Source organism: Leptonotus elevatus, chromosome 14 (genome assembly GCF_054856555.1).
Source record: "Leptonotus elevatus isolate MCC_2025b chromosome 14, RoL_Lele_1.0, whole genome shotgun sequence".
Lineage (NCBI taxonomy): Eukaryota > Metazoa > Chordata > Actinopteri > Syngnathiformes > Syngnathidae > Leptonotus > Leptonotus elevatus.
The window spans coordinates 16,735,431-16,807,519 of NC_141252.1; the positions used below are offsets into that span (position 1 = coordinate 16,735,431).

At 38.2% G+C, this 72,089-nt stretch overlaps 4 protein-coding genes across 7 annotated transcripts; 2 read left to right on the forward strand and 2 right to left on the reverse strand.

The window, feature by feature from the left end:
* Positions 1–22,521: 22,521 nt before the first annotated feature.
* pcare1 (photoreceptor cilium actin regulator 1) lies at positions 22,522–28,620 on the reverse strand. Its single transcript, XM_086095710.1, has 2 exons — positions 24,947–28,620; positions 22,522–23,169 (listed from the first exon to the last, which is right to left on the reverse strand). Exons 1-2 carry the CDS (start codon positions 28,273–28,275, stop codon positions 23,046–23,048), a joined length of 3,453 nt encoding a protein of 1,150 aa, XP_085951836.1. The 5' UTR covers positions 28,276–28,620; the 3' UTR covers positions 22,522–23,045.
* Positions 28,621–31,937: 3,317 nt separating this feature from the next.
* On the forward strand, positions 31,938–37,482 carry spdya (speedy/RINGO cell cycle regulator family member A). Of its 2 annotated transcripts, none has more exons than XM_086095079.1 (7): positions 31,938–32,094; positions 33,881–34,131; positions 34,210–34,268; positions 34,344–34,429; positions 34,920–35,091; positions 35,258–35,588; positions 37,084–37,482. In XM_086095079.1, the coding sequence occupies exons 2-7, from the start codon at positions 33,921–33,923 to the stop codon at positions 37,140–37,142; spliced, it is 918 nt and encodes a 305-aa protein (XP_085951205.1). In that variant the 5' UTR covers positions 31,938–32,094; positions 33,881–33,920; the 3' UTR covers positions 37,143–37,482. The 2 variants fall into 2 exon arrangements, with proteins under 2 accessions (XP_085951205.1, XP_085951204.1); XM_086095078.1 differs by lacking the exon at positions 31,938–32,094 and adding an exon at positions 32,958–33,071.
* Positions 37,483–37,903: 421 nt separating this feature from the next.
* Positions 37,904–43,404, reverse strand: trmt61b (tRNA methyltransferase 61B). Of its 3 annotated transcripts, none has more exons than XM_086095015.1 (8): positions 43,274–43,404; positions 42,271–42,985; positions 40,504–40,606; positions 39,071–39,261; positions 38,904–38,995; positions 38,253–38,455; positions 38,111–38,185; positions 37,904–38,025 (listed from the first exon to the last, which is right to left on the reverse strand). In XM_086095015.1, exons 2-8 carry the CDS (start codon positions 42,973–42,975, stop codon positions 37,991–37,993), a joined length of 1,404 nt encoding a protein of 467 aa, XP_085951141.1. In that variant the 5' UTR covers positions 42,976–42,985; positions 43,274–43,404; the 3' UTR covers positions 37,904–37,990. The 3 variants fall into 3 exon arrangements, with proteins under 3 accessions (XP_085951141.1, XP_085951142.1, XP_085951140.1); XM_086095016.1 differs by lacking the exon at positions 43,274–43,404 and having other exon boundaries at positions 42,271–42,771; positions 42,982–43,250; XM_086095014.1 differs by lacking the exon at positions 43,274–43,404 and having other exon boundaries at positions 42,271–43,250.
* Positions 43,405–43,465: 61 nt separating this feature from the next.
* On the forward strand, positions 43,466–56,794 carry wdr43 (WD repeat domain 43). Its single transcript, XM_086095013.1, has 18 exons — positions 43,466–43,733; positions 44,668–44,802; positions 45,268–45,389; positions 46,378–46,498; positions 46,680–46,798; positions 46,884–46,986; positions 47,124–47,188; positions 48,511–48,670; positions 48,859–48,945; positions 49,577–49,690; positions 49,855–50,007; positions 50,235–50,321; positions 50,402–50,433; positions 52,623–52,686; positions 52,939–53,052; positions 53,282–53,351; positions 55,662–55,720; positions 55,858–56,794. The coding sequence occupies exons 1-18, from the start codon at positions 43,527–43,529 to the stop codon at positions 55,996–55,998; spliced, it is 1,953 nt and encodes a 650-aa protein (XP_085951139.1). The 5' UTR covers positions 43,466–43,526; the 3' UTR covers positions 55,999–56,794.
* The last annotated feature ends 15,295 nt before the right edge of the window (positions 56,795–72,089 follow it).

A 72,089-nucleotide genomic window follows, 5' to 3' on the forward strand; every position in this document is an offset into this window, starting at 1 on the left:
TGCTCATTCTACAGCCAGCTGAGTGACGCCCTGGGCATATACAGTGAAGAGGCAGAGCAGCTTAGCCTTCAAGCGATTTGGACAAAAACAAAGTTCATGTTTGTTGGTGATGGACTGAATGATTGATCCACTGAGACTGTCAAGGGCTTTGTGTATCTGGGTCCATAGTGACAGACAAAGGGGACTTGTAGAAGAACCGTGGCAGCATCAGATCCGCAGTCTCTCTGGAAGCCACTCTGAAGGCACCAGGCCATCTCAGGCAAGATGAAGCTCCAGATTTACAACTCTGCCATACTCTCCATCCTGATCTATGGCTCGGAGACAAGGCCTTTAAACAAGACACATACACCAGAACTGCTTTGATAGCAGGGCCCTCAGAACTCTTGAAAACAGCAGGTGGCCCCAGCGGGTCCCCTATGAGATGTTGAGGGCTCACATGAGCCAGCCCAGAGCATCATGCATCATGGTAAAGAAAAAGAGGGATGAGTAGAACAAGGAAAGTGAAGAAAAGATAGTGGAGTACGGCAGCAGCACTTATGATGTCAGGTGTGACGATTATCATGACCGCATAACGTTATGTAGCTAGGTAGCTACATAACGTTATACTGCCTGCCATCTATCACAGTTGTTGCTTCTTTGGAAACGGTTATATCCGGTAACGTGACATGTTTTCTGGTCCTGCCTCCCTGACAACTTGATTTGACAAGTGCCTTATAGTTTAATTTGAATCAAAACTCATTCACTCCCAGCCATTTTCACTGAAGCAACCCCCTTCACTTCCGGCTGTTTTACTGGATTTTGACTGATTCTGCAAGACTCACAGAATATTGTGTTCTATTGCTATAAAAAACAACAAACCTACCAAAAGAAAGATTAGAGTCTCTTTTTTTCATCAGGAAAAAAAGTATATTTCTATATGTTTCCGTTTTGCAGCAATTAGCATTAGAATATAGCTAAGTTTCATCATTATCCACAAATCGGTTTAAAACACTGGGGAAAATAGTTGTTGTTTTTTTGCAACATGGCCCTGACTGATCTCTTATACTCTGCTGCCACCTGCTGGCCGTTTTTATAATAACTACCATGGCTTCAAGCATTCTCTTTAGTTCAGAGGCTGCATCAAAGCCTTCTGTATGCTCTAGCATAAAAAAAAAACATTTAAAAAAAACATCAACGTATAAATACATCATTGGGAGTATGTTAATATTTAAAATAGAACGCATTTATACGTTTTTGGGAGAAAATAACTTAAAGACAAAATAACTGGATTTTGCTTGATATGGTATGAGTCTCATTTTGCTATATCATGTAAACATGATGGAGTATTTTGGTTCATTTGTTGAGTCCATTAACTTGTGGAGGGAGTCAATGTTCAGGCCAAGAATGTATTTAATAACAAATAGTAAATTCATACCAGAGGAAATATACTGCTGAAGATCATTCAACAAGAATCTTGCCAGATGATCTGCTCCTCTTCTGAAATTTGCCTGCCTTTATCAGTCTGACTCTGCCCAAAAATTGTGGGGAATTTCCATCTATTATCTCAAGAGCATAGCTTTCACTCAGGAGGTGCATGAGAAACATTCGCAACTTTTGATAGTACAAAGTGTGACGAAAGTTGCATGACAAAATGCTGCTCAAGAAATGATTAAAAAAGTGATAAAGATATACTATCTACCACAGGGTTAGGCAAGTTTAGTCCGAGAGAGCCGCAGTCCTGCATGTTTTTGTTCTCCTCAAACACAGCTGAGAGGCTCCTGCAGAACGTAATTATGAGCTGATGATTTGAAACACCTGGGTTGTAGACAGGAGACACTGAAAACATGCAAGGAATGCGGCTCTCTAGTACCGAACTTGCCTATCCCTCATCTAACAATACCTTCACAACTAATTCAAACATGATCCTAGCATAAGTATTGGGCTATTCACAGATGCTCTCATTTTTCTATATGTATTTATTTGCAATCAATATGAGATGTGATTGAAATGCCACACAGCTTTTGCGGAGCCAGTAAAAAAGGCGGAGTTTTGCAACACTTCTCAGACATTTTGCATGTTCAAGAGTGCCAATATATTTCTCCTCAAGCTTTTTTTTAGCACTTTTAATTGCTTAATATTTTTTATGAAAATAACAGGCAAAGTGGGGTCACACCAATAGTATTGACTTATAGGGAAATGGGAATTTGACCATATTTGGACATAGGCATTTACTGCCCAATATTGTGGTATATACTCTGCATTGTAGTCTAGACAATTGTAGACAATTCAAGACCTGCATCCTATGCTGCATTTTACCATAGGACAAATGCTGGAGACAGAGTTTTTTTGTGGATCCAAATGCAGAACAACAGGCAGGAAACTCAAGGGCGATTACCCCCCCCCCCCCCCCAACTCCTACAAAACAGAATGCAAGGATCCAAAAACTACAAAAACACTAGGAGCACAAAGAGGAAGAGGGCGGCGTCATCTTATATGACAAGACAAGCCACAGCAGAAACAGTAAAAAAAAGTTTATTGATAAAGTCTACTTTTGTCATTATCCCATGGAGGGAGGTCTCAGAGAAAGTGGAGCGTGCGTTTAGTCCGCAGAGGCGGTGCGGGGGTGGGGCTGCACGCAATGACGTCAAACCGTGCCAACAGCTCGTTTTCTCAGATTGGGAGGGGCTGGTGCTTGGAGAGCAGAATAACCTAGAATTTCTCATACAGGGGCGAATGGAGGAAAACACAACTTTGGTCATGTTTTTGGTGAGGAATTATTATTTTATCATGGCTAAAAAGCAAAAAAAAAAAAAGGGGATTTTTCATGTTGCAGTCCCTTTAAGCATGAATTTTTTGTGAGCTTGCAAATGTTTAAATTGTGTGTTTTAAGAAGTGTCTAGTAGGGCTGAAACTATATGCATTACAATTACCTGGTCTAGCAAAAGCATGGATTTTCACATAATGCCGGTGGGTCTGGAACGAATCCCCCCACGATGAGCGTGAGTTCTCAGTAATGAGACACACGTGGTCATGACAGGAGAGGACAGGAGAGAGAGCTGATTGGTGGTGATGCAAGAAAAAAAAAAGGCAAATGCAGGAGGACCATAACAATGAATAACTAAGTAAGCAGCACAGACCCTGGAGGGCGTGGACACATAAAGTTGGATATATACTGTGCCAATTAAGCCTCTTTCAAGTCACATTGTGAGTCTAACTCGTTTTTTAATGTGAGCCAATTGCAAATCTCGTTGGGTATTGGTAGCCATACAGGGAAACGCAAGAAATGACTTATAGGTCCAGTTGAATGAACATATGGTCAGTCCCACAGTGATCTTGTTCAGTAAAATGAGACTGATTTCTGTGCAAAACAGTTTACCAGCCAGATAAAGTTACATTATGCAGGGACTTGTGTGCCTTTACATGTATGCGACTCTCTCTTGCACAAGCAGTAAAACGAAGCGCGTTGCATTGTTGTTACCCATCCATCTTCTATACTGCTTATCCTCACTGGGGTTACTAGGGTGTGTTGGAGACAATCCCAGTTGACTGGTGGAGAGCCAGCCAATCGCAGGCGTATATGGACAAACAACCATTAACATTCATGTTCACACTTTAGGACAATTAGTACTCGAAGAAAACCCATGCAAAGGAGAAAATGTAAACAAATGAAGGGCAGAGTCGAATTTCTAACCTCAGAACTGTTAGGCGGATGCATAAACTAAACATACAGACGTGTGTTCTTTGCTTTTGCAGATTCATTTCTGTCTTAATACATGTTTTTTGTTAATTTTTTACTTTTTATTTTCTAGTGTAATCCTGACAGCTGCTATTATCCAGATAAAGCGATGTCTGAATAATACGATAACTTCAGTCTAATAGATGATTTTACAGTTGGACATTTCTTTAAGAGTGAAATCCTACTCAAAAAAAAAGTTTGGATAACAATTCACAGTTGTTTTATAAAACTATAAAACAGGAGTAATCTCCCCAAAACATGCTTACACATAAAGTACCTCAGTCAAACAAATGACGGGACTTCAGTAGTCTTAACCAAACTAATTACATTGCCAGTAACAACGAGCAAGCAAGTTCAGATATAATTTTACAAGTAACACTTTGCGTGTGACATGTCATATGTCTTTCAATGCAAGTTTGCTCTGTTATGACAAACATACACATTTTTATTTTATAAATGTATTTATTTTTTGTGTGTCTGCCAAAACACTCAGTCTACTCAAATAAATCCAGAGGTCATTCATTTCTGCTTAGGACGTGTTGCTGATCCATCTGCACTCCGTCCCTTATTTCTGTCATGAGAGCACTGCTCAACCTTTCGATAGCTACCATCAACTCTGACTTGAAGCCAAGGACAAAATACATATCCCTCCTCAAATCGGACGCTACTCGGAAGAAATCTATTTTCAACCAACACTCAGTTCTCCTCATTTGAGCTTATTTCTGCTGCAGTTTATCTCACCTCCTCCCCCTCTTCAAAAAGCAATGCAATTTCATCACTTCTGTCAATGTCACAACATCCTCCAAAAGAGTACTGGCTTCAAGTTGCTCTACTGTAACACTCTTTTGCTCACGGTTGTTCAGTCCGGGGATGTTTGCCACTGTTATCGTCCTTTTCTTTGATATAACGGGTGGTTCTTCGGCATGTTCTGGAAAAACATCAATGACTATGTACAAAAAGCAAATTTCACCACATTTTGACATAGTAGCATACACTTGCTGTAACATTTCATGATGTACCTTTCGTCTGCCCACCAACATGAAGGTGCTCAGAATGTAAACATTTCCACCAGTTAAGCGAGAGCATATTAGCCAGTGCAATTTCTTACTTGTTGAAGACTACTCTTTAAGCTTTTCTGCCTGCCTGCATGAATGGAAGCATGTGTTTAATTAATAAGGTAATCAGTAAAACCACCAAGTAGCAGTTTGGTTAGTTAGTAACCTTGTCATGCTGACTGCGGCAACAATCCAGTCTCAGGATTCCAATTATTTGGGTGTGACTAATGTATAATTTTCAAAATTGCAAAACTACTAAAGGATTTTTAACTTGCCACATACAATGCATAGGATCAGGATCACCTTCTTAAAATAATGGATTAAGTCATATTTAGCTTTTTTTCGCCTTGAACAACAACAACTAACCCTGATAAATAAATTCTTAATGAACAATATAACATCATTATTTTAAAGTACTATTTTTCATTTTTCGAGGGGGTGGTGGCTTAGGACAATGTTTTTCAGACTAAATTCCTTGACTTCACATTCAATTTAAATGTACAGTAGGAACAGTCTTTAGAGGTCCCATCAGTTAACTGTTAGAAACATGTAACTACTCAAATATTGCCACTTTTTTTTATATATATATATCTATACTGCTCATTCTGACTAGGATGGTGGGTGTTTGGCCTGAAAGGCGGGGTACACCCTGGACTGCTATCCAAGTAATTCTAGATGTACTATTTTGATGTTTATGATGGAAAACAAACAAAAGGCCACAACAGTCAGTCCAAGACAGGTGCTTATGATACTTGAATAATGGTTTCCATGTCAAAAAATAGTGTGGTTTTCTTTTGCATTGGGCTCTATGAAGCGATTTAACACCATTTTAATAATATTCCCGAGGGTCTCAGTTACATAAATGAACTAGAGAACCAGAATCTCACTGCAGTTTAAAAAAAATAATATTCACATGCTAATTTGTTGTTTAGCAATTACCTTACCTGATTGGAGCTAATGAAATCATGATTGGGTGTCAAATGATGATGGCCATAACGCCACTCTCCATATACAGTCACATTTGGATTATGGAGGTGCTGGGTTGCCACGTCCATCAGCAATATAATAGTTATGATTAACAAAAGCACAGATATGGAATTATTGTTCCAGTTTCAGTTGTTTTTTAATTAGCTAACAAAACACAATTGTCCATAGGCCTAATCATGATAAATCACATTCTTCTACGTTTACTATTACAAGTATTTTTAACATATTTACTTGAGTAAAATTATGTAATTAATATAGAATCATCAAATAGAATGTATATTTAGATTCACAGACTATTTTTAATAGCTTTAATCAAATTATTTTCTTGTGAAATACAACAAAATGATAAAAACTTCAGAGGTATATTTCTTATATTCACCGAAACAATTCTCAAAGTGTCTTGTGGTACAAGTTTAGTTATCCAACCACAAGCACCACACTCCAGCAGTGTTTAATGGAGATGCCCCGCGGAGGTAACAGCAGAATGTTTTGTTCTGAGATGATGCACCAAAGACATAGAGTGCAACCTTTTTGATTTTGGTGTGTGCAAATTGTTTTATCTGTTTTTAGATTGTCTCCAATAAACCGTCGAGCAACTTTTTACTTTGTAAAACTTGATGTGATGGTATGGGGGTGTGTTCATTCCCATGGCATGGTTTTAACTTATAGGGGATCAGTGGTAGAGTGGTGGTCTCTCAACACAGAGGTTGTGGGTTCGATCCCAAGCCATTGTGACCATGTCGAAGTATCCTTGAGCAAGATACTGAACCCCCAGCTGCTCCTGATGCTGCGTCATCAGTAGGTGAATGAGTAGTTGAATGCAAATATTAAAGATTGATGCACTGCAGCCCGAAAGCGCCAAGCGTTGTGGGTGATAAGCTTAGGGTGAAGGACAGAAAATAAATGAAGACTATTAGACCAAAGGGAGCAGCAAAAGCAAAGGAGTCGATAAAGGTCAGTGACATATGAAGAGGTTTGACCACATAGCACTCTGAAACTCCTAAATTGGATTTCTGTAAGCAAGAAAGGGATGAGGTGACATTTTATGACAATAGTAAACATTTTTGCAGCAGCATTCTGCTTTGCTAGCAGATGACGGGACACAGCAAATATAAGTTTAACCCCCAGCCACGGCAGCAAATGGCACCTCAATCATACCGTTTGAAATGCAATGATGCGTTTAAGTTCAGAAATTGCTGTTGCATCATCAGTGTCACAAGCATGTCTAACCCATTTTGGGGGGTGCTCAAGCACCGCTAAAGTGCCCACCAAATTGAGAGATGTACAGAATGTATCTTACTGTGTGCCCTCTTTTAACAAGCTAGAAAAGTGTTATAACTACACAGTACAATACTTGATTCAAATGTAATATTTTAATAACAAAATTACAGTACCATCCCCTTAAGAATAGATTTTTAAATGTTGTTACTGGTCTATAACTCACTGAGTGGTTTGGGTCCTGAATACATTAAGCAAATACTAACTAAATATAACACTAGTAAAGATTTGAGGTCTGCAGATTTGGGTCAATTAAGCCCAGGTTTCAAAACAAAGCGTCTTTTAGCTGTTGTGCTGCACGCAGATGGCCAACAGAAGTGAAGTCAGCCCCTACTGTAAATAATTTCTTTCCTTTGCTTTTAGATGCCTTAATCTTTTCTTTGTAAATGCATTTAAATGTTGTCAATATGTGTTCTTCTAATGATTTTATTCTACTTTTGTTCTCTCTGCTTTGTGAATGTATTCAGCTGATCTACCGGTAAGCCAAAAGGAAAAGAAGAGGTCAGGCCGCATACTTCAAAGCAAATTGCCATTTCTTTAAAAAATCAAAAATTCAAACTAAGATTAAGTTTAATTTCCATTTGGACATACTGTAGTTTCCCAAGAATGCCACGCACTTCATACCACACCGCCCCATAACAACCACCAATTAACCCTTCAAAAGCTGACTTTCTTTTGTAATCATTTATTATGCGCTCACCCGATTTGATGGTTTTTATTTATGGTGAAAATTTTAAGTAATATCTGCATAGAAATCCGATAAATTTGAGTTTCTTTTGTTAAGACACATTTTTTTGCATAAAGTTCTCTTACCTTGCTAACATTTTCAACAGTCACAATCATTTCTATACAGCAAATTTTACTCTAAGTCTATTTGGTCCCACTCTAAACATATTAAAATTGACACTGGGAAAAGATGAATTAAATAAATAAATAAATAAAATCACTGTACTGGCCCTTACGTTTGAGTGGGTTGGGGGCACACAGTACAATCAATGAGTTGACGTCGGCACCACCAGACCTCTGCACAAGACTGTTTACACTAGCTGATCTGAATTAGTTCCATCAATTTGTAGTGTGTTTAACCTGAGCTGAGCGCATGCACAACCACAACAAAAAGACGGCATCGGTGGAGCACTGATTTGTCGATTCACTATGGCAACCGAGAGAAAGGTGTTAAATGACCTTTCTCCCATGGAATTGGAAGAGTACAAATGCAAGTGTAAAGTGAATATGAAAATATATTCTGAAAAAACAACAACACTGCAGCCACGGCAAAGAAAAGAGATGCAGCATGGGAGCAAATTGCTTCAAGGGGTAATGCAGAATTTGAAATGCTCTACTATTTTCATGCACTGAATAACATTCAACTGCACTTTAAATTGAAGCATACATGTACTGTATGTGAAAAGGCATTTCATTTTCCTTTTGGTGCAATCTGATGTCTGATTAGGAAAAAGTTTAAACTGATAACATCATTCAAGACAGGCAAGGCATATTTTGCTTGGTCATGATTTGACCTCACTTCGATTTTAGTCATACGAATTGATATTGGATTATGAATCATCTAAAAACATTTAACAGCAGCACTCATATATAGGCTACTGTAATCCATCCAACAAAGATGAAAATGTTGCAGCAAAGCAACAAGGCACTTCTTTATATTTGAAGAAAAACAGTTTGGAAAATAAAAACCTAATTTTGGCCTCAGCTTCTTCACAGGATTTTCTATAATGTGGTGTGAAAGTGAGTGTGTCATCAATTAAGACACACAAGCATTTACACATATAGACCACCTCTATTGCACTTGAGTGAACACTATGGGAATCAATTCAGGCAACGTTTTACAGTTTGAAAGCAATGAGCAACATGATGGTTTATCAGCATTGAGAACAAGTTTAAGCATATCCATAGCAGGCATAGAAATGCAAATTTCCATCACACACATTTTGTTGAAATGTTTGTCTCTATAGTTGGAGATATCTGCCTTTTATTAATATTTGTATCGATATGTATGTTTTTTTTGTTTTGTTTTTTAAATATAACTTTTCTGGGGGGAGTTTCTGTCGCCAATATGTGTTGCTGTTATTAATAAGACAAAGTATTTTTTGATGTATTGAATATATAATTGCTAATTGGTCTAACAAATAATTGTGATAAAAGCTAAATTAATCATTGGTATTGACTAGGATTGACGAGTATTCAGGCTGATATCCGGCCTTATTTTAAGGTATTGGTACTTGCTACTGTGACTGACATCAACACCGACCGCCCTCAGTTTTTGAGGTATGTCCATATATTATGTATCATTTTAAAGGGTATTAAGTGTAGAATTAGAATATATGAATAATTTAAATTTTTTGACACAATGACCCTTTTGCCATACCCGGTCAAATATATATGTTTATATTAAGGCTGTCACTTTAGCGCGTTAATCTAGATTAATTAATTACACGCACAATAGTGCGTTCAAAAAAAAAACGCAATCGAACGCAAGTGACAAGTCAATACGCAAATTTGGCCCATCGAGGTACCTGTAATCGGCAGAAGCGCGCCACTAGAGGGTAGCACTACTAGCCACTATGATCATTGACAACAGCAGACAAGGACGCGCGTGCAGTACAGCCAGGAGAGCGAGGCAATCTTATTTGGACCTATATCTCTAATTTTGAAGGTTCTATTCTTATCAATGTACATCTTTCACCTTGCCGGGACCCGCGGGGTTGCGCCGCTGGGCTTCCATAGTTGCTGCCGCTACCGCAACTGTCATTCATCACACAGGCTACAAGCTAGATCACCATGGCGGAACGCAATGTCGATGGCACTGACATCGTTGGAAAGCTGTCGTCGAGACGAGTCCGGGGATGCTGGACTTATGTCCCCGGTAGGACGTACGGTTCGGGAGATACCGCCGCACAAAAACCTCCATGAGACCGATGATTTTCAAACACTTACCCCGATGGTTGCTATCCCGGGTAAAATCACGGGTTTGTAGGCCCTCTATCTTCGGATATGTCGTGGAGCGATGGTACTGACATCGTTGAAAATCAGTCGTCGAGACGAGTCCGGGGATGCCCTTAGGTACCCCGATAGGACGTACGGTTCGGGAGATACGGCTGCCCAAAGACCTCCACGATGATTTCAAGGTATAGTAAAGGTTTATAGTAAAAAAAATACTGATAATCTAAATCAATAAAGGTCCGCCACCCATTCGCCTCAGAAAAGCAAGAGAGGAATTTTATTAGCAACTTAAAACAGCGAGTAATAACTATATATTCAAAATGACGGCTCTGGGAGATCTAGTTGTCTTAAAATTCTGATAGTGCTACTGGTTAAACGCAAGTTTATGTATAAAAAGGACAAAGCCGGGACTATTAACAAGAACACAATGATTTGTACCTTTTGTAAAAAAAAGAAAAAAGCAGCTCCAGCCTGACTTATCATTTAAGACTCTCAATGTAAACAAGCTTGTTTGAGCAACTGTCTCAAGGACACATAGCGTTAGTTGTCTGTTGTCAGATCCTGTAACCTAGATTGGGATGGGTTTTTGATTTGAGGAGTTGATACTGTAGCCTCAGTTCCTCTTTTGGGTTTGAGTTGTTATGACCCAGATATTGAAGCTTTAGATTTTTGTTAACCTCTCCTTTTCCTGATTACCAGTTTGTTAGTTTAGCTCAAAAACCTCCACAGCTACTTGTTATCAGTTCATCTCATGCCATCCATACACCGACCGCAGCTTGTGGAAATTTAGATTAAAGTTTGTTCACTTTTTTTTTTAAACAAAATTGAAGCCTAAATGGTTTGTTGATGTGCTTAATCGTTTTATTTTTATTTTTTTATTTTTTTATTGAAGTTTTCCTTCTCTTCTTGGTGTATTCAATTGATTAGTCATGCATTAAAATTTTGTAATGTCCTGGAATTTAAATTCTTTATTTGGGGACCTTTATCAGATATGAGATTAAAATAGATTAATTAGATTAATTAATTAAAAATCCTGTAATTAATTAGATTTAAAAAGTGTATCGCCTAACAGCACTAGTTTTTAATATCCTATATATTATCTAGGCAGTATATTGTTCTCTGCATTGCAGTAACACTATCTGTTTGTCTTTTTTAAACAGAAGGTCATTAAAAAAATACTTCCACTCATCAGTGGCACAAGAACGCTTTAGTGGCTTGGCACATAAACACCAATTAAGACAGCAGTTGTCATACAATGACCTCAATGATGACTTTCCATCAGGAATCACTTTAGATATAGTGATTTGTTTTAGTGTAAGGTTATATTTTTTTAAATTTAATATGTATTGATTTTATTCTGGGTGAATTCATTTTTGTTTTTTTTGCCACCATTAACTGTTTCTGGTAATAAAAATTGTCAAATGGTGTATTTTGGTATGGTTATTTTTTGTACGTGATAAATTGCTGACCTGCAGCCTGCAACCTGATCCCCCCACCCCCCATGAGATGTTAATAATTGGACATCCTAACAAAGAAATAATAATGTGCTTGTTTTATTTTTTTATTTTTTTAACTGTCAGTTTGAGAATTAATAGATAATATAATTTTAGTATTAAAAATATATACAATAATTAATTCATATAAAGATACTGTTGCATTAACCATGATGAAAACCTAAAAAAAAAAAGTATATACCAGTGCTATTAATTTATGGCAACATTTGTATAAACCTTACATTGATTGCTGGTTAAATAAATGTGTTAAGTACTATAAATATGTGAAGGTAAATGTTGCCAGACATGTATCTGTGTTTGCTAAGTCGCACCAGGAGTCATGTTGGCAGTTCTCACCACTAGTGCTTGGCAGTTCCTGGCTGTAGCACCAAAATGAGAATTGAAGCATGTTATCTGTAATTAATATTGCCCATCTCAACTTGGGGACCGTCTGACATTCCAGTCTGGACTCTGGGCTGCACTCCATCCACATGACACAGATTCACACATTCGCCTCCAAACGTTTTGTAACAGAGAGGCCAATTACTTTTATTTTTCTGTTGACACATTTGCTTTTGACATCAAATAACGCATACGACACCATGAGATTAATATTTCAGCTTTCAATATATTTACATCTAAGATAACACCTTTTGCTGGAGCCCGCCCATTTTTCTTATAAGCAAAAGTATTGGAACAAGTGACTGACAAGTGTGTTTTGTTATGAATCCAATCAAATACACCGTTTGCACTCAAACTGAGAGCCTGTAGTGACCCACATCTTAGGGATAGACATTCACCAGGGATTTATACTTTTAAGGGAGGGATTGGAGTATATCGTTTCTTGATAAAGACAGAGAAGAACAGGGTTTGCTTGCTTGCAGTTTTTGTGTGGCAAGTACTGTAAAGCGATATGACTTGCCTCCATCTCCTCGTCTTATCATTTACCGCATCTCCACAATTAGTGACCCCGACATGAGGAAAACGACGGATTTCAATGCAAGCATTTACGCCGCAATGGTCTAATTGCCCGACTTTTAGTAACACAACCCATATCCGCTGTTTCAGCACATTGGGGTCCAGTTCCAAATCAGAGGAATATCACAAGATGCTACGAAGCACTTCCATGTGGTGGCAGCATTGGATGCCTCGATAGTCAAAACAATGGCGCTTAAGGAGGCCCCACCAGCTGTCGGCAAGTACGATGCGCTCAAGTCATACCTTTTGAGACTCTTTGAACTGTCCGAACTGGATAAGGCAGACCGCCTGCTTTCCCTCAACAGCCTTGGCGATGGCAAACCATCCAATTTGAAATGAAAAAATGCTTGCTGTGCTGGACTCGACCGGTCCCGCGTTGTTCACTCACATGTCACTGCGGCAGCTGCCAGTGCCGGTGTGCACAGCACTATCCATTTCCCCCCTCTCCTCCTCTAAAACTACCGTGCGCTTGCTGAGGAGGCGGACAGAATTTTCCTGACCAATCGCCAACAGTTGATCCACGCGCTGGTTCCTGACCAAGACACCTGGGCCCTGCCACCATCCCCGGAGGACACGACAGATACTGCAGTTGCGGTAACGGCCTGCAGTCGACATGACAATGATTTGTGTCCCTTCCACACCGGATTTGGTACCAAGGCCAGGCAGTGTCGCAAACTCTGCAGTTTCAAGGGACCACGGAAACGCCAGGGCCAGCGCTCATTGGCAGATAAAGGTGGAGGCCGGGGCAAACGGATGTTTATTACCAACTCTATATGCAGCCCATATTTATACATAGCAACTCTGGTTGGTGGCCCGGTCGGTGCTGGATTTCACTTTCCTTTCTTTTCTTTGATCCTTCCTCAGGTCTCCTGACAACCTCACGACTCTAGCTGGATTCTAAAGTAGTCGGTTTAGGTGAACGGTATGGGATTTTTAATAGGTTTTAGGTTAATTCATGAGTACACACACACCCGCACATGCACATACTCACGCACATACTCACACACATACAAAAAAAAAAAAAAAAAGAGAGAGAGCAATGATGATGACATGTCGAATCGGTAAGATTACAATACTGAGCGCTCTCAAAAAAACAAAAAAACAACAACAAAAAAGGACATTTAGTGTTGGTGTTGTGTGTGTGTGTACGCGCTTATAACTCGATAGAACGGATTTCAGCGATGACGTGTGCCGTATGTCGCTCGACGGCTCGTTGCTAAGGGGGAACGGCCATTTCTCATGCAACGATATGGAGCGTGTATGGAACGACGGCCTTGGCTTTGTAGCTAAATAGATTTGTGCTTAAAAAAGAGGCAGTTCTGACACGAAAGCGAATGGCCCCATACTTCCTACTTCCTTTCTTCCGTGACCGGGCGGGGGTCACATGACTACAAAGAATGCGCAAAAAGCGTTTCCATTACACATTTGCGAAATACTTCTATTTCGAAACATCTCAAAAATGACCTCATGAGAGCGTAATAACGTTTTTGCGATATTTGAATTTTAAAAAAAATCCTGTGTCCATTACCAGCTTGCTTTTGTGCAACTTGCCTTTTGCGCAAAATTGAGGGAAATGGAAACACACCTACTGAATGTGGCACAGTCATTCAACAAAACACCCATTCATAACATATAAAATGGTAAAAATTGTTAAGTATTGTTGTAAGAAACAATATATGTGTACTGTATACAGTATAGGTCAAATGAAGCTTCATGAAGCACTTGTCATATTTTTTACTCCTCTAGATGGTGCTCTTGGTTTAAAGATAGAGGCTAGTGCAATGGAACTTCAATCTCACTGCATCTTTAAACAAAGGATGTCATCTTGAGGAGTAAAAAAAAATTGTAATTGCTTCATAAAGCTTCATTTTCCCATCACTAGAATACTCTTTTTATGACTTGGAAGCGGCCGGCTCTATATCACTCACTTAAACCAGCAAATAGGTGTACAGCATTGCTTAAGGCCAAACACTGTCGGCCAATCGGGTAACAGTGGCATCACGGCCTTGCTCCGTCTGCATTTTATAACCACCTCAGAGGAGGTTCTAAAGAGTGGTTTGATTCCATTGTAACCAACTTCCCAGCCTCAAGAAAGCGTAAAGGAAAAGCGACCACACAGGTTACTTGAGGATGATAAATTGCCTATAGGCATAGGAATGAGATTGTGAATAGTAACTGGCTTGTCTTGCTGACTGGTGAGTGGTCTGTAGTGTACTCCAACTCTGGCCTAGACTTGGCTCGAATTGGCTCCAGCTCACATGGATGTTAACTCGTTATAATAAACATACCGGTATAATACATTTCACATACCTTTTTTTTTTTTGCAGATTTAAAAAAAATATTTATTAAGATAGGCATTTTGATTTTTTTTAAACATGAACATAACTAACGGAACAAATTTGACAAGGTTCTTAGCCAAGTGTTAGATTACAGTATATTACAAGTGAGTTTTTTGACTGCAGGATCAGTCAGTAGTTATCAGCTGGATGAAAGCACACTGTGCATGACCTTCATAGCACCAAACGAGTCAGCTGAAGTTAGCAATTAACTGGAGCGCGTATTGGATCATTTATAAAACATACAGCAGATGGATGCAAGGATTACTTCATACATACTGCTGTGTTCATACAGCTGTTCCAAATCAGATACCCGGGCTGACCTCTGAATTTAAAACTATAGAACAATGGGGTTGGAATGAGATTTTACGTGGAACCATTTGACTTAACAAGACGACAACACAATCATGGACTTTTTGGAAGAACTTTACCTTGTTTCTTTTTTTCTCCTTTTTCGTTTTCTTTTATTTTCTCAGTTTCCACTGCTGAACATTGCACAGGTCCATAAAAATATGTCATGAAAGTGTACGGAGAGCAGTAGTGGAAGTTCCCAGTACGAGGGTTATTCCTTTAATGGGGGCAAACAGGTGAGAGGGAATAGAGGTGACATTAATGGCTGACAGCTACATCAAGACAGAAATGGGGGAAACTATTTGGTGAATAGTCTCGCTCGAGAGGACTATAACCATTGTTCATTATTTTTACTGGGTCTGATAGCAACATTCATTTTAATTAACGTTCTTCATAAGACAAAATGTAAATAGAATCTGTTCCAGGGGTCAAACTATTGCCATTAAAAAACTGTCAAATACTCTGCTTGCAATAAGGCAATTCTGCAGCATTGTTAATTGCTATAAATTGGTATACAAATATTTATATCCCTTCACAGTGTGTAAGGTATAATGAGTGGCAACCCTTTAGTTTGATGAGTAATGCTTTTAGGAACACAATGTTTTTTGTTATTAGTTCTGTTGCGATCATTGCTATTTAATATTAGGGAGGTCCTAGAGCGATAAGCACACAAATAGACAAATAAAACAGCAAAATTCATTATCTTGCTACGTTCCTTATTAGCCCTAATTGTTTACGTTGCAGATTATTGTTGTGTTTGGGATCATGTCATATTCTGATTTATTTGTCCAGAGTATTACTTTTGCTCCTGTAGAAAGTTGTTCAAGTTTACCAGGAATTTTAAAGACAGAATGAAAATCTAGTGAAAATGCATTTGGGGCAGACTCCATTAAACCCTTGATAATGAAATCATTTGCAGGCGCCGCGCCCCCAGGGATTATCAATATTGCATACTGAATAAAAAGATAATGACCAGCAAATCTAATTTCATTGGAGCTTTCAGAGCTTGTTCCTGTCAAAACTCAGACATCATGAGGGAACAAGGATTATTGGTAGTAGCAGACAATATATGGAATTGAGCATGACAAGTTGCCAAATGCTTGTTAGTTTAAACAATTATGCATGCACTGTATTATTATTATTATTATTATTATTATTATTATTATAGTTCATGTTTCTTATTTAAAGCCAGATATTAAGTGTGTCAAGTGAATCTTAAATTGTTACAAAACTGCTTACACTGTATCCTCTCCACTAGAATCAGAGTCAATGTTATTGATTCAATGTTATGTTATATGTTCAGATGTTGAAGTAGGCGTGGGTACAGATGTGCACATCAGTTTTGATGACGATTGATCATAGATTACAAACTTTAGGTGACATAAGTGGAAAATGCTTGATGTCCATAAAATCCTAAATATTGGGGCGAATGTTTTGATATTTTCAGAGGTTGAAGTCAATTTTGATGACGATTGATCACATTTTGGACATTAAGTGACCTAAGAGGAAAATTCTTGATTAACGTGTGTATATAAAGAGTTTGATTAAAGGGCTGGTCCTCAACTCATGCAAATGCAAAGGTTGCTGGCAGCTAAAATAAACTAATGGTCATCTCTTTACTCAAATCAGCAAAAAAGCTATTCATATATCGGCACCTATTTGGATGGTTCCCCAAAATCAAATATTGAAGGTTCATTATTGGTACTACATCTTTGTATCATACAAAGTATTATGGGAAAACAATGTTGTTGTTAATGCATAAATCAGTCAACTAATAAACTTACAAAAATGCATTACGCTTTATGTGCTTGCTGGAGAGAACAAGAGAGGCCATCTAGGGTATTACATGCTTTCCTCTCTGCATTTTAGAGTTTACTCCCAGAGTAAGGTAAGTGACGATTGTCTGTCAAGCAATCAATAGATGTGGCTGTCACCACTTATTTGGCAGGCTACTGTACCTCTGCAGTTATGACAAGGAAATACAAACAATGCATATTTGACCTCATGGTTGAAATTGGTATCATTCTAGTAGTTTCATGAAATGAAATTGACCACTCCAGCATGATATTGCCAAGCCACCACCACCAGTGACCCTATGCACTGTTCTCCACCAGTTTTATCCCAAGATAAGGTCCTTTGTCAGTCACATCGACCCCTGAGACATTGTGACATTTTGTGAGCAGAACAATATCACAGCTGCTTATCTGACCTTTCACAAAGGCTCCACCTACAACGTCTTGGAAAAGTGTCAGTTTCTCCCGACAGTGTTCAAAAACAATAAAAGTCGCAATGTGTGCTTGTCACATGCAGTACTATTACCATTTTGATTTGACTTAATCCATCTGCACAGGTGGTTTGCATCTTTGTGGCTTCCTCCATCAAATATGATTCCAGATGTGACCATTAATATCAAGAAATGTAAATAGGAATGTGCAATCATATCCAGTTATGATCACTGCAACCTCAACTGTAGTAGTAAATTATATATAAAATATATATATGTATATATATATAAAACAGTAAGAGAGGCGCGCCATAGGAACAATATATTTGCTAACACTGCCATCCAGTGTACATACATTATATTACACATTAATGACATTTTTTTAAATGCAAGCTAACGTCACTATGTTGGTAAAATTTCGTCCATGGAGCTCTACTACAAACTCATCACTTTAGTGTCTGCCAATTGAAGAGTCACTAAAGCTATTATCTTGAACTGACACGTGTGTATGTGTGTCTAAATTAGACTAGTTTTAGTTTGCCTTTTTTAGTCTCACACAATTTACAGCCGTTGAATGTTAATGATTTCATTGAAATGCAGAGCATGTTACAACTGTGCTAGGACTTCAGTTTTCGTCTGATTAGTACAAAGAGTAGAAATATGTGCACATGTGCATAGCTTGGTCTCTTCAACATAAACTATTTACCTATATGGATACGAAATTTGAATGTGATGGCCTCTCTAAACTGAAAAATCCAAATCTATAGTATGTTGATTCCTTCACTCAAAATAATAATAACACTGCCTGTGTCATTTTTTCTGCTATTGTCGATCTTAAAATGTACACAACCACTTAAGCAACCTTCTAAATGTTTGTAGATACTCTACCTTGCTTTTATATTTTAACTGCTTTATATTATGATATTTTATTTTAGCCACAGTCTTGGCAATACTGCATCTCAACGTAGGTATGTGTTGTATGCATTCTAGGTGTTTGCAAATGCAAAGCTGCTTAACATGCATGGGGGATTGTGTGCTCTTTTGGGACTTAAATGGGGGAGGGGGACACACTTAATAAATGTATGCAACAGCAAGTGTAAATTACAGTTTTATAATTACAGATTTTTTCCAGAATAGTTTAAATGATATAAACAAATTATTACATTATGTGAATAAAACAAAGATGCATACATAAATAATGTATTTTTTTAATGCAGTTTGATCATCTTGATAATGTAATGACATATAAACTATGTGTATTAGGTTTTCTTTCTATTTCTAACATTGGTCAAATTAACTCCAGGAATAGTATTGTTGCTACTGTTAAAAAATGAACATGGGAGGGCTAATTAATTGAAGTGAATGAGTTATTTTTTTTGTTTATGAGCTTCACACTTGTTGCTATACTGTCTACGAAACATGGAAGGATGTTATACATAGCCTATAGTACGAATAGAAGGATGAGCTGCATTTATACCATTAATTGTATAAGAAGTTGAGATAACAAGAAAAGCATTTAGTTTTGTACTGACAGTAGGATGAAATACAGTATTTTAAATGCCTGCCCTTTCGAACAGGCATTTCAATTTCAATTCACAGGTGTGTTTCAATATTGTAATGTATCGTCAAATTCTTATAATGTGGTTATGTAATGCGCAAAAGCAAATGATAGCTCAGGAAAGCGTTAATAATGACCAGAAGCAAAAACAGTAAACATCTTAAGTCAAATGGCCTCAAGGCTCAGGCAAAGCTGATTGTGGCACTCTGCCATGTTCACGACTGCAGCGGGGAAAGGGTTTAAATTTGCTCAGTTTTGCTTCAATTTGTTTTCACCATGGCAACAGAGATCAGCCAAATGGAGGAGGCAAGAAAGACCTTTTAGATTACCTTAACAAGTAATAAAAACAAATTAATTAGTCGACTTTGTGGGTAAAGTTTGACAGGAAATGCTGCATTTCCTCCACTAACAGCAAGCGATGCTGTTTATTTTGTTTGTGTCACTACACAAATTTGCAGAACTACATGCTGACGTTGTTGATGTGAGCCACATCTTCCATCATTAATCAAATGAAAACAACAACACACTGTGCAATCACTCTAATAGTAGACCACCGCATAGTTTTGAAATAGTGATTGACATCTTTGAAATGTCATAACAGTTGTTGTTGTTTTAAATGCTCATTAGTACACTCTTGCGTGCTTGGCTCTGTAATAGTGAGGGACAAATGAAACTTCATGAAGCACTCATGATGTTTTTGGACTTTACTAGATGTCAATCTTGGTTTAAAGATTTAGTGAAAATTGTTGCAATTTTCAATGCGCTAGCCTTTATCTTTAAACCAAGACCATCTAGAGGAGTCATTTCGTAAAATGTATTTATTTATTTATGCATGCTTGGACTCCATGATGCTTCATTTTCCCATCAATACTCTGCGCCAATCATTCAAGTCAATGGCATTTGCAATGCAGCCCAGTGTAAGCTCACCTTGAATGTTGGGGGCACTGTTGTCAAACCACACAAAGTATTATCTGGGAGCTTCCATGTCCAAACCAGTGTTAGGATTGGTGCCTTGATAAAACTCACCCAGGGCAGCTGGTGGGTCTTTATTTATTTTGTATTTATTTTAATCTGTGTCAGTGGACCAAAGAGATCAATAGCTTTAAGTCATCCAGCAGAGTCTGGCTGTGCAAATGGGATAAAAGAAAAGCCAGAAATGAAATGTGGGCGGTAGTGGAGGTGTAGAAAGCTTATACTGTATGTGATATTTTGATTGATCCGTGAAGCCCAATTGCTTCTGTTGTATTCCAGAATTTGCAGAAGAAAATATGCTACAAACAAAACAATGCATGTTAAAATGGCCCACTTTGGTCATTCCAGACCAGTTCTCACTTTTTCCAGCTGTGACTGTTTAGATTTATTAGTCTTTGCATTTTGTCTCGGAGTCCATGCATTATGCATGACCATCTGAGCAACACAGAATAATGGTTGTGTCGGAAAAAATTGTAGCTCTATCTTTGACACATGCCTGCAATTGTAAACAAACTGATGTGCCCTGTGCAGTTCCTAACAACAAATCCAATTGTTAGTATGCCTGCTCTGAAACGCTGCAATAAATGGAAAATTTGCTGTTTGAACAAACATGCATTTGTAGTCTGGCTTTGACAATAAATCATTTAATGTACGCAGAACCCACTGACTCACATGTTAAATACACTTTACACATTCACATGTTTACATAAGAATACAGTAATTGTGTAGTGGTTGAAGTGGGCATTGTTAGAGATGTGCAAATAGATTTTGGTCTGAAAATTAATGATCACCCTAATATTAGATTTAATTTTATGGACGTAAAGCTTTATCTTCATTCATGTGCTCAGTAGGAAAGGTTTGTCATCTATTAAAAAACAACAACAAAATATTGGGGTGATTGTTTTGACACTTTTAGAGCTTTAAGGAGAAATGTGCATCTGAATATTGGTAACAATTGATTGCAGGGTATCGGACTTTAGGCATCGTTAATCTTTTTTATATTCAACATATTAATTGTTGGCCACGGCAGGACGGGGTCAAAGTCCATAGCCTTCGTACAGAGACCTGAGCTTCATGGAAGGAGGCCCATTGTCATTGCTGCCAAGGATCCTGGTTAAAGTAAGTGTTTGAGTTTGAGTTTAGTTTATTAAAAGGACAGTGTGCAGTAACATTAAAAAGATAGCTGCACCACATTTAGCACAATGCTAGTTTCCATCTGTAGTCCCCATAAAATAAAATAACAAAGCAAGTTAAAATTACATACAACAACATACGAAGTACCAAATACATAGTGCTGTATCATCAAATTACAAGTCTTATAAAAGTGCAGAATTATAAAATCTATAAAACAAGCATAAAATACACTGAGGTAATGGTAGCATCATTGTAGCATCAGCAGTTATACCCGTAGTGTATCGTATCGTCTGATGGACATTTACCCAAGTACTAGTAGTGTGAACAGGACTGGTGTTCAAGAAGCCAGCCTTTGACTGCCTGTGAGAAGCTATAAAAGTTTGTGTTGTTTTTTAGGTAGTCAGGGGAGCCCGTTCCACTCTTTAATAGCTTTATAAGAAAAGGCTGACTGAGAAAAGGCAGACTTTCTTTTTGGGATGCTACAGTCGCCCCTCAATGCAGATCGTAACACACCCTGTTCGTTGATTGTCGGCACAGAAGTACAAATGTTTTTAATGGGGGCGGGGCTGCGTCATTAAGAATTTTATGCAAAAAACAGATATCAGAATACCTAATTAGGTTGTCGAAGCATAACATGTAGTGTTTTATAAGTATGTTACAATGGTGGTGCCGCATTGGCTTTTTATCAAATATTTTTTAGGCTTGATTGTGTATCGATCTAATCATTGCATGGAGGTATGATTTTGCTGCTTCCAAAGATAAGGAGTTCCTGATGTGTTTAAAATTAGCAATGTTGAATTTTAATTTGCGGCATATCGCTTTAACATGGTTATTAAATTTGAGGTAATTAAACTTCTTCGACATTTTGGATCATGAAACTATCAGCATAGATGTTTGGGGGGGCATTTGGGATTGTTTTGTTTGAAAAGTACATAGTGACAGTCTTCTCTGTGTTCAGCGTGAGGTTCAAGCACTTGTTCAACCACTCAGTTGCTTTAATTTAAAGATAGCTTAGCTTCAACAGAGTTTGCATCGGAGCCGTGGGTGAAAAAAACAGTGTCATCCGCGTACGTCAGGACATTCAAGGCGTCACAGATGGAAGGAAGGTCATTGATATACAGACTGAAGTGATTTCATTACAAACTTTGACCAAAACCCTTCATCTTCAAAGTCTGAATCATTGAAATGATCACTGCAAATTATACTCTTCTCACTTGAACGATCCCATTTTGGTTGTGTTTGCTTAATTCTTCTTTCATAAAACTTTCACAAGAAAGCAACATGCAGCATGCAGCAACCAAGGACACAACAGCAATTGACTGGCATCGTTCTCGTGTTGATGTCATTAGGCTCAAGTATTTTTATTTTTTTAAATCTAAAAGTCAGCATTCCAAAATCTGCTAAAGACCATTTGGTCATCACACATATGTATAGGTTATATGAAATACAAGAGCAGGGAATATTGTTTGCACACATTTTTATTAATAAACACAGTACAAAAAGACTCAAAATTACAAGCAAAATATAAAACAAAAACTACTGTTGAAAGTAATTTGATGCATTATTTTCTGCAGTTAAATTAACAACAGCAAATTCATTGGAAACCTTGACTCTGTTTTGACAAATATTTCAGAAAATGTATTAATTCTCTGTTAAATATTTAGACTACTTTATTATTATTTTTTTAAACATCTGAATTAACATTGGATTTCTAAATTAATTGTTCCAGTTTTATGAGCTAAAATGAATAAGATGCCTTGTTTTGATAAAGGTGCTGATGAAGTGTTTTTTTTTAACTATACAATACAGAGAGAGCATGTTATATTAGCACATCATGTATAGTATTTACTCAAAAAATGAAACTGTTTATACAGTACAAACACTGTCAATGTGTTGCACAGCAGCAAGGTGAGTAGAATTAGTCACTCCTCTCACACCAGTGAAGCACCATCTTGCTAAATCCTTTCTAAAGCCTGTTAATCCATAATCCTTCATTGGTCAGTTTAGTTTCTGTGCAAGGCCTGCCCAACAACATAAAGATCTGGATGGGATGCAGAACGTGGAGTTGCTCTGAGGTCCGATTGGCTACCCCATGATTCCTCTTTTCTGGCTGGTTCATCATCTAGTCTATAACAACAAGAAGGGAAAATAAAATATATGTATTATTGCAACAGAAAATTTTGATTTTGGTGGGTGGGGGTGGTTCTGGTTAGTATTTTTCATGTTGGCAGTTTTAAGAAAATTAACAAATGTCAAAAATGTACATTTACAAATTGGAATTTCTTTCTCTGTGCACATGTAATACCAGAATACTGAATACAGACTTTCAACATTCTTACTAGTTTTTTCACTATAGTCTTATTGATCTTATTCCTTATCAATTCTCATAGGGGAGGAAATTAATTAATACAAAAAACATGATATCATTGGTTTCATTATCATTAACCATTCCTCCATTTTCAAATGCTGCTTATCCTGTACAGGGACACGGGGTGTTGAAGCTACCCCAGCTGACAGGTGAAATGTGGATGATGATTATTAATGTACAACTACAGCATCAGTGATATTAGTCATATTATCATTATATATACTGTATGTACACTGCTGATGTAGACATTGTAATGTAATACAATGTACAATGTTGTTTACATCCATGTTCCTTGAGCATGTACTGTAACTAGAGTTACATTAGCCTAGCCATTATTTTTTTAATCAACTATACGCAGCATCCGAGGTATGGCCATTTTAAGTCACTCTTGTTTCACAAAAACTAAGGAACTCATTCTGTCTTTGGGTGTATTTGTGATAGTGGTCGTCCGGTGCAGTCGTGCCCAATGATCGAACCCACGTAAGCTCTGTTCTTGGGGTGAGAGGCAAGTCCACTTAACAGCAAGCTAGGAACCTGGGTTGATATGTTACCGACCGCCACTGCTCATAAAGCTCTTGAGCTGTGAGGTTTTACACTGCTGGCATCCGTTACACATGCGCTTTTTTATTGAACTCAGCTCACAAGTAACCACTGTCAGTAACAGTCGCTTCTCTAGCACTTCATCCTCGTGCCTCACGCTCCAGGCAACTGTTACACTCAGGTGATAGGTGGATTACGCTTGGTTGATTGATCATGCCTGGACCGTGAAGTACAAAGACAATGTAATTCAAAGGCATCAAAATAATTATATATAAATGATAGAAGGTTGTATATTACGCAATAAATGTTTTTATATTGCGCTACAATAACTATACACAGCTCATCCTTGAAAGTATTCCCCTTCTCTGAGGTATATAGCTTGCTTTGCAAGTAGTTCTGTTATCATCTTTTCACATGAAATAAACCAAATATTTGAGAACGTTATTTATGATTTATTCATATAATATTTGAGTAAGTTTAGAAAAAAAAGTATTCTTCCTGTGTGTGATGACATCACTCGTGTGCAATGTAAGAGGAATTGAAAAGTGGAATCGACAGGCAAGTACAAAAATAAAAATGATCAAATTACTTCTAAAAAATAAATAATTTTCGATTCCCATCCCTAATCATATGTCCAATTTAGTCTTAATTGATAATGTTTCTGGAATGGAATAGAAGAGAGAACATCGTCACCCTCTTAATTAATTGCCTAAGTCTTTTTTTTTAATTATTATTATTTTTATAAAATTATTTTTATTATTATTATTTGTCTAAATCATCTCCCCATGATGCAAATGGTTCAGTTTGTTTGTGTTCCCTGAAAGATCTGAAAAAATGACTAACCCTAAGGCGTCGACATGCAAACTTCATACAGAGCTGAGATTTGAACCAAAAACATCATGCTAACCACTATACTGCCAGATTTGGGTTGTTGTAACCTAATAACAAAATAATAATAATAATAATAAATAAATAAAAACAGAAACAAAATCTCACCCCTGTGTGCATATTGCAGGCTCACTTCCACAGGTCTCAGCCACTGAGAGGATGGGGGATTTAGGTGGAAGGTTCAAACTTGGTCTTCTTTCTGAAAGACTTCTGCGAATAAAAGGTTGAGGTCCTTGGACTGACACAAAACACCTGCCACGTCTCCCACGGGTGTTTGAGAGAAAAGAGCCTCCAAAAGAGGTCCAGGCTTGAGAGAGTTGAGAAACTATACAGGACTGGGCCTCAAACAAGGACGGAGAAATTGGGCAGAAAACAGACCGTGCATTACTGATCAACCGAGCAGATTCTTCAGTGCTGTTCTCTCTTGACCATCGTTGCACTTTTGGTGAAGCAGGTGGAGATGGTGCTTTCAAAGGGTATGAGGAGCTTAAAATGTTATGTCTCAAAGCTGGTGTGCTGGGAAGGCTCCTTTGACCTTCTGGTGGAGTTGTAAGTGTCCTGTTTTCTGGGGGACTGGCTGATGAGGGCGGTGTTGGTGACTTTTTAAAGTTATGGGGAGTTGGAAGTCGTCTATGGGAAGACTTTGAAGTGGAAGGTGTAGATGGCAAAATTCTCCCTTTAGACAGCAGTGAAGTGGCAAGTGAATGACTACTGGCTTCAGATGAGGGAGGCACTTGAGAGACTGTAGTGTTTATTCCAGGCATTAAGAGGTTGTCATTCTCCTGTATGGTTGTTGAGACCTCTTGACTGGCAGATTGGCGTGTTGCATCGTAATTTGTTAAGGATTTCTTAGACTGTGACTCTGAGGAGTGTTTTAGGTATCTATTTCTTCTGACTTGCTGCAACAGAGAGTATTTTTTTTCTTTTATCGGGTCAATGTCTGTTTCAGCATCTGGTTGACTGACATTTGCCTGGGCTGTTGTGATTTGATGATCCACTTTAACAGGAACAACTCCCCTGGAACACTGAGGCACACCTCCTTTGCTAGGTAACACTGGTCCAGATTTAACTGACGCCCGCAGTCGCTGTGACAGACCAGCCCTTTTTACCATTGGTGATTTCACAGATTTGACTGCCCCTTCAGCTGCTCCACCCCCTGAAACGGAACTTTGAAATGAATTGTCCATTAACACTTCTAATGGGGGTGGAGGAAGACTATCCAGGTCTAAATAATCAGTCTTTTCACATGAAGTGCTTTGAAATCGACAACTAGTTTTCCCAGCGCAGAGGACAGCTGTGACATTTCCTAAACCTGGTAACACTGGAACACCACATTTCCGGACACCCCTAAGTGGCCCCAGAACATTAGGGCTGTCCATCTCTTCTATCCCTTGACTGAAGGTATCTATGAGTTTTTTGACTGAATTCCTGCCTCTATACAAGCCTGAAGATGGTCTTGGTGACAAAGGAGGGCTGGGAGGTGGTGTTGCTTTAACAAAGCCTGTCAATGTTTCCTTGTCTTTCTGCTTATCATCTTCCTCTGTATTAGTGGTTGCTCCAGAGGTTTTGGTAATGCACTTCATAATAGTTGCCTTTTCACGTAAATTGCCATCCTTCTCCAAAGATGGACATTTTGGGTTTGTTTTTGGAGAATCCGCTTGTGAAGTTCTCTGGTTTTGTTTAAATGATACAGTCTTTGTGCTCCCCTTTGTGATTTCCTTGCTTTTGTTCATTTTCTGCAATCTCTGGCCTATTTTTTTCTGAGACCTTTCCAGTTCAAGCAAAGTAGGATCCTGCCCTTTGCTCCGCAAGGATTCTGCAGAACGGGAACGCCGCTCCATAGCCAGTGGAGTTGTTTTAACCCCACTTCTTCGAGCAGTTGTTTGAGATCTCTTTAGAGATGGTCCCTTTTCATCAGTCCATTGGCCTCTGCTTGTTTTCGGACTACCTGCTACGTTTGGTTTGGCACCAGCACTCGGTGGGTGAACAAACTGTATTTTTCCACTTATAGCATTTTTCATTTTGAGAGTCATCTCTACATTTTTTGAATTTTCTATGCGCTTGGAGGGTAAACGCCGTGGCTTCTGTCGTTCACAATTTACAAGTGAAGAATTTGATTGCTTTCTTATCCCTACTTGTCCATTTGCAGCTTCTCTATCCGTCGTATAATTCTCATCACCGTCTTCCTCACCGTCATCTGAAGAGACTGATCCTAAAAATGAGTCCCCCTGTACATTGGCCATCATTGTGCACATAGAAGCTAATGAATTCAATGAAGTAAGGGAAACACTTGGACTCATTTGATGTGTAAGATGTTTCACTGGCACTCCAGTCGTGGAGGTATATTCCATAGGACTGAAGGGAGTAGTTCTATTTGTTCCACTGGATTCACAACTCACACGTCTATGGTGCTTTTCCGATCCAGCAAGGGATTCACTCTCAGCCCCAATACCACTGTCCTCACTAAAGAGTGCAGAGTCCTCCGGCCCAAGTTTGCGAAGAGATGCCAACTCAATGCGAGATGTGAGACGCATGATCCTGGTCTCAACTACACGTTTGACTTTCAACTTCTCCTCTAAAAGTTCTGCGACTGAAGAAAAGTATTCCACTGCCTCCTCCAGGGCAGAGTCCCCAATTCCTCCAACTGTCTGACTCACATTCTGCATTCTCTGTGTGGTGTATTGAAGCAGCTGCTGCAGCAAATCAGGTGGGTTTTCTATAGCTGAGCCAGATTTTAAAGGTATCGCAGATGAGAGGTTTTTCATTTGGCTTGGCCAAGCAAGATGTTCTCCATTTTCTTTTAGCATTTGTTCTCCTTCATCAACAATTTCTTCCAGTGCTCGAATTATTTCCTCAATACGCAAAGTCATAAAAGAAATCATGGGCTGCAGAAATGTTTGAGTTTGAGTTGCTTGTTCCAGAAGACCAAGTACAACATCATATTTGTTTATGCTGGGATTTAAAAAGGCATACGCAGATTGGTGAGCTTTTATCAGAGACTCCGGGAAATCAATCTTCGGCATTTCCTTTTCTTTCTTTTTCAGCACTTTCATACCTCTGGAAATTCTTCTTGTTTTCTTCCCCAACTTTTTTTCTGTTTCTCCCTGCTTGTCCCTATTTTTATCTTTTTTCTGCATCACGGTACTATTGTCCATTCTTTGACTCTTCAGTTTATCCGCATCAATTACCTCAGGGGCAGGCACAGTTGCATGTGTATCATCTTGTGGTTGCATATTTCCATCCCGTTGAAATACCAGTTTTTGTCCACTTGTCTTTTTGTCTTTTGCATCGCCATCAGTAACTCCAGTACACTTATTATCTCCATCTGTAAAATGAGTTTCTCTGGGATGCTCCTCAGGTGCTGAGGGCAACTTTCTTCCCCTCCTCAAAGAGCCCAGAGTAACCAAATTGTTACTTTTGGATGGTGAACATCCCATTGTGGATATTTATAATGATCTTCTTACATATATATCATACTGATGCCTTCACAATAGTACATTGAATGGTGAATGATGCAAAGAATATCCAAGGTCCTTAGCAACCCGCTGTATCTGTTTCCTTCAGATAGCAGAGACATGTAAATCCAATGAATGTGCTTTCCGTGAGGATGCAACCAAACCAAAATGTTGATAAATCCATTTTGACACAACACTTCCAGGTGTCATAAATGGAAAAAAATTAATCCACAGCGTGCTGGTCATGTTTGTAGAAATGTTTTGTTGGATGGTCTTGTGCCTGACAAAGGACATGCAGCTGAAAGGATTAGTGAGGCTTTCAGAGAACCTCTCGGCAAGTACATATGTCACGTTAAAGCATGTAAAACTCACCTACTTGTAAGCACATAAGCTCATTTGGGTAATGAGGGTTGGCCTCAGCTAGCTTTTTATAGTCGGCACAAATGTAACTTTTACAGTGGAGCGTTTGCACAGTGAAATCAACTAAATAAAGTAAATAATTAATAATTAACTAACAAATACTGGCCAATAATGTAAAGCACACACAAGGAATTTCTTTGTGTCACTCGGGAGACACAGTAGTACATGAAGTAGAAAACAAACATGCACACAAATAAAATTATAACATGTTTAACCGAAAACTGTAACTTAACAGGAACAAAACAAAGGTGGATAAAATGTTTTAATGCCGTAGTAATTTTAGATATAATTTGTAACATGCTAAAGTGGTCAAACTGGTCAGCAGTTTAAGAAGGTGTTCAAGAAGTAAGTCATGTGGTTCTTTCTGTGTGCAGGGTTCTACAGCAACAGTGAGAGGGAAAGAAGTGTAAGAGGTCATGACTGTAAATCTGTAAGGTTTTCCCTGATGATCTACGATTGGCTGGAGACCAGTTCAAGGGTATACCCCGTCTCTCTCCCCAAGTCAGCAGGGATAGGCTGCAGCACATCGCGACTCTAAGGAGGAGAAGCGGTATAGACAATTGGATGGATGGATTTTCCTTGAATAATTCTTGCCTATTATAGTCATGGTGCCTCCATGGATAACACATTATGATTTATTTATAACTTATTAGGTAACATTGGTGGTTTAGGTGGAGAAACGGTGGAAGACTGGTTAGCACATCTGCTTCACAGTTCACAGGTTGCGGGTTCAAATCCAGGCTCTAGCATTTTATCTGTTGCCTCTGTGCATGCTTGGGTTTTCTCCAGGTATTCTGGTTTCCTCCAACATTCCAAACACATACACAGAAAACTTATTTGAAGACTCTGAATTGTCTGTAGGGGTGAATTTTGAGTGTCAATGATTGTTTGTCTGTATGTGCCCTGCGATTGTCAGGCAACCATTTCACGGGTTGTTTTAACTGCAAATTAAGTAGTTCTCTGAACTAAAAATAAAAAGCCTATTAGTCATCTCAGCAGAAGAGGACAGTGGCTGACTTTTTCAGACCTCTGAGGAGGGAGATGAGATCGGTGGAAAAGATCCGTTTATATTTAAGGGATCGGCCGATCACTGATCACCCAAAAACTAAGGAAATCGTTGCCGATCGATCGGTGAACCCCTACTCTGAGATGATGTGCGACCCCTCCCCCTACTTTTCACTGTAAACAGCAGCAGCAGGTCAGATTCAGGGTGCCAGGTCATGATCTCATATTTATTTGGACTAGAAGTCATTAAAAAATATATATTATATAAAATATATATGTGGTATAATATTATATATATATATATATATATATATATATATATATATATATATATATATATATATATATATATATATATATATATATATATATATATAATGTATTGTAATAATTTTAAATAAATAAAATATATATGCTCTATAACATTTTGTAGTATCCTCGATTGAAATAAAGGTGGTCTCTCCAACTGATGGTTCACAACTTTTATTAAACCTTCCTTTGTGTGAACACACTGTAAGAGCTACAATACAAATAAGCAAAAATTGCCATTAATAACTCAAACGGTATGTTTTGTATATCCTTTTACCGTATTTAAACCATATACTAGAGTGACCATATTCCCATTTGAAATGGTAGTGGAACCAGTCGCAGTTACACACTGTACTTCACCTCCTATTAGTCACACAATGCCAACATTTTCATGAATTTATAAAACCCCCGGACGTCCCAACAGGATGTAAGAAAATGGTCTGTCCTCCCAAAAGAGCATACATTTGGTCACCATATCATACACTATAAATGAATTGCCTTAAATTATTACCTTTTATAGCCTTGACAATCTCTTGAATACAATTTATATTGTAAATAAACATTTTAACCTTGCCTGTTGCCTTTATAAATACCTTAAAACAAAAATAAACCATACAGAAATACAGATTCTTAGTCAATAAAACAGAATCTTGAGGAATAGCATTGCTAAATGTTTACCAAGGAGCGTTAGCACACTCCAGTGGATGAAAATGATAACGTTTTACTATGCAGTAAATTACACAATGAACATGAAATATAGCAACATTAGTTAAACAAGGAAACATTGCTCCAATACGAACCTCGTTCCCTTCTCAGCCAGGTGCTAAAGAAACGTTCACTGAATTAGTTGTAAACTTCAGTTTTCTCTGATTTCCTGTAGCACGCACAATTTACTAAAAAGCACAATAACATAATAATCTTTTGATTTTAAATGTTGCTTTTTACTTACGTTTGTCCTGCTTTTATTATGTGTTGGGCAAGATTAGATGTGCATTTTATTTAATGAAACCTTGACTATAGATCATATGACAAGGACTTCTCAGCCATGTTATTTGCTTACTATTATTTGAAAGTCAAGATTTTGATTGATATTGACTGTTAATTTATTCTTTAAACATGCAGCTAATATAAATGAATTGTTGCAGAGTATCAAGGGAGTTAATACAGCATTTATTTGAAAATGGCAAGAACGTCACGGGTATCAAAATCTTCTCCTAGATGTCAGGACGGGGTGACTAGAGAGTTAACTTCTCACACTCTCTCACCCCTATTGTGTGTGTTGTAGCCTTAATTTCCTTCCCAACTAATAAGGCCAACAAGATCCGTATTAAATTATAGGAGGACATTATGCCAACGTGCCCCAACAGACATAAAAAATTAGTTTGACTTATTTTATTTTTAGAATGACTTGAGTCTCTGGCCACTGTTTTTCCAGGATTTCTATATGCTGCATTTAGGCGTGTCTGTATGTGATATGTAATTGTTTTGATCGTGTATGTGGTGTGTGTATGTGTGCACAAGGTCGTCTAATGTAAATATTAGGGTAATTTCAGAATTGGAGGACGTTTTATGTCCCACCTATCAAATTTTAGATAATCCACATACAAAACACTAAAACATGTAGTTTTAGTAATGACCAAATGGACTATATGCCACGGAGGAGGAGGGATTTCCGACTTCCGTGTTTTCACCCATCAACTTTGTTTACGTTTCCGTTTTGAGACGTTAAATGTCATATTTGGGGTCTTGTAACTGAGGGAAAAGTTATTTTACTAAACATAATATTTTAATATTTATTATTCATGGAACACATGTCCCACCACATGCACGCAATCATGTTACCACATAACCTTTTTAGTGTGGTAGAAAAAGAAGAAAGCAGTGAATCAGATGATTGGACTGACATCATCAAACAGTTTTCCTTTTTTTTTTGTATCTTCCCTGCCCTCCTCTGGTTCGATCGGGGGATGTTGTTAATATTTGTCAACTGTGTGGGCATGTGAAGCCTTTTGAGACTCTTTTGTGATTGGGGGCTATATAAATAAACTTGACTTGACTAGAGAAAAGGTATGTCCTCTCTTCTACTTTTCATATTTTTATAACATATTTAGTCTTGATTGAATGTCTCACTCTACCTCGTGCAATTAACCCTGTTACGCAATATGCATATGATCAGAATAAGACCATTATTTATTTATTTACTTATTATAAGTTTGTCCTCTTGGTCAGGACTCAGCAGTAACAGCTAGCTAAACAGCGAGCTTCTATTTCTGAGAGAAAGCACCATTCGTCCGGATTTGCAACTGTTACCTGCAACCCTGTTACTGTGATATGAGTGACCGACGTGTTAAACTATAACAGGGTTGTGATTAAAAAAATAAAGTACCATTGATCAGTAAGCTGATCTAATCAAGCTTTTTAACAATTCATTACTTATTATTGATAATTATGAATGAATATGTAGCATAAAATCAGAAAAGTTAAGGTTTATTTTTCAAGACTTTTGCTGCCCAAATGTCTTCCCAACGCACCAGGTTTAATCACCTCACGAGGCTACGTGCACACAATAAAGGGTGCTGATTTAAACAAACTGGCCACCAGATGGCGCAATTCTCATTTCAAATCTACACAGTTAATCTCTCTTGCACAGTATGTTTTACTAACCTTTTATTTATTAATTTGTTTAATGTCCCATTCTTACAGGTTACTTTGTAAACTTTACAACTTAAATATTTACTGATTCTATTAAACAGTTGCAGTCAAAAATAATTCCCCACACCCATTGTAAAATATAATTTCCAATAAACCAAAACTAAACAGCACCGCTATTAGTATTTATTATTGTTGTCATTGTTTGGCCGTATATTAATTGAACACTTAGTACGAGAGCGTTAGGTCGGAGGTGTTCAGATTCGCCATTCTCGAGTGGCAAATGTGCGCGCGCATGATGTCACTTTAAGTCAATTTTGAAGGAGGGGAGAGTTGGAAGAAGTGGTCGCTGTCAAGATTTGCTCAAATATCATCTTTCCGCTCTCCTCACAGAGGTTCTAGTCATTGTTATTATTTTTTCCGTGTCATATCATCAAGGTTCTATTCATTGTTGTTATTTACTACATGTCATATCATCAAGTATTAAACAAAAACCCACACTTGGATTTTCTGGTTAGCTTCAAGCTAACGTTAGCTGCTAAAATAGCTTAAGTTGAATGTATGCTATTTCGTCAGTACAGCGGTGAGAAATTGATGTAACATGCCATGGCGTGTGTAAAGGAATTATCCACTAGCTAGATGTGGAAGCTACGAAAAATATACCGGTAATTAATTAGATGTGGGGCCTGCCTGTTCAGATCAGTTAGCAATTATGTGATTAAGTAACCATATCAAACAATTAATTTAAATACAATGAAGCCCACTTGAAACTAAACAAGACTGAATTTTGGATACACTGCTTAAAGTTATATTATGTTCACTTTGCTACTGTTCTGTAAGGATTTATTCTTCTGTGGTTCTGTCCTCATTTTTTATTAAAATGAACGTTAAAAAAAAAGGTATGACGAGGTATGAACTTGCTGTGGATACAACTTCATTCCTTCATCCCTTCTATTATAAAACTTTTTTTAAACAAACAAAAACTCATGAACAATGCCAATTCATGTTATTCAAAATGTCATTTGTCACAGCTTTAGATTTAGAGAATTGCTTGAAAATGCCATTGATCCTTGAATGCATTTAAAGTCTTTTTTTAATTATACTGTGTGTAAATAAGTTCCATTTAGTCTTGTGAGTGGATCAAAAGGGAATGGTACTCATCATGTAAAGTGACATCACAGATTTCCTCTCCTTATCACACCAGACTGGCTTTCATCTGGAGTGACCCATACAGTCACTGAAGCATGATGAAACGGAAAGCCCAGTGGTGCCAAACCCCCACCTGTGGGGCAGCCTCCAGAGAGACCTCTCTCCAGGCATGGAATGACCAAGAAGAACAGTGTCCACCAGAGAAGAGCTGCTGCAGAAATGGGATGCATTATCTTAGGAGGTCTCGGATACCAACAACCATTGTCATTAAGCAAGAAGAAATGACATTATATTTACAACTTTTTGGTGAGAAAAATCAACATTGCTATTCCTTGCATGATTTCAAGCTTCTCCTGAAATTAATCTTGGTGAACTTCATTTCAGATGATGACCTAATTCATGACTTTTTGTTGATGGACTCTTGCTATAAATTGACAGACAAGGTACACATCTACCTTTCTGAAAACAAATATTCATTTAAATGTCCCAATTAATGTATTTTCAAATTTAATTTTCAGTATCTTCTGGCCATGGCTTTTGTCTACTTCAAAAGGTCACGTTTGACCATTGCAGAATACACCAAGAAGAACTTTTTCATTGCACTGTAAGTTCACATATAGTTTACAGTCTCCAGACATAAATCGGGTACAACAGCACAATCGAAAAGTTTGCCTTACAGTATTTATGTCTTTACGTATCATATGTCTAGAATATTTTTGTCAGCTCAGTCAAAGTTGTGTGAGGTAGGAGGGCGAGACCAATACATTTGTTTATACAGTACTTACTTTTATTTTCCCATATTTACATGGTCTGCTGCTTAATTACACTCGGTATACAAGTCACAAAATACAATATAAAGTATACCGTACATATAAGCTTTAAAAACTATGAATGGAATATAAACTAGAATATGTATTTCCCACGATTGAAAATATGACATTTAGTTGCTAATTTTTGTTTTAAACTCTTGATTTGGATCTCAATATTTAGTTTGCTTTTTCAATAGACCTTAATAATTGTAATGTATGAACCGCATGCCACAATCTGATCACAAATCATTTCTTAGCAATTAAGCATATTTTCTCATATTGGAGGTATCTTGCCAACACCATGGAGGAAGAAGAGGAGGAGAATAAATATGAGATTTTTCCTTGGGCGTTGGGTAAGACCTGGAGGAAGAAGTTTAAGCAATTCCTCAAGCAGAGGGACAAGCTTTGGGTGCGCACTGACTTCAGAGCGGCTGTCAGCAGGCGCTGCTGTGAAGAGGTAAACAACAATTGAAAGTTCAGACCCATAAATTAAGTTTGCCTAAATTTGTTGTTTTTTAGTTTGGTGTCATCACTTAAACTTTATTATTTTTTTTTTATTGGAGCCTTAGCACTCTTTCCTTTTTTTTCTTGTTTCTATTTGGTGACGGTTTCTGTGCTTACAGGTGATGGCCATCATGCCATCTCACTATGTCTGGAAACGAGAGCGCTCAGAGCAACACAGTGGTGCTCAGAGGTATAGCGAAGGCTGTCCTCCATGCGGGCCTTCAGCCTCTCCAGTTCCTTGTACTCACTGTAACCGCAAGACCATATTCAGTCAGCGGATTCGCCGCTCTCCTCTATCTAGAAACTCACATGTGCCAAGACACAACACACTCACTCTGAGCACTCAGATGAGTTTGGAGAAAACCCCACCCAATGCAATTGGCACTCGCAGGGGGGGAATTGTGACCAGTGACCAAACTCAGCATTCTTCCGGCTGCCAAGAGGTACCTGGTAAGTGGATCCACTCATATTTGTGTTCAAATCTGGCTTACATAAAAAGGGCCTCTTACTCTGATTCAACATGAAGTGAATTAGCAATAGGAAGCTTCTATTCGTGAAGCAGCTATCAATTGTTCCCTGGCTGGAACCAAAGAGCGGGTTAATTTTGTTATGCTTAATTCACAGCTGTGTTGTCATATAAACACCTTAAAATAATCGCCAAAGTAATTTTTTTCAGATTTTTCAAGTAACACAAAAATTTAACATTAGAGATGATTTAGGCAAAAAAAAAAATGTTTTTTCCATATAATGACTTAGCTAATTATTTTAAGAGTGTGATGATATATTAGTTCTATAGCCCTATTTATTACTGTATATGATTACATTGTCACTGGTTCATTTCAGAAAGGGGAAAAAATTATTGTGCAGTCAAAAAACTTCAGTGATGTGTTTTTATTTACACCAACACAGCATCAAAAATGTGAAAACATATTTACAGTGCAAGTCCAGTGCAAAAGCAATCCCAACAATATTTACAAGTTCCATTGGTCTTTTCTGCAACTAGCTGTGGTAGCCAGTCACTCACCATCCCACTTGGCTGAGCACTCCCCTCCAAATGATTTTTGGATCCCTTTAAATACCCCCAGCCCCTCTCTACGGGCAAACCATTTAGCCAATCATGGGGTATAATACCAAAAAAGTAACCAAAAATAACTAAAGCATGTAAATAAATATATGTAACATATATTAACCATAACAAAAATTGCTCCATTCACAATCCGTAACTTTATCTCTCAAAAAAGAACAAACTCATTAAATAATAAACCAAACTACTTTTGTGGTATAGTCCATAGTCATGTGACACTTCAAGTGCGGCAAAAAGCGTTATTTAGGAATCGGGAAGTGCTTCGCTTTCGTCCAGTATTTATTGTTCAACGACCCCGCAAAATGCAGGTGAGCGTTTGCGGTGAGTGTCATGCGTCTGTGTCGAGTGTCGGCACCAAAAACGGGGAAAAGGAATGAGTCCAGGCGGCAGGTGAGCAGTTTGTGAAAGTGTCGAATTACGGGGGGAAGTTTAGACGGAGCTTTTCTCCGTGGAAACGAAGAGCGAGCAGCGTGCGTTCACGTGGGCTGTTCCTCTCAACTAGACGGCAGCACGCCCCAGTCGGGGAGTGGCGGACAGTCACAGGCGCTCCATCACATACATAGTTAACCATTGGTTCAGGGAAGTACCCTTACCCTACCCAAACTCTTATCAAAAGTGTGCCAAAAAAAAAAGAAGGCTTTGCTTTGATAGAAAGTATAATTAGTTGAGTAATGTAAGACATTTACTGTAAATCTTATAAAAACTGGAAACACTCATTAATTGACTTACACAGCAGTTTAATCTTGGCAGTTGACCCAAAGCAAAACAAAACAAAAAATGTATAAATTATCATCAGTGAAGTCTGTGATTTATTTACTCAATATAGTAAAGTAGTTGACTTGTTTCTGTCCTATCTGGCAGGCAATTGGTCCTCTGACTCCTACATGCACGACTCTTCCATGGACTGGATCAATAAATAGGTCTCATCACATCAACGTAGTTCCCAACTTCCAGTTTGAAAATTTGAAGCAAGTAACAACATTCCTATATAGAATTCAGTGGATGTATCAATACGGGAGTTGTATTCACGTTCAAGATTTGGTTTGATATGGTTGAAAAACATAGTTATTCCACACACTGTTCTTGGTATTTATGGATTTTTGTTATTTAATTAAACGCTTCTAGCATATTCTACAATCATCTGTAAATAGTTTTAATTAATACACATTTGGCAGAGTTTAAGCTATAAATGTTCAATATGGTGTTACATACTCAGATGTCCGTTTTGAATTATTTTGTCAATAAAGACTCTGAAATTATTTTTTTATGCCTGAAATTGCTAAAAGCATCACACAGAAAAAAAGTAAGTAAGAAGAAAAAAAACTTAAATTGGGCCAGGTCCTGCAACTAATTTTTCCATTGGGTGAAATTGGTAGTTGGGGCAATTCTTCAATTAACTGGTGAACAATAAATAAATGAGAAGGGGGTGGGTGAGGTACACGCATGAGATTGCAATCTATAAAGATGTACAATTTGGGGCTGATTGAAATAGCTCTTTTTCACTTTTGGAGAATGTCTGCACTGAGTGCCAATCTTGCCAAGTGTGTGAACAATGTGTTTTTAGTTGACCTTTTTTTCCCTCCATTCTCTTGAAAGACAATATAAAAAAGGTATTTTTGCTTTATTTTTTATTTTTATCTAGATAGTTTGACATAATGTTACAATAATCAAAGACACCAAAAGCATTTAGACTTGTTCTTTATTTTACACTTTACATTTAATACCAAAAATCGCGTACTATCTTCTCCATCAGGCTGAGCACGGGCAGCTATCTCACGAACTTCCTCAGCTTCACCAGGAATGCTGGAAATATAAGACAAACGCTTGTTTAAAAACAACTGATAAATACAATAAACATAAAATTTAAATTGTGTTAAAATAATCTAACCTGTGTGGCTTAACTGATGTGGGTGAGGTCTGGCAATGTACGGGATACTCCCAAAGGCTGGATGTTCCTCCGGAACTGCATACAGGTAGTATAAATTGCAACTAATAGTGAATTTCATGAGAAGCAAACATGGCAAAGTCACCTTGTTCAGCCTCATCTGAAGTGGTCTCCTCTTCCTTCGGGGCATCATTGACGATCAACGCTTTTCTGGAGCAATACTGCCCATCCTTTTGAACGGCAGGACTAACAATCCAGTCTCGGACCGGAATCTCGAAGATGCGTTCACACAGCAAAGGAAGCGCTGAGCATCGAAGGCCTTCTAGCAGGTCAGTCACTTGTGTTATACTGAGGGAGGGAGGGTGGGAGGTTCAGGAACAGAAAAACGTAAACAAAGTGTGCCCTGTGTACAAAATGTCTGAGGCATATGCAGATAGTAACAGCTACAAGTGACTAACAAGGTGAAAATTGATAGAGGATAAACAAAACTGAAATGTTGTGATACTGTCTATACAATTAGGCCAGTGGTCACATTTTATTTTTCAATAAAGAAGGGTTCGGTGAATGCACATAGGAAACTGGTGGGGTTCAGTACCTCAATCAAACAAGGTTAAGAATCACTGAATTTGGCTAATAGAAACCAGGGGGTCCATCGTGGTGGGTTTGTGGTTTTCTTCAGGTACTCTAGCATCCTCCCACATTCCCAAAAATGAAGACTTGGGTGTGAATGTGACTGCATTGTGTTTGTCGTATGTTCCCTGCGATTGTCTCACGCTTTGAGGAACACAGTACATACTTGGCGAGGTAGACGGTACATACAGCTCCAGGGTGCAGATGTGGAATCACAGTGGGCAAAACAAGCTGTGGGTGTATCAGATCAAGAGCAACCTGCAATAGACATAATCCAATCAGTAAAGCGTTGCTACGAAAACACTGCTGCGGCTTTTAGCCCTTAACACTGACCGCATCGAACGCCCGGCAGGCGAGAAGAGATGAAGCCGTACAAAGGTCAGCTTTATGGAACTCAATGTTATCAGGCCACTCCTCCCTTTCACGCGCTTTCCATGAGGCCCTCCAGCGCTTGTAGTTTAGCATAGCTCTGCTGAGGTGATCCTCTCTGACGTCAATGCTCAGCACACTGCCCCTGGAGCCCACTGAGGAAAATTGGAGGATTTTTTTTTTTAGGACAGTGGTACTCAAACATTTCATACCAAATGCCACCTAAAAAATACTTTGCTCTCAAGAACTACCAATCATGACCAATATTAAAATACTGTACAGTGTATTCATCAAAAACAAGTTTTATTCCTAAAAAGTATATTAATATTACTGTATAGTAAATCCATTGTAATAATCCGCAATTTGAAATTACACTGCACTAAAATATACGGAAATAAAAAATACTTTTACTCAACCCCTTGATGCCGATTGACCGCCATTGATTATGTTAAATATAAATTGTACTAATATAAAGGTCTAAAAACAAACAGTTAATTAAGGATTAAAACCAAATGTATTGCACTAAAAGGGTAAATAGAATTGTACAAGCGCATAATTAAAAAAAAATCTTATTTTACGAGTTTTGCTTTGAGTTTCTTAAATAGATTTTAACTATTTTCTACAATATTGTAAGATTTAGATTCACTTTTCACAGTTAAAACTTTTCTTTTTTGAAATACAATGTTGATGGTTATATATTACAGCTAGTCAAAACTGCAAATTCACTAACTCAAGGTATTTGATAGGTACATTTTGATTGAACTAATCAAAAACTCAATACAGAAATCATGTAGAAATCAGCATTCTGAAAAGTATGTTTATGTGTGCTTAAGGAATATATCAGCTACACTGTTTGAATTGAGATAAAATAACTTGATCTAAATTATTTTGATCTAACTGTACTTGTGCATGTGATTCTTTAGTGTACCACTAGAGAGAGCCAAAGTATCGTACCAAACTTTGACTGCACTCGGACATGAGAGAATGCACTTGGTGGCCATTCCAGTACACTTAGACTTGCTAAGATAACAATTTGTTTGATTTACATTGTTAGCGAGTGATTTAATAGGCTGATGTGTTCATTAATGTTGGAAAAGGGAACATTTTTTATGCAGCGTGGGTAGAATTACAAATGGAAAAAAATAACGCCATAATGTTCTAAGCCCAACATTTTTTTTTCTTCCACCATGGAGGGAGCAGGGGGGCTGGTGCACTCCACCTCCCATCTTACGCAATGTAAAAAGGACATTTTCATGAATTTATTAAAACAAAACAATAAACAGACAACCGGACAGGATGTAAAAAAGCGGACATTTTCCAAGCAAAATAGTTTGGTTACCCTAATCTATCTATAGGTATGTTATCCTAAAAATAATGAGTGAATGGTGGGTGCATACCTGCCCGAGACAAAAACAAGGTCATAGCCCCAGACCCAGAGCCTGACTCCAGCACACAGTCTCCCTCTGTGACATCCATCATCATCAGAATAGCACTGGCGTCCTGAGTGATAGAAGCAGATTACAGCAATCTGTGAGCTGCAATTTAAAGGCAAAACATCATCTGTAAATGCAGTGTACTGTATATTAAATGTCTACACACAACCATGTTCAAATTTCAGGGTTTTAAGATATAAAAAACTGAGCCATCAATAAATCATATCAAATATTTACACAAGACAATTAAAAAAAAAATACAAATTAAAAGAACATACCATAACCTAGTATCATAAATATGGCCACCAAATATGGCTTCAAACTAGTATTTTGCTGCACCACTGAAGTATTTTGTTGTTTGAGTCTAATGAGGTAGATGCCACGGACTTCTGACTTCCACACATCAGCGTCGTTTCCGGCCACTGATGGCCGCGTTCCAACCCCTGCGCCCCCCAACTGCGCACTCCTGCCCATAGGCGGGAGCACACAAGGCATCACAACTCTCTGAAATGCTCCGGACAACAGAGACAGACACACTAATGCGCTACACACTCGCACCCGTCTACGGGAACGCGCAACCGAGGGGAACAAAGGTGGAAGCGCAAGAAATGAGACGCGGCCCACACATCGCAAACAGGAAACGGAAACAAAGCTGATGAGTGAAAAACAGGAAGTCGGAAGTCCCGCCTCCTCCATGGCATATACCCCATTAGTGTGACAATATTTCCCCACTGTTTGCAAATACGCTCAAATTCTGTCACATGGGCGGGGTGAGGGAATGAGGGTTTCTCAGTTGTCTTACTTGCGTCTCATCGAGCCTCAAGAACAAGAAGTGAATGACAGCGAACTAACATTACATGCGGTATATATGGTTGCGATTTTTATTCTTTTTTTAAATGTATTTTTATTACATTTTCTTGAAACCTTATTGGGTGGCAGCCAGTTTACTTGGGTGGCCCGCCCAAGTATTAACATGGTGTGGGAAACACTGCAACAATTACAAATCTTATACAGAATATCATCATTATTATTATTATCATCATCATCAGTAACAAAGTGATGTAAACATCAACCCACAGAAAGCAGTTAAAACTATTGGTAGCTGTTTATGTCTATGAAAACCATAAACCACATCAAGTTAGCCTAGCAGTTTGAGTAATCTATGACCAATATAATTTACTAGGTTTGGTTAATGCACAGCACTCATTTTTTATATACTGCATATGAAGGGTTAAGTCAGTGTATATTTTTTTGGTAGACAGTGCACACGCATAAATTATGATACTGGCTTGATCTGTAATGCAAGGAAAATATGTGGGAAATGTTGACCGTTGTAAACCAATTGTTTTATTTTGGTTAAAAACAAAGAGAATTTGTCCACTTACTGTTGAGAAATTAAATAAAAGATATCTAAACTATCCATCAATCAACAAAAATAATTACCGATTAATTTGATAATCGATTAGTTGTGGATTAATATTTTAATTGTTGCACCTCCTAAAGGAAATAATTTTACTAATCAGTAACTACAGTATACACAACTATTTATCCTGCTCATCTAAAAAAAAAAAAGTTAGGGCCACAAAATATATATTTTAGCACTTGATTTTTATTTGATTTAATTTGTGTCCGATGCAAGGTGAATCCTAAATGGTGGGGTGGCACCATTGTGTCCACTGGTATAATGGGAACAAAAAGTAACACACTGTATTTTGCAATTGCTGTGTATACCTTTGGGTAGGTGATAGCTGAGCCCCTCTTCATATACAACACATAATCATCCAAACTGGCACGTCGTATGAAGATTGGGACCCCTCCGCTTGTTCTCTGGAAGTGACCTGCAGGCTCCCCAGCTATATCATCATGCAGGATAGTCCCCCAGCTGCTGATCAGGCGAGTTCCCCTTTGGAGCTGGAACATCTTCTTGAACTTCACATTCTCTTTTCTATGATACTCGGCTACAAGCTGCTCACCATATGCAAGTGTGTTTTTTCTTGGGAGAGTGGGCGGCATCCATTGTGTTCCATTAAACCGGGATTCTGATGTGTACACCTGTGCAGCCACATCATTGCAGGTGTCTGAATTAGAATCTTTCAAAGATGCTTCTTCTTTTGTGTCGAAACCAGGATTTTGCTGCTGTTTGGGACTCTGCTCTTGCATAGATATTTCCATTATCTCTTCATGTGGCTGGTTCTGTTCTCTCAGCTGCATCACCTCAGGGCTCAATGTATCCTGTGGAAGCAGGGTACTTATCCTTTCGAGGGGAGACAAAGATCTCTTCCTGGAGGACAGCAGCGATTGTCTAGTTATCAGCTTGGTGTCCAGTTGTTTTGTTTTTGAGATATCGTTGTCATCATTGCTAAATTTCACATAGCCTGTTGAAAAGTTTACGGAAACGTATCTCGTTCTGTGGTGTCCTAGCAGGGATGTGTGCATACGTACCAGCCTGGACACAAGAAGTCCGGCACAAGGCTTCAGTGTTGTCATCACGTCAAAAATATTTTAATATAAAAACTAGAAGGCATTAAATGAATTTGCTCTCGCCTAAAAGACTGGATCAATAAAACATCTTTAAACGACGTACCTTGCTAAAATATCAAATTATTAGAGATTAAGTAAACAATTTGATGAGTAGCATCACTGTAAAGCATTCTTGTGTTTGAGAAGGTCGCCATGCTTGAAAACGCACATAGATGACGTCATAAATCCACGACAGAGCGAAAGCCTCTCCTACCTGTTCTCATCTCAGAATTTAGGTACGCAATGAGTTCATTCACCTATCCAACAATTGTATATACCCTTTACCATTATGTGTTGTGTGTGAGGCGCTCAGATAATTTGATTAATACATCTAAAGATAAAGAAGGAAGGAAGTAAAGTGGTAGCCAATCAATCTTGGGCGCACCCTGCCGAGTTACTGCGCATGTGCACAACCATTCACACGTGGTTCGTGGAAACCACGCACGCAGACACAAGCGCTTTCAGAAATGGCGGACGGCAAAAGCAGCTTTTCGCTGCCGCTACCTTGCGTTTTTTCACCCAAATCACGCCAGTACCTGGCAGTGTGTGCCCAGGATGGAAGACTTCGAATTTGGAACACAGACAGTAAAACACTTCACAAGGAATACGTGCCTTCTGCTCATTTGAGTGCCACTTGTACATGCATACATTGGGGACCATGCCGGACAGTCAAGGTACGTGAGGGTGCTATGGTATTCCCTGCAGTTAGCTAAATGGGCTAGCGCGGCCTAAACTCGATCGTCTACAACCCTGTCATACAATTACAGCATTACAGAATCAGTGTCGATGTTTGCAACAAAAAGCGCGTGATGATCTCGCAACAACATCCTACTTGCCTCATAGACGTTTTTCGTGTTCGTGTCTGAGACTTAGCCGAATAGCCACGTTAGCTGACTGCTAGCTTTCAACAGCTGCACAAAACGCACATGTTAGTACCACATGGGCTTGTGTCGAGAAAGTGAACTGTGTCTAACATTTTAGCGCTATGCAATTACTAGATTTCCTCAACAATATAACTACCAAAGCTAAATAGTATTTGATATTATTGAATATGGTACATACACAGTTATTTTGGGGGGTAATTCAAAGTATCGCTTTGTAAGTGCTTACATGCCATTATTGACAGGAGGCTTCAAAAACTCTTGCACCATCGTAAAAATTTCAGTAGCTTAAATAAATAAATCATTAAAAATAATGTAACGGTCTGTGGTTATCGACATTATTAGTTGTATACGTGTCGTCATATGGCGTCGAATTGCTTTGCGCGAATTTACTATGGTTCGTAAAAGACAATCTTAAGTGAGTTGCTTGTGCGATTGTCATATTCACCTTCCACGTTGGAGTTATGTGCTCAATATCGCGAGTTGAACTGCTTGCTCTCTTATGCTCTTTTGAAATTCGGAAACATGCTATAGTTGATATAAACCTAGCCCAGAATTACGAAACATTTCTTGAATAATGATGTTGCCGTTACCTTGCTGGTTTGGCATCACCTCAACCGTAGCGTTTTTATTGATCCAAGACAAACCTCCATATTTATTAATGCCTAGCACATTAATGCAACTGTTTTTCTTACATTGATGTAGCTTAATGTGACATGTTTTTCAGGATGGTCCTCAGAGGAAAAAGAGGAAATCAGAGGCAGGGCAGCTGGAGGAAAAGGCAGACCTGTTGGCGATGGGTACGGTGGCAGGCACAGTGCTCATTTACAGTACAGCTAAGGGAGCTCTGCACTGTACGCTGGTGAGTTTCAAACGGAACTTCCATGTGTGATCCATGGTTCCAGACTAACTTGACCTGATTAACCTGAAATTAGATGTCTTGTAAAGTAAATATTCACTCCACTCAATTTCACTATATTACTGATAAATAGGCTGAAGTGTGGATCAGATGTTTGTCAGTAACAAAAGAAAATATCCAACAATATTAATTTTTTAAAAATCTGCACATTTACTGTTTGCACCGGTGTGAATAGATTCTTTCCCTGTCCCAATTTCCAGTCATTCCATTTAGTCCACAGTTTGTAATAGTGATTTCACCTTTTGGAGAACTTCTACCATTGAACTTATTAGCCACGTGTTTCAACAAGAAGCTCCCTTATATTGGCACACGCTTAGTGTCCCACCCATCCATCCATTTCCTGCATCCACCCTTCCAATTGTTGTTAAATGTTGCCTTTTATCAAACTCTTATCATTTGTCCTTTCAGGATGGAGGCCATAGTGGAGGAGTGAACTGCGTTCACTGGCACCCTGAAGATAGTTTATTGTATAGTGGCTCGGATGACACAAACATTGTGGAATGGGACCTGCAGACAGGCAAGACACGGAGGTCAGTCTAATATAGGGATGTGCAACTTAAAAGTTGGAGGTGGCCATAATTTTTCATCAGCGCTACTGGGAGGCCCACATAGGACTGCACACTTCCTAACCAAATGTATTACAGAAATGCCATTTTAAATACCAAACTACATTAATTGTCTGTTTTTGTACTGTATTTTGTATTGAAACAATGTTCACGATAGTATCAGTACTCTGGTTGGGAATCAATGCTGTAAGGCAGGCGTGGGTACACTCGGTCCTCAAGGGCCGTAGTCCTGCAGGTTTTGGATGTTTCCCTTCTCCAACACAGCTAATATATGATCAGCTCATCAGCAAGCTCTGCATAACCCTGATAACGATCCTGTTGATTGGAATCAGCTTGTGTTGGAAAAGGGAAACCTCCAAAACCTGCAGGACTCCGGCCCTCGAGGACCAAGTTTGCCCACCTTTGCTGTAGGGTATGCCACAGGAAGTTATCCAATGTCAGCTATTTGGATTAAATACTTTTTCTTTTCTATGGATTTTTATTTTGTTTTGTTAATTTAACCATGCAAATCATGTAGACCACCACTAGATGACAGAAGGTACATAATTAACACAGGTTTCCACTTTTTGTGAATCATTTTGCTAAGTGATGTGCAGTGATATTTTTCTCCCATGAGAAGTATGGGCCTTGGCTCAGTAAAGGTTGGGAAACGCTGCTCTACAGGACTCTGGCTCAGTTGGCTTGACATGCAACTTCAAATAAATTTGAAGCCATAGTCCTTGCAGAGCAACAATTCTACATAGTGTTTGTATGCTGCATTCAAAAGATTCAAAAATTGAGTTGTCTAATTGCTATTGTTAGATTTCCTTTTAATTGTGCCTTTTGTCTGTAACTGCCAAAAGCTTTTGGTGATTGCAAAACGGCTGTCGTGTAGTGTTATGGGGGCTTTGAAGCAGACTAGTAGGTGAGCAAATGAACATCTAAGAAGTGCAAGTAAAATTGTTGTTTACAGCAAGTGGAAGGCAGACCGTGCTGCAGTGACCAGTTTGTGTGTGAGCCCGGATGGTAAACTGCTGCTTTCTGCTGGGCAGACCATCAAGATGTGGGACTTGGACACCAAGGAGGTTTACAGGGTGAGTTTTGCCAACTTTGTATCCACGTGTACATATGAGAGCGATCAACTAAAATGATGTAAGAATTTGAACTAGGCAGCCGTGTTACCTACTAATACATTTCCAGCTATGAACAAATGTTTTATTATACCAATTAAACACAGTTGTCACCTAGCATTTGTCTACTTTTCTCCCGTTGCAGAAATTCACCGGCCACTCCTCAGCTGTGACGACCCTCCGCTTTGCCACCACACGACCACCTGACAGCAGCGGTCTCTATTTTCTGTCTGGTGCTGCTCACAATCGACTGCTCAGTGTATGGTGTGTACACAGACTGTGAACTATACATTACTTGACTCGACACTATATTGTGCTGTGGTACTGACTTAAGATAATTTCAATGCAGGCAAGTACGAGAAGATGGCAAGGACAAGAACTCGGTGGTGTCATTCGTACTGACGGATGAGCCTCAACATATTGATCTAGTCACATCCAAAAGCAAGGAACAGGTCAGAGAAGTTACTGAGTATATATTATTAAAACTTCAAAAAATACATTGTCTGATTAGATGTGATGTGCAATGGGATGTTTAGATGCAAATCTATGTAGACAAACTCAAAAGTCTTGGTTCTCTCCCCCTTGACAGGCTGTGAGGCTAGCAGTGGTGTGTAAAGATGGACAGCTCCATCTCTTTGAGCACTTTCTTAATGGGTAAGCCCCGAATGCATTCAACTTAACTACATTATTAACCTTTGTAATGCAATATTAAAATATGTTTACATGTTTTAGTGCTAGACTGCAATCAAGGTTCCTGCATATCCTTAAAAGCCTTCAAAGGCATTGAATCAATGAATCTAGGAACAAAACCTTAATTGGCATTAACAAATTTAACACATAAGTAAGATTTTATGAATGTAAAGTCTCAAAACTCAAAATAAATAAGCATTCTTGAAGGGGGAAAAAAGCAAAGTCACTGAATGCCTCTTGTGGTAGTTTCGTGCAATCACAACAGGGGAGCTGAAGAAACAGTGATGTGGTTTTAGTTGGGACTCTTAATATTGTGAAGGTGGTCTTACATTTAATTTCAAATGGAATCAAAAAGTCTTTAAAAGTTTTTATTTCACTTAAAGTTGTAGGAATCCTGGCAATACTAATTGACCTTAACTCATGTTTGGGCCTCACATTAGTTGTTATATTCACTATTTTCTGGGTGAATCCTGTTAAATAAATGAAATACTCAATAATGGTTTGGGTTGGGGGAGAAAATTGTCTTGAGGTTTTGCAGAAGTCCCCTTTTATCGCCTGACAATCAATATTGTACAATGTACAGAGTGTAGCTGTAATGTTACTTTATTGATGTCAGGTATCATTATCATTACCAGCTTTATTTCAAGCTATCGAATACTCACGAAGGCTGCTTATACCAGAAAAAAAATTGCCACATCAAATAAGTCCTCCTCGCCACTTACATTACTCGAGTAATCGATGGAACAATTGATAGGATTATCGATTACAAAAAGATTCATTTGTGACAGCCCTAGTTCAAAGCCGCATGTGCCGACAACAGAATACACATGCGTAGGCTGTATGCAGACTTTAATAGTGGCTTAACTTTGCTAAAAATAATGAAAAAATAAAATAAAATTAAAATTAACGACCAGTTGCTTCAGTACAACACTTGTAATAAGATTGTATTTCGCCAAAGAGGTTGTGTGACTGATTTAGCACCTCCAGGTGGAATCACACTGTAGAAGTCACAGCATTGCCTTTCTATGACATGCTAGCATCGTCAATCCAGTGAAAATTTGGAAATTCACTCCGACGCCCTAATAACATAACTGAGCGTAAAAGTGTTGCGTGAGGCAGAGTGCTCCCTTGGAAATCGGTGTGATGTTATTGTTGTGGCTTGAGAGTACTCATACTGGTATCAGTGTTATCGAACATCCCTATAATGAATATACTCCTTAATTTTAACCTATGTATTTGTAATGCGTCTTAGCTTGTGAATATGATGAGTCCAACTGTCATCGCAGGCCCTGCAAGAAGCCCCTGTCACCTTCATGCACGGTGCAGATGTCGGACACGAAAGATTCCCCAATGCCGATCCCCCTCCTCGCAGCTGCCCTGAGCGCTGAGTCGCGGACTGTGATGCTGGCTTATGGCAACTATCTACAGCCTGTAATAGAGAGGGTGGTAAGCGCGCAGGCTGTTGCTTCATTGCATAGTCAACTGTTTTATAGCCGAAAAGATGTCTGGAGTCATATTAATTTTTGGCTTCACGTGTCTAATCATAGTCAATTAAACAGTGTAAAGTGTATTGATCTGAATTCTTAATGACCTTACCATAACTTTTTCTTTCTTTCTTTCTTTTTCCTCTGCAGGATATTAACACAGCTGATAGGCACGTTTGTTTGACACGGAATATTCAGACCACGTTGTCCCTTTCCATCGCATCTACTGTTTCCAAGGTAGCCATCTTGGATTTTACATTCCTACATTCTACGTTTCAGTGTCCTGTCAGATGTATCACTACATAATTGTGCTCTCTTACTCTGTGGGCATTGTCTAGACAAGTTTTCCTTGTAGATCCTGATCTTGTTTGCACCTATTGAAAGCAATAGCAATACAAAACAATGACCCTGAACATAAAGAAAAGCCACAATGGAATGGATTAGATCAAAGAATATTCATGGTAGAATGGCACAAAGTACAGACCGAAATCCCATAGAGCATTTGTGAAAAGCCTTGAAAATTGCTTTTCACGGATGTTGCCCACTCAGTCTGACTACCCTTGAACTATTTTGCAAAGAACGGGAGAAAAAAAATCCCGGACCCCAAACGACTTGTAGTTATAATTGCAGCAATGCTGGGGGCTGAATATAAAAGCACACAGCATTTTCAAACTTTTATTAAAAATGTTAAATGTATAGTTGATGTTCCATTTCACATAAAATCTAATTTAAAAAAAAGTTTCTGGTTGTAAGGTGGCAGAATATGTTGTTAATGGGTAAGAAGCAATTTTCAATGCACTGTAAAGTGCTTGAATAATTGACTGTCTGCGTGTATATGATGGACATGCTTCTCTTATGTCATGCACAGGTGAAAACCCCAATCGTCAATGCCAAGAGCAAAGTGCTTGTTCCTGGACTTCCTGGTCATCAAGCCCCAGTTAAGGCAACAGAGAAAAGGAAGAAAGACGCAGACTCCAAAGAGGTTTGTTGTGTACCTGATCACGAATAACAGCTTCCAAAATGTCACATTTTATCTATCTTTGCCTCCAGAGAAAGTACAACCTTAACACTCATGTGATTGTATTGAGACACACTCACTGAATTTATAGGCGCATCTCCTCATTTAAGTTCCTGTTCCTTCTTCAGATGTCAATAGCTGAGCGTCTTGGTGAAATTGATCTGCAGTCTACAGCTTCCACCGAAAAGGGGGCTCCTAAAGGGACGCCTTCTTTACAGACAGACAATTTTGCAGTGTTGCTGGTGCAGGGCCTTGAGAGCAGCGACAGCAACATCCTAAATGTAAGTATTCCTTAATGAGATGCTGTGTGTCTACCAGAGGTAGGACGTCATCATGTTTGTTTGCACCGTATAATTTTTCTCGGTTCCACTTTTTCATTTGCTTTGAGTAATCGATTGTCAACATCCATTAATTGATTGTGAATCATACCCTTCTCCATCACATTGCATCGAAGAATTAGTTATTTCTCCAACTCTTTTCATCAGTCTTTTTCCATTTGCTTTCACAGAAAGTTTTTCAAACTCGTAAAGATATGGTAATAAAGAAAACTGTTTCTCGGATACCCCTCCCTGCTGTTTTACCATTGGTGGAAGAGGTGAGTGTCAGTTCATATTCTGCAAGTGACACTAGCCCATATATTTGTCACCACTGATTAAGTAAGCATTTTCCTTATAGATTACCAAGAGGCTCCAGGGCCACCCTTTCACGTAAGTACAAGCATCTGTTTTTTTAGACGCACTATATTATGAGCCAATTTTTTATTTTTTTATTTTATTCTAATGAGTTCCTGTGGGTTCTTGAAAAATGCTATAGGTGGAATGTTGTCTTTAAAAACATTATCTGAAGTCCCACACACAAAACAGTCTGACTAAACTCTTGGCTATGTCATGAAGTGAAATGATCATTTTGAGTAACTTTGTGTGAATATGTTGACCAACCACAACAGTCCGACTACTTGCACAATATATGATACAAGAGTTGTACCAAATATTCTGCCTATACATTATACTGTCAATTTGATAACAAATGGCACACAAGCAGCTGTTTTACTTTTAGATTTATGCAGCCTATCAAAAATAGCAACATTCATCCAAAAGAAGGGTGCCAACAATTTGGCCAGTGTGTTTTGAAATAGCCAAAATATTATGACCAAGTACAGTTGCAGTGTCTCCCCCACTGAGAGGCGACTGTTTGCGGAGGAAGGGAATGGGTCCTCCCGCCAGGGTTTGTTAAATGCTCGTCGATACTTTTAATGCATTTTCTCGTCGCAACATGTTCAATATTTACTTGGGACAAGAAAATATTTGTGAAAAGGGTCAACTAAAACCGAGCCGATTCGTCAACCAAATCGTGTTTGGCGTTCGTGGATGGGAAATGGGAGTGCGCAGGATGGTGACAAGTGTGAATAGGTAATTTGGTGGAATTTTCAGCAGTTAGGCAAGATTTTTCTTTATATTTGAAGCTTCAACTATGCGCAAGTCTTACAGGCAGGAGTGATATGTGAGAGAGTGTGCAGTAAATTATCAAAGGATGATTCTTTATGCAGCCTGGTTAGATTTTGGGAGGAGGAATGGGAGGGTCAGCTAAACAGGAAAGCAAGCGGTCTGTGACAAGCAGGCTTATCAGTTCCGTTATTGCTTCATTACAAGAAGTGAAAAGCCCATTGTTTGAGAAAATACAGATGTCCACAACAAAGTATAAACATGTCATTCTGATGCGTGCTAAATAATTATTTTCCATAACAGTATTCATCGACCTGGAGGGACTCTGAGTTGTAAACCCTTGCAAACAACATCCACAACTAGGAATGCACGATAATATCGGTGGCTGATAATTATCGGCAATTATCAAACAATATCACATCGCCCAGACCAAATAATACCCCCGCTAATAATAGATTTGCCACCTTGGTCCATCTGTTATTGTTGTGGCTCAATTTGTGCCCGACTCCTCAACCCCTCCCATCTCCTATGGTAGTGTCGCATGTTTGTGACATCATAATGCGCACAACGGACCTCGTGTTGACAGAAGATGCTGCATCATGGCAACATGTGGGCTTTCTTTACTGTGTCTTCCCAACATGTTACCCTCGCAGTTTTTTGTTGCATTTTTTAAACATGACAGTTTTGTTTTGGCAAACTCAAAATGGGTTACTAGTTGTCTTTGAAGCAGGGATATCAATAAAATTCAGCTTCATGTTGCTTTAATGTATTTGTACATGTGAGACTTATAGTAGAACTCGAAAGTATATTTGTATTCAAGTTATTTTAGCAAACAATTATCGGTTTACTTGTGGCATTGGCACTTTCAAAATTATTGGTTTATTGGTATCGGTTGAAAATAGCATTATCGTGCATCCCTATCCACAACAATAAACTACATGATTAACTCAACTAACAATGTCAATCAGAGCTTAATATCTTTTGTCACACAGACCATTTAATTGAACTCTCTTGTATTGGATTCCATAGTGTGATAACTTTGTGAAACAAAAATGTATCCTTAATGGTGTTGGATCGTGTGGGTAATTGCAATGTTCATTATAATGCTTTTGAATCGATTTTGCATTTACATTTATTTTGACAACTCGGAAATTTTGCATCCCAAATTTGATCCTCTTTATGATCCTGCCTTACAATATAATGATTGTTTTTTTGTGTTCACAAAAACTTAATAAAGGTTTGTGTTAATCACTTTAGCACTAATGGTGATGTGGGCAATTCACAAAACTAGCGTGAAGCTGGCATAGTCTGAAATCCTACCTACTCGTGTTTAATTCACATTCAGTTGGTGATTGACTTGTGGCAAGTCCCCTGTGGCTGTGAGCAGGAAAAGCAGAATAGAAATGTAATAAAAGAATTCATTTTAACCATTTTTCCCCCCCTCCTTCTATCAGGGCAGTTCTGATGGTGCGGTGGCTCAAAGCAGTGCTAATGCACCACACATCATACCTGTCTTCGGTGAGTCAAGCTGTTCCTCATTTGGAGCTCTGGCATTCATTCTAAAATGTTACACTTAAGTGGTACTGCCACTCGGAAAATTCACCATTCTCAATGTTTGAATACAATTCAGTATTACATGTATTTTGAAAGGTAGATAAAAGCTACATTCATTCTGGTTAATAATGACAGTTTCGTTCAAGTGCTTGTTTGGTGGTGCCCTGTTTTTGGTTTCCACTGCAAACCAGAGTAATTGTGTGGTATATCCAACAGCTACCTGACCTAGTTTCCCAGCTGGGAGTGCTTTATCACATGATCGAGAGCAGAGTGAAGATGTTCCACAAACTGACCAAGCTACATGGGAAGTTGCACCTCCTCGTGACTCAGGTCAGCTTCAGCAAATTCATGGCAAAGTACAGCATCGTATCCTTGCCACTTCACAGTTATTCTGATCAGAACACTTTTCTATGTAAAAACATTGGTTGGAGCATGTGTACGCTTTTCCATGTCAGTATAGTGTGCCCCTAAAACCAAATGATCATGGCTTCCCAATGTCTTGCAGTCTTTGTGTGACTTGTCCATAAAAACTTAACACTTTTGTTTTTTTTACCACCAGGTGGCGACAAATACTAACAGCAACAAGGTATCTGATGTTGACCACACAGCAAAGCTGGTGTATGAAGAGGGTAAGGGCTTGTACTTATTTTTGCGTTTCTGCTTATTTTTGTTCAAACTTGATTTCTTACGTTTAATATATTTGAAGTAATAATTACTTAATTTGCCACAAATCCTGCTGGTCCTCACTGTCAAAGTGAACGATTGGGTGAAGGTAGCAGCAGGTGTATCACCTAATTTAAGTGTTGACTACGTTGAATTCTACCTTTTTAAGAGGTCATAGTGTTTCTTAGTTTAAATGGCTGCACTACCTGACTGCTTTCTTATTTGTACACTCTTTTTTTTGAAGAGTTTTAAAGGTTTATGTAGGCAACGTTGCTCCTCACACAAATGTTTTTTGGTGTGCACTTCATGCCAACGTTAGCCCTGTTGCCCGGCAACCTGAACAGTAGCATTCTTGTCTTTTCAGCAGAACAAGGCCCTGCTCTGGTCATTTATTGTTATTATTTTTGATATATTACTGTCCTGTGTAAAACTCAGTGAAGTATCAAGCAGATGCTTATTAGACCATGATTTCCTAATGGGGCAAGCGTGATACTTCATGGAGTAGGCGTGGGTTGATAACCAGTTCAACTGTTAACCGTGGTTTTAAAAAGTCAAGGTTTCAATTACCTCTAAAAATACCCGTCACCAGTAATAAGCATTTATTTTCCTTTTTGATGGCACTCCAAAGCAGGTAAACTACTGTTGCAATATAATTGGCTGCTTGCAGAAATCATTTACAAAGCACCTCTTTGAAGATCATTGGAGAGGCCAATGACTTGTTCAGACTGGCAGCGCAAATCCGATTTTTAGCCCATCCAGTTTGAAAGTGGATGGCTCTTTTGTAGTCTGAACAGTCACAAAGCACATAAAATCCGATTTTTGCAGGACGGATTGAAACCACATGCGGGAGGTAGTTTCATATCCGACTTGGACAAGATTTGTCTGTCTAATCAGCTCGAAACACTCAGAAACGGGTTTGACTGTCTGTGACGTCACTCTACGCGTGCGAAAACCAATGCGCCCGCGCTGTCAATATCCAATCGGTCTGCTGCCCGGCTGGTGTCTCGCATGCTCGGCTGTTAAACGTTGGCTCCCGTCATACTTAACCGGAAATAGAGTGACAGTTTACGTTACTTGCGCTAAAGTCGGTCTCGCTACCCCTTCAGTTCTTCACGCGCAACTGGAAATAGCGAATGAGCGCCCGGCCATAGCCATACACATATGGTCGTTAAATGTCCTTGATGCATTGCTGAGGTATAATATTGGGAGGCAAAATCAAGTGCAAAGAAATTGGATCAGAACATCCCGTAGTTCAGGCTAATTGGTCTCACTCCATCCTTGCTTGTGACCGAGTTAACCTTTGTGAGATGCTCCTTGTCGATCCAGCCTTGACACTCGCTTGATTGGAATTGGCCTGTTCACCTGATGAATGTTCCAAAGAGGTGTCTAACAACATTTTGCAACTGTCTCAGGCTTTTGTGGTCACTAGCCATGTTTACATGGAGACTTTTTTTGTCATTTCGATTGAAATCATTCCAATTGAAGATTTGTGGTCACCTGTTTACATGCGACGTGATCCATTACGATCTGCCGTTCCGCTCCGTTATTCAGATCAGCCCCGCGGCAGCTGAGACGGGCGGATCATTCGACATTTAGCACAGTAGTTGTGACACTTTTATTGAAGCAACATCTTGATAAAAACACATTCCAAGTACTTTAAAACAAGTTCTCTCCTCGCGGACGAGCTCTTGTCAAGATGCCGCCATTTTAATGGGCGGAAATGACGACATGACACAATTACGCTAAGACAGTGCTTGCGCATACCGGACGCAGCTTTGCCATTCCGACTTGAGCTGTTTACAGGACGCTTGTTCGGATTGTCATAACCCGCCCCTGTGAATCCGATTGAAATTGCAATCAGATTCAGTTTTCATTCTGATTGAGGTGTTTATATGGAGCATTCTTATTCCGATTGGCTATTAGGCTTCATTCTAATAGTAAAATAAAATGTCTATTGCATTGTCCGTTGAATGTTGGTTGATTGTGTTAAGTGGTTAATTTTTGTTTTTATATACACATTTTACACAACATTCCAACTTGTTTGGTTAAATTTGTATTTTAGTTCAATGTGTAACAAAATGATTTAACCAAGATGCAACTTTGTGAAAGGGTATGATTTGTTTGCAATGAGTAATTCCGTTTTGGTGTGGTACCTTGAATATATTCAAGGGGGATTTTTTTTTTTGAGACTTCTCTGAATAGGGGCACAGATGTTTCTTCTGAATAGACATAAGCGTCCATTCTTAAAATTGTTCCCCTCCTCTTGCCTATAATAGAATCTTCAGACGAAGACGAGGCCTCTGGTGCTGAAGGTCTTGCGGATGAAGACTCAGACGTAAGTTTTGACAAGACTTGGTAGTCCTTCATGTGAATGTTTACAATTAACAATGCAGTTTTGTTAATGACTACCATTAACAACAGTTTCTTGCTTGAATATGTGACTCTTACTTGGTGTTTATTATTCATCATTAGAATTGGGAGGAGGACGAGTTGATGGAAGAAGACAAGAAAGAGCAAATTGAGCAGGATGAAGAGGATCCTGACAGCAGAACAGATTCCAAAGCGAACGGGGAGGAGAACATGGAGCACGATAATGAGAGTGAAGAAGAATGACAAGTCAAACACAAAATAGACCTGAAAGAGTTATATGTACTTTCATTTTAGTTTCATGCTTTTTGATTTTATTATGAAAAAAAGGGTGTTGTTTTACACAAACGAGGGACGTGATGTAATTAGAACAGTTTGGCGTCCATCTTATGTTAAACCTTCGGCACTGTCTTTTACAGTCAGAAGGCTGCCACCCTGAGGGGGGCAACACATTATGCATCATTAAGTTAATACTGGCCACCTTTTTTCTTTTTTTTTCTTTTAAGTCTGCACCCACAGTTCATTGTGGTCAGATGAGGTTATAAATGACTGATAAAAATAATTTGGAGCCGTTTCCAGGTTAGTCAGTGTTTTTACTGTTCTGTCATCCTGCAATCTATACGACAGCATATTGTTCTGCTGTGCAGTAGACAAGTTGGCACCTTATTGGTTAACTATAACCACACTTGCCAATTTGTGCCTGGTTCATGGCGCTCGGATGTAGGCTTTTTATGTACAGAATACTGTTTGATCCAGAGGTGGACTCAGTAAGACCATACATTTTGTCCCTACACAACAAATGTAAATCTGTATGTACATTAAGTGTTTGTATGAGCTCTTTCCTTTAACAACTATCCCGCAGAGGTCCTTGAGATTAAAGGAACTTCTGTAAGTCAAGTCTTCTGAAGGCTTTTCTTTATTTCCAGTTTTACAGTTTTCTCATTTTTAAAAGTCAGTCATATCAGGACATGTTCTGATATCCGCTGTCTCAAAACCAAAACCTGGTGGTAAATGGAAGAATAAAATTGATCAACAGACTGTTTTTTTTTTGTTTTTTTGCATGACACGGTTCCTTGGTTGGCCCATTAAATATTAGACTTAAAATGAGAGGAAAATAAATGATGTAAACATTTGTATAACTAATACCTTAATATAGGGATATAATTTACATGACTGTAACAGGTTTCCCAATGCGGCACAAAAGGCCTACAAGTGCCATTTCAAGTGTGTATATCAAGTTATAGTAGGCAATAATTGTTGCAACTTGCAAGTAGTACGCAGTAATTGTTGCAACTCGCAATTGCCTTTTTTTTTTTATTTCTTCCAAAGTCTTTGCTTCATAATAGTGTACATCTACAAGCCGTTCTGTCCACCCCACCCCTAACCCAACACCATTTCAAATATAGGCTTACTGACGTCCCCTAGTGTCCACATGCGCGGTTAGGAAGGAGCATAACATTGAATTGATTTGATTTACTACAACTTGTACCTAAATGCTGCTGGTGTATTAAACATTTTACACAATTGTTTCTTGTTAATATTTATCTCAAAATGTGACGCCTTTTTGAGATTTGTTTTCCTTGTGACGTCACACACCCCTAGTCAGGACCGTCTGTGACTAAATTTGAAGTCTTTGGAACTGAAAAATTGCAAAGAGTATAGTGTTTATTAATTAGACCTCCCCACTTCAAATAAACCTATTGTGATAAATAATTGAGCCAAAGAACGTTGATTTGATACAGGTAGTGTTGGACAAATGAAGCTTCATGAACCACTTGTGATATATATTTTTTTAATCCTCTAAAGGGAACCCTTGGTTTAAAGATGCAGTGGAAATGTAATCAATTATCTTAAAACCTATAGCACCCTCTAGAGGAGTAAATAAATATATCGCAAGTTCTTTATGAAGCTTCGTTTTCCCATCACTAGAAGCAAGTCAAAGATGTGACGTCATTGGTTGATGTCAACAAAAATGTGTCAGCTGACAAGTTTTCTGGATTGATGTTTATATTGGTCGGACACGAGCTTGACGGACCTTGAATGTTTGAGGGCGTGGTTTGCCATAGCTCAATTGGCCTTCAAGAGTGAAGTATCATCTGCACAAGTAGAATGAATGAGAGAAATAATAAAATTTTATTGAAAATACCTTTTGATAAAGCAAATAAAATGAAAAAAAGATCAAACTAAAACCTACTATATAATTACAGCGAAAATTTCCTTTTTTTCCTTTCTTTTTTTTGGTCAATTTAATACACAATCTTTTGGGGTTTGATATTTCCACAAGACGGAAAATGTTAACTCATTCATTATCTGCAGTACCAATTTCTACCCTAATTCAAAGTACAACAATGAACAAATTGTAGAATTAACACGTTAGAACTGCCCAACAGCAGTTTGTTTGTTTATTTATTTATTCATTCATTTATTCATTCATTCATTCATTTATTCATTTACACAAACTGGAGACATGTTTAAAAAAATTAAAAAGTAGAATACTTGATGAAGGTGTTCGGTCTAACTTCAATCATGGGCCCATAGAGCCATCATGACTTTCATCTCCACAACATCGCCCCTCCTTCCGGTTTCCAGATTGTGAGTCATAGTGTAAGAGGAGAGAGCAGCGTAAGCAATAATGGGGTCGGCGGAGCATGAGTTCTTGCTCCCCCGGTGGCCGTCCTCATCTGTGACGAGATACTTTGGCCAGTTAAGGACACGCTTTACCCTTCTAACAAATCCCAGGAAAGACAACCCCATTCAAGCTCGATTATATTCCGCTTGCATCAATTTGAAGAAGCACATTTTTGTATCTTATTGTAAATCACTCATCTGATGTGATATTAACTTTGTCCTTCAATACGCCCCGGTCTCATCAATAAAGGCCCCCAGAGACTTGGACTTAACAGTTCACACGCTTCCTTTGGCCACCAGAGCCTGGAAAATGATGTGATTATTATTTACAGAGATGGCGGACTAACTGTTCTTTGTGGCTGGTTTCTCAGAGTCACTGCTGCTTGAACACCCATGGACTGTCACTCTCTTTCAAATGGAAGGCATCATTCAAATGATTTGCGCTCAGTCAAGTAAATCAATAAAGTTGTTTCACTCATGTGTTCTCTGGTTTTCATTTTTTGTAGTAAAATAAGTGGGAATGCTTGGGTGTGTCACAATAAAATTCTCCCAAGCTCCCAAGATACATTTAGTGAATTTTTATCAGTTTCTACATGCTTTTTTTGAGTCATCCTTTCAATTTCTAATTGTTGTCAAAAGTTGCACTTACTCAGTTAACCATTTGAGAATGTTTGTAAATAAGAAGTTCCACAACACCTCCGGGTTTGTTTTCACTAGAGCAAATACAACAGATGGCAAAAGAGAAAGAGTGGGTGTGAATAAATCATACAAGGCCTGTCTGAATTGCATTATTGTATAAATAGAGATGTCAATTATTCAGAAGGTAGCTTGTCTGCTGAACTTGAGTAATAGAAGTTTAGACCATTTGGATTAGTCATTTCGATTCGCTCACAGACAGACAAGGACGGCCTGTGTCATAGAAATAGTCTCCTCGATAATACAAACAATTCGTAGGAACTGGTCAAAATTTGATTCTGTTGAACTGTGGGTAGAGAACAAGAAGAGAAAAAAAATCTGGCTACTTTATTTATGAATCTATATTAACTCATTCACTGCCATTGACGGCTATAGACGTCAAAAAATTCATTTGAACTATTTCTATTAGTTTAAAAAAAATGTCCACACTTGTTAACAAGAGCATGAAACCCCAGAATTTTGAATACTTTACAGATGCACTCTCAGTACATCTGTTAGTTAAACCATACTGTAGATTAACTCATTCACTGCCATTGACGGTTATAGACGTCAAAAATTAATTTAAACTATTTCTATTAGTTTAACTTTTTTTCACTTTTGTTAACAAAAGTATGAAAACCTAGAAAAAAATTTTTTTTATTGCACATTTAGAACAGATATAAAATTTTTGATTAATGGTGAGTTAACTAGTGAAGTCATGCGATTAATTACGATTAAAAATGTAGGCGATTTAAATTTTTGATGGTAATTAACTGCATGACTTCAATAGTTAACTCATGATTAATCACAAATTTTATATCTGTTATAAATGTACAATAAAAAAATTTTTTTAGGTTTTCATACTTTTGTTAACAAAAGGGGAAAAAAAGTTAAACTAATAGAAATAGTTCAAATGAATTTTTTATGTCAATGGCAGTGAATTAGTTAATTTACAGTATGGTTTAACAAACAGATGTACTTTAGAGTGCATCTGTAAAGTATTCAGATTTCTACTTTTTATACATTTTATGTTACAACCTAAATCCATCCATCCATCCATCCATTTTCTGTACCGCTTGTCCTCACAAGGGTCGCGGGGTTGCTGGAGCCTATCCCAGCTGGCTTCGGGCAGTAGGCGGGGTACACCCTGAACTGGTTGCCAGCCAATCGCAGGGCACACAGTGACGAACAACCATACTCACAATCACCCCTGTGGACAATTTGGAGTGTCCAATTCACCTGCCATGCATGTTTTTGGAATGTGGGAGGAAACCGGAGTACCCGGAGAAAACCCACGCAAGCACGGGGAGAACATGCAAACTCCACCCAGGAAGGCCGAAGCCCGGACTTGATCTCACAACCTTTGCACTGGGAGGCGGACGTGCTAACCAGTCAGCCACCGTGCCGCCACAACCTAAATCCAAACTGGAATAAATTATTATTTCCCCTGAAAATTCTACGCACAACACCCCATAATGACAATGTGAAGAAGTTTTCGATTTATCGCAAATGTATTAAAAAATAAAAATAACTAAGAAACCACATGCACATATGTGTTCACAGCCATTTCTCAATACTTACTTAATATTACTTGACGCACCTTTGGCATTTGAGTCGTGCGGCTTCTGTCTAGGTGTCAGAAGAACCACAAAGGAACAATAGCAGCAATAAAAGAAGCCTTAATAGAGATGACTCGATCGAGGGATTTGAAAAAGAAAAAGTAATGTTCTCATACAGTGCCCTCAACACCAATAATGAAAGTAAAGAACGTATAAGCTAGCAAGTCAGAGTGGTCTTTACAATACCAAAGGGAAAAGGGACACTGCTGTGCATTTCTCTCCAGATTGTGGCTCTTATTCCAAACTCAGACTCTCATTATTGGCCTAACTCATTAAATCTTTCAAATGAGATACTAAAATTTTAGGCAATATCAGTTACTCACAATCAAATGCAGCATTTTTATATTGCCAAACCATATGGTTTATTACAAACTATCATTCATGTATGTATAGTTTTTATTTATTTATTAGTTTGTCATTTACTTGCATAATTATGAAAACACTAAAACACCGTTTGTGTATATATTTTTTTATCATACTGTTCAATAAAGCAGCTTTTTATGATGCAACAACACTGCAATTTCAGTATCCCATATAGTCTGAAGCCTGATAATTGTCACACACAGTGGTTCAACACATCATATTTAAACTCAGCATGTATTATCGATTTCTGTACCCAGCAAGAAATATAAGAGTTGTATACAACTGCGTGGAGGTTCTACCTGTACATTTTCACTTGTAGGATGCCTCTGAGTCTCCTCAGTTTTTGCACATGTGAGGAACTTGTAGAAATTACATGATCATGTCTGTAGGAAATAAGTCAAAGAATGAACTAAAAACGCATTGCCTCTTTAGTCCAACTAGGGATGGGCCAGTACAAAAACAGCACTATTTAAAAGTGTTGGTAAATTTTGTAGAGTACCTTTTACTTTAAAAAGAGTCTATTTGGTCCCACTGTAAACAGAATAAAATTTACACTTTGAAGAGAGTAAAATATTCAGAGTAAATTTTAGTCAAAGTATTTTTACTGTGTACGAGAGAATTGGCCTATCCTATGACAAAAACCCAAGGGTCGTACACACAAAATACATGGAGTAAATTTAACTCTGAATATTTTACTCTCTTCAAAGTATAAATTTTACTCTGCTTAGAGTGAGTCCAAATAGACTCTTTTTAGAGTAAAAGGTGGCAGCTGATATTAATATATTGGATACTGGTCTTGTGGCTGTTTTACGATCAGGAACTAGAGATGAGAAATTAGAAGAGTAGAAATTTGCCATTAATCTCTTGCAATTTTAAGGGAAAATGCTCTAGTGATGGACAAATGAATCTTCATGAAGTACTTGTGATATTATTTTTTCACTCCTCTAGATGGCACTCTTGGTTTAAAGATGCTGTGGAAATGTAATCAATTTCCACTAGCGCTAGCACTTAATCCTTAAACCAAGTGCGCCATCTAGAGGAGTAAAAAAAAAAAAAAAATCTTCATTTTCCCATCACTACATATTGGGATATCATTGTTTTTTTGGGGGGTAAATATTTTGTAAAAAAGTACTAGTGGTGGTCGGTACATATCGGTGACTACTCAAGGGTTCAGAACTCCTACTGGTATCGGTCTGGGAAAAAAAGTGGTTTCTTCCTACATTTCACTTGGCTTGTCTTTTCATCACCTTTGCATAAATTGTCAACAATAAACATTCTAAGATAATATTTTTTCTTCATTAATCCCAGTTAATTTGATTAATCTTTAACTATTACTGTAGAAAAAAAGTATAATCGTGCATATTCTCTCCTGGGTGAGAAATTTAAACATCTGCTTGGTAATCCCCTGCATTTCTCTTCAATTCTGTTCACAATTAAAACAGCTATTTGAAAAGTCTCGTGGCAATGTTATCCAAATTAGACTGCAGTTTTTTTCACATATTAATACGGCTTGCAGCACAGTGAAGTGAGAGTATAGAAGCTGATGAGAATAGGTTCTTTCCACATGAGTGCATCAGGAAACGCACACTGGTAATTCTCCAATCGCTCTGCGCAATGTAGCGTAGGATTACGAGGATGAAGTATTTTCCTTGGATGACAATTGAGGTAAATCAATTTTCCATTTTCTTTTAAGACTTCACTCCTATCTGGTGTCAGACTAATGATGGCATGAGCCAGTGGGACAGGAGTCATTCATCAAAAGCTTTAAAACGCAAAAGCCGAAGTGCGTCTCTCGCTCTCGCTGCTCATTAGTAAGACAAAATTACTTGTGAGGCGAGCTGCTTGCAGCTAACATGCTCTAATTGTGCAGGAGAGGGGGATTAATTAAAGAAACGCAAAAGCCCTCGGGTTTGATTGAAATATAATTCATTATAAACTTAACTGAAAGCAAACACGAGTCAAACATCAGTTTACTGACACTCGACTGATGCAGTCATTCATGTTATGCGGTGTCCAAATGTTTCCTATCACAATAAAAGGGGCACTGACAAACATAACAACAAACAGGCTTCTCAACATAAGCATGTGAGACTGTCTGTGGTCACACAATTGTGAATGATGACTGTCCAATATCCTGATTGGCATCATTGGGGTTAAATACGACCATGCCGACCGAAGGTAGTGATGGGAAAATGAAGCTTCATGAAGCACTTGCAATATTTTTTTTACTCCTCTAGATGGTGTTCTTGGTTTAGGCTAGTGCAATGTAAATTAGTTAAAATTCCACTCTATCTTTAAACTAAGAGTGCCATCTAGAGGAGAAAAAAATATCACAAGTGCTTCATAAGGCTTCATTTTCCCATCAGTAGCCAAAGGTTGCGTGTTTCCATATATTATGATAAATAAATAAAATGTCATGAAAAAGCAATGGCAACAGTCTTATATTTAGAATTTGATGTACATTTTAGCAAATCAATCAGTAAGTAATTAAAAATATATATTTGATAAATGTGTACAGATTTGTCAGTTTCATTCAAGGCTGCTTTTGAGCAAATTCAAATTAAATTAAATTATGAATTGCAAAGACACTTCCTATTTGCAAAGAACTATTTAGCAAATATAATAACTCAAGTCACTGGCAAGCTTCACTTCATATGAAACTACAATACGAAAGTTAAGGTAACTAATATCAGCATGCATGGTCTTGCAGTTTGCTCCCCCCAACAACAAAAAAAAGAAAATAAAAATGAAAAAAGGTAAAATGCATTTCGTTTTGAGTTATTTTCACTAAAATAATTCAAATATAACCTGGAGATGTTGGGATGGAGGAGTCAAAATAATAGCCGCTTTTAATGTCTTCATAGGTGTTATGTTATCGTTACATAAGTGCTCCCAACCTGGAAACTGAAGTTTTTCTTCTCAACATGGAACCATAAATCATGTCCTCCTAAAGTAGAGGGCTTCTTCAGATTCTTCTTTTTGCTTAGGAACTTTCTTTTCCTTTCCTATCTGAATGAGCTGATAGGAGGAAAGGTTGTTGGAATTCTAAAAAAGCTTAGGAAATGTGCCTCAATGCAACCTTTAACTCACCTTTACTTTAGGTTACTACTTGTGGTGGACAAATGAAGCTTCATGAAGCACTTGTGATATTTTTTGACTCCTCTAGATGGCCCTTTTGGTCAAAAAATGCAATGGACGTTTAATCAATTTCCATTGCACTAGGTTTTACCTACAAACCAAGAGCAACATCTAGAGGAGTAAAAAAATAATAATAATAGTGCAAGTGCTTCATGAAGCTTCATTTTCCCATTACTAGGACTTGCTTTTCCCTCAATCCTGCAAGTTGTTTGTTCAATATTTTTCTTGGTCTTTCAGTTCTTGCTTCAATTTCCGCAGTTCCTGGTGACGGACAATTCTTAATTAAATTCCGATCAGAGGATATCGGCTTGCTTTGTAAAACATTTGGGATTGACATCACCTGACACTGATTGTGAACAATCCATGACATTATCAAGTCTCAGCTTTCCAAAGGGGGCGGTGCATGCTAAAAACTCTGCAGGGTGCCTAAACTTTTGCAGACGCCATTATTTTGTTTTCTGTTATTTTGAAAGTGTAAATGATAGATTTTTTTCCCATGTTATAAGAATGTCTCATCTGTATTTTGATGCCTTTTGGAAAAGTTTCCATCTTTCCTTGGCTTGTTAATGCACAGTAATACATTTTTTTTTACTCAGGGTGCCCAAACTTTTGAATCCGACTGTAAAAGCATTTGAGAACACTAAATCCTAATGTGACAATTTAAATTGCACACCAGAAAAGACTGTAAACTCTATCTTCAATTTTGGGATGGTGTCTGTGTACACAGAAAACTGCAGAAACATTAAAGACGTACCAAGGCTCAATAAGAGTAAGGCGAAGTTGTGAATATGCCCAATGCAAGTAACACGAACTGTTTAAATGAGGACATGGAGAGATTTGAATGTAGTTCACAAAATGTTGATCTTTTTTTCGTGGTTAAGTGGATCTTGACCTTTCTAATGAATGGAGCAGTTCTTTGTTATCAATTAAATGATGGTAGGCTCTGAAAATGCTTCCAGAGTGCAATATTACATGTTTGCAAGGTCACAATCTTAACTTTTATAAAAGATTGAATTGCATAATTTTTAAAAGCACTGACACATTGAAAAGTTTTTTTTCCTGACCCACCATTTTTGTCTTTTATTTTGTTTAACGTAGTTTTACAATTTTGTGTATTGGGGGAAATATGTATATTTAGTTAAAATAATTTGTTGGTCTAATCGTTCCTTCCCTAAATAGGACGGCGGACTCATCTTATCTGGAGGCTCACCGGTAATGTTGTTCATTTCATTTTGAAATCATCTACTGTGACTGCAAACAGGCTGTAGATATTTTAGTGTCCTGGTGAAGCATTTATTATCATGATTCATAAGATCCAGTCCTATGCAGTACAGCAAACTTTAATCACAATATTAATATAACTCTGGGATTCCCTGAAAGTAGAGAGCAGTTTGCGAGTTTGAGACGCATCATAAATGCTATGATACGTAAGACTTACTTTACAATAATTCAGCTGGCCTGGCAGGAAGGCAATGCGTTTGGTGCATAGCCTTACAGTATGTTGATCCTGTGCCTTGCTACGCTAGGAGTGACTCAAGTAACCTTTACAGTTGATTGTAGTAGGATTTAAATGTAGAAAAAGAAATCTGTGGCTAAATTTGGAGGTTGAGGTTGTGATAGTAGTACACTGAGTATACTGAAGTAATCAAAAGTTTATGATATGCTGCTATGCCACGAAAAAGGAGAAATGTGTGGCCACATTGCAAAAAGATCCAGGCCACACTTAAGTATATTAAATATGTTTGAAGTTACAGTAAAGCGTAGCATCTGAAAACTGGGCGGAGATCTCTTTTATTCAAGATTTCGAAGCCTCGTATATTGTTTATTCATTCAAGTTTAGCAGGCTTGTTAACATCACTATTCTCTGAGGTTTGTCAAGATTTATAAAATATTTGATTTACCCTTCGCAGGGACTTTAAGTACTGTGATATATGTGGCTACAGAGGATCCTAAACCTTTGGTGAAGTAATTTCTTATGTATTTGTGTTAGCCTCATTTGCTGTTTTTATAGTTTGTGTAATACAATTTAGTTCTATAAGCATGCAATGTGACATGGTGAGGTCTCCTTTCTCGTATTCAAATCATCTACTCACTCAGGAAAGGTCTTAATCATTGCAACCGCTACAATTAACCACCCAAAAAAAAAAGAAGATATTTCATATATCTATTAGTGGCAGATTTCAGATAGATTTCACTGTTGGGACGCTGTATACTGTCGTCTACATATGTCAGCGCACTGTAGCAGCCTGGAGACCCACCGCGCTGACATGGCGGCCATGTTGGGAGGGCTAACCTACCCATGCTTTGACATTGAAATTCAGTTGTAATTTGCTAATTTCTCAACCAATTTTCATGAGATTTACGTTTTTATGTAATGAATGCAACGGACGCTGCATTTGGAGAGTTCTGAGTTCCTTGTTCCGCTTCTAATTTGGTGGTGTGGTGGCGAAGCAGGTTCGATCCCTGAGTGGGTGTGGGATAATGTAATGTTAATGTATGTGTAACACTACCAATACATACTGTGCTTGTTAACGTTTACGGTATTTGAATGTCCGAACTCGTACCCGCTAAAGTATCTGGCAGTGATCCTGAGCGGCAGAGGAAGATGCTAACTGTTAGCACAAAAGATGCAATTTCTCAACACGCTGAAAGAAGGGAGAAGCTTTGCAGCTGTCATATGCCATTATGGCGTAAATAAAGAATGCTACATAATGATGAAAATAATAAAACGGTGACATCTGTAGTGCTCTTCCTGGGTGTACATTCATCATCGGCATCACCTTCAACTTTAATGGAGTGAACACTTAAATAATTTTATATGAATGCATGAATGAATTACATGTTTTTATTGTGTCATGCATACAATAGTAGACCTAGCCTGCATGGGATTACAAGATAACATTAGATCTATTATACTGTATAGGTTACTAGGCAAATGAAGCAAAGACAGTTTGTTTATCTCAACTAAGGTTAAAACTGAAATACAGGCTTCATATTTTTTTGTCCTACTCCAGAGGAGTCAGTACCTCACCAGTCATGAACCTTTCCGCACGTCACTGCTCAGCAGCACAATTTAGAATAGGTGAATTTGTAGAATAACCAATCTCCACTTTTAGTTTTTTGATTGCCGACTGAGTCAAGTATGAAACCTAAATATTTATATCCATCAACATAAAGCAAGTAAACCAAAATAAATTCACTGACTGCTTCTTTCTACATCCTTTGTTACGAAATGCGTTATTTGTGTTTTTGTTCTTATTTAAAACAAGTGTCATTTTATGGCACCATGCATTTAATACACTGAAAATATTCTATAGATCAAGCTCATATTCTGCTTTCATCATCATCTGCATGCAATCATATGCCCATATTAATATCACCCAAACATACAGTATTCGTTTCCTTTATCTTTAGAGCCAACTCAATCAAAAAGAAAGCAAACAGGGTCAAGGAAAGTACATTGCCTGCTTAGCTCGTATCAAACCAGTCAGTAAACATAACTTTGATTTCAACACAAGCCATTTGATTTTTATACAAAGTCTGACTTGCTTGATCTTCTATCCACCCCCACTGCGGTAAGTTTAAAGGCAAGCAGACCCCTGTTTACCCAATCAAATGCCTTTTGAAAATCAACAATATGGATAGAGTTTGTTTTAAGTATTAAGAATCTTTGTGTGTGTGTGCATGTGTGTGTGTGTGGCGTGGGTGACTTTGGCATTGACTTTATGATATACAGTATTTTAAGTAAAATGCACGTAATGGCAAGGGCTATAGAAATAAATGTGATGCATATTTTCGTTGGCAAATTATATAGATAACTGCACAACAAAATAAACAAAAACAATAATATATAGAGAAATATGACATCGTATTAGGGACACCTAGCAAGAAAACCCCTAAAACAAAACAAAATTTAAAGTTGTCATGATGAGAATTGAAGTTATCATGAGGAGATTTTGAATTGTTATGGAGATATACATTTTCGTGGCGAGATTTAAATTCGTCATGGCAATGACAGTGAATGATGAAAGTGGTTCATGGCAGCAGAAAGTCAACCAGTCATTATTGCCCAGGATGTCCTACTTCAGGATTTTCTCGCCAATTGTCATTGCGATGATGACTTTAAAGATGACAATGAATGTCATCATGATGACGTTAAATCTTGCCTAGTTTTTTTTTCTTGCTAGGCGACCGTAATATGCTGTCGTACAAAAAAAGTAATTTAAGATATGTCAGTTTTTAAAAACATATTAATTTTATTACGTCAAGGTCAAATGGAGCCACTACAAGGAGACTGAAGAGCTGCATGCGGCCCCTGAGCCGTGGGTTGCCAACCCCTGTGCTAGGTTTTTTAATTCAGGCACCGATGACAAATAATTGATTGTGTCACTCTACAAGTAGTTTTGTGATGTTCCCGACAAAGTATGTCAGGTCAGATCTGTAAAAAAGTTTCATAATAGCTTATCAGGCCAATAATGGGTCTAAGATCTTGTCGTCTGATCCAGGCAAGTGACCATAGCAAAACTGAAAAGAAGAAGGGTTCATTTAGGAAGCTCTGTGGTAAGTCTTGGGTGACTGGAGATGGAGTGTATCTGGCTATACAAATGGTGACTGAGTCTGAGGTACTCAGATATGCAGTTGAGGAGAATGCGATGAGAGATTGTGCCCTGAGTCAGCAACAAAGACGAGGTCGTTTCAGTTTGACACCAGATTGAAAAGTTGCATAGAGCTCAATGATTGGACATATGCATCCAAAATGTATTTCATGTGATCGGTATTTGTGTTGGAGGCGGACATTTAAAGGATTCCAACACCCATTAAGCACTGGGACAAACTCCAACACGTGGTGCCACAGGAAAACTGAATCTAAGATGCTATTATTACATGTACATTTCTGTTTATTAGTTTCACTGGTTTCTGTCAGTCCTGCTCTTGTCTTTCATTTCCTGCCTGCCTTGATGGTCCACCCACCAGCGTCTCATTGCTTCATCACTCAAGAGTCTATTTAGTTTCTCATTTTGTCTCTAGCTGTGTTGTCCCATTTGTTTTTGTTCTGCATCCTTGCTCGGTTCATTTGTCATCACTTTTTGCCTGTCATCTTTACCTGCCTCTAACACTGCTCCTGACAGAAAGAACAATGAAAAAGAAAACCACACAAGACCAATTTGTGTGCTTTTTATTTCATTTTATTTTTATGTGAAACACATTTTTATTATTTATTACATAAAGACAGAAGATGCCAAGAAAGGATGATACAAAGAAGGACACAATCTAACTGCAGCGCACAGGTAAGCCTGCTGAAAGTGGCATCTACCCTGACCCACTCTGGAGGACTTGCACATTGCAAGAACTAAGAAAAGGGCAGACAAAATTCTCTTGGACTGACCCCACCCTCGACACCACCTTTTTCAGCTCCTTCCCTCTGAAAGATGCAATCCAACAAGGCACACTAAATCCCAATGACACCCAACCTAAAATGAACCAAGTCTATCATGTGGTTGGGGATGTGTTATGATGAATTGATCCACTAGATGTCACTGTCTGACCCTCCAAACCAGAGCCGATCCAAACAGAATGTCAGAAAAAACAACAAGAAAACATTTCTCGCTTCTTGAAGACATTTTGAAAGTAGTTTGTCTATATTTGCCCACTGATTGGGTGGCGACCAGTTCGGGGTGTACCACATAATAAGGAATGCGAGCAGAAGCGTCATCACAAAGTGTGCCGCCCGCAGCTCCACCCACCCCGCATCTGCCATCTTGAATTGTTGAGTGAGTGTTGCGTACCACAGAATAAGTAAGCAGAGCGCACCTTAGTCTGTGTCGCGAACACAGTAAAAGCGAAATTAAATTCCACATAGAATTGCAACAGAGTTACAGAGAAATCAATATACCATACTTTTACACATTTTATGCCTTTATTTGCTATTTTGACACAGAGAATATGTACAAATTGTACAGCCTACCACGATACGGAAAAGTACAAAACTTAGCAATACAACAGCAAGTACAGCATCATACAGGCTGATCTACTGTATATTGTTACATGTGCTTACATATATGAGATCAAGAGAGAATTAGTCATAATGGTAGTCTGACATTTTTACATGCATTACACTCACTGACTTCAACATCTTAAACCTACTAGTAGCTTACTTAACATCATTAAAAAAAAAAAAAAATTCCCTTAAACCATCAAATCACATCTCAAGCATTTGATAGAGGTTCATATTTCAAAGTCAATCTCAAACACAGCAAATGAACTTAGAAAGATTTCATTCACTACAATATATTAGTGTTGTCATATACACGGGTATGTTTAATTATGATTTAATTATGTTTCCATACTTGATGAACCACTGACTCAGCATCGATTTAAGCGACTCACCAATCTAAAATGCATTCAGATAAGAGTTTATATCATATTTCTCATGAGGTCTGAGACATAACTCACACTTTGGCTAGATCTAATTGCTGAGTCATCCTGTAATATAATTGACAAATGTAAATTAATGTAGGCTGTTGAGAAGCAATGAGCATGGGAAGTAGTATCGAATGTGGAGATCTTCTGGTGTTTTAAATAAGAAAAACTGATTGTTGTAGAACCCAAAATCTTTGTGACTTTTGGGAAATGTATCTAATTTTGGAGCTGCCATACATTCATTAATATTCAGTCTTTACTATGTTCTTTTTTTTTTCTTTTTTTTTTTAAATAAAAGGAAACTATTAAATAAAACAATGTGCAGTAAGCAAACATTTGGAGTTTGGACTGTGGAGACCAATTACATATTTATTAAGATCTCTTCAGAACCGTACATAGCAATTTTAAACCCAATGAAAAGAAGCAACAATGGAGAATCTTGGAAGTCACGTCCTTAAATGCCTGCAGCCATTTGGATCACTAGTGCAGCACAAAGATACTCAAGCTATGTATGCAACAACAAGATGTAACTGTGAAAAAAAAGTTTAATATCCAAATACTGGATGTTTTGTTTTGATTTTTTTTTTATTCTCACACTGGCTTGCAAAGGAATGTCTGGGTAAATGATTTCCTACTTACACTTGAAAAAACTAACTTAGCTACTGCAGTTAATCACAAACCTGTAATTGGTAGGGTTTGAACCATCAACTTCACTACTCTGCATCAATATTTAAAGCGTGAAGTCAGTTAATCACGTTTTTTTGGGGGGGCATACTGTCTTGCAGACCAATTTCAACTCACCCGTCTGCTGCTGTGCCGGGCTTTAAGGTTCTGTGGAGCAGCAAAATGTCGGGTCAACGAGAAGTGTAACAATAAAAAAAACAACAACAACAACAACAACCTTGGGTTAGCCTACAACAACAACCTTGGGTTAGCCTTGCACAGCTAGCTTCAGAAAGTTCTATTGGCCCTAGTCTTGAATGATTCATACCAGCGTCATTAGTACGACAGGACTTGTTGTGAGGAATAAAGCTCCATCTTTGTTGCTAAAATATGTTCAATAACAGGCGGCCAACAACTGTGAGTCAACGAAAACTTTAATAATAGAAATTGTACAATACAATACCCACCAACATCAGGACACTTACCACACAGTGTCGTAACACTCGTCAATATACAACAGCCACACTATGCTACAAGCTTATAGCAAAATACCACAAACATGCAAACTATTCAAGTCTACAATGAAAGCACAAGTGACCTAGAAACAGAGACTCTTTTTGCTACAATGTTGCGTCTTACAACTTGCTATGGAAGACAAGATGAGAGGAACATGTAAAAAGCCGATAACATTCATATTCTACTGTTCACATGATAATGGTAAAGGTCAATGAGAGGAAGAATGGAATAGCTCACCCTGAAAACAAAACCCATATTTGACAGGAATACATTCCAAGAGGATTGGCTGGCGGCCAGTTCAGGTTGTACCCTATC

What these genes read in the sequence shown, in the direction of transcription:
- pcare1 (XM_086095710.1), bottom strand. Translation starts at nt 28,275, where the DNA reads ATGGGATGTTCACCATCCAAAAGTAACAATTTGGTTACTCTGGGCTCT. An exon ending in CCTGCAATATGCACACAGGG is followed by an intron (nt 23,170 to 24,946) that starts GTGAGATTTTGT and finishes TTGTTGTTATAG; the next exon opens with ACTAGATGATGAACCAGCCA.
- spdya (XM_086095079.1), top strand. Translation starts at nt 33,921, where the DNA reads ATGATGAAACGGAAAGCCCAGTGGTGCCAAACCCCCACCTGTGGGGCA. An exon ending in ATTATATTTACAACTTTTTG is followed by an intron (nt 34,132 to 34,209) that starts GTGAGAAAAATC and finishes ACTTCATTTCAG; the next exon opens with ATGATGACCTAATTCATGAC. An exon ending in GCTATAAATTGACAGACAAG is followed by an intron (nt 34,269 to 34,343) that starts GTACACATCTAC and finishes TTTAATTTTCAG; the next exon opens with TATCTTCTGGCCATGGCTTT.
- trmt61b (XM_086095014.1), bottom strand. Translation starts at nt 43,026, where the DNA reads ATGACAACACTGAAGCCTTGTGCCGGACTTCTTGTGTCCAGGCTGGTA. An exon ending in CCTGCCGGGCGTTCGATGCG is followed by an intron (nt 38,996 to 39,070) that starts GTCAGTGTTAAG and finishes TGTCTATTGCAG; the next exon opens with GTTGCTCTTGATCTGATACA. An exon ending in TTCAGATGAGGCTGAACAAG is followed by an intron (nt 38,186 to 38,252) that starts GTGACTTTGCCA and finishes ACCTGTATGCAG; the next exon opens with TTCCGGAGGAACATCCAGCC.
- wdr43 (XM_086095013.1), top strand. Translation starts at nt 43,527, where the DNA reads ATGGCGGACGGCAAAAGCAGCTTTTCGCTGCCGCTACCTTGCGTTTTT. An exon ending in GACCATGCCGGACAGTCAAG is followed by an intron (nt 43,734 to 44,667) that starts GTACGTGAGGGT and finishes CATGTTTTTCAG; the next exon opens with GATGGTCCTCAGAGGAAAAA. An exon ending in TTTTACCATTGGTGGAAGAG is followed by an intron (nt 50,322 to 50,401) that starts GTGAGTGTCAGT and finishes TTTTCCTTATAG; the next exon opens with ATTACCAAGAGGCTCCAGGG.